General features: G+C 30.6%; 6 protein-coding genes and 1 non-coding gene across 8 annotated transcripts; 6 read left to right on the top strand and 1 right to left on the bottom strand.

Moving 5' to 3' along the window:
* Positions 1-9539: 9539 nt before the first annotated feature.
* LOC137831316 (uncharacterized) lies at positions 9540-11327 on the top strand. 2 transcript variants are annotated; one of them, XM_068638958.1, is made up of 2 exons: positions 9540-10437; positions 10954-11327. In XM_068638958.1, exon 1 carries the CDS (start codon positions 9756-9758, stop codon positions 10431-10433), a length of 678 nt encoding a protein of 225 aa, XP_068495059.1. In that variant the 5' UTR covers positions 9540-9755; the 3' UTR covers positions 10434-10437; positions 10954-11327. The 2 variants fall into 2 exon arrangements, with proteins under 2 accessions (XP_068495059.1, XP_068495067.1); XM_068638966.1 differs by having other exon boundaries at positions 9616-10437; positions 10906-11327.
* Positions 11328-33993: 22666 nt separating this feature from the next.
* On the top strand, positions 33994-35207 carry LOC137820990 (uncharacterized). Its single transcript, XM_068625371.1, has 2 exons — positions 33994-34727; positions 34861-35207. The coding sequence occupies exons 1-2, from the start codon at positions 34328-34330 to the stop codon at positions 35046-35048; spliced, it is 588 nt and encodes a 195-aa protein (XP_068481472.1). The 5' UTR covers positions 33994-34327; the 3' UTR covers positions 35049-35207.
* A 4971-nt stretch (positions 35208-40178) lies between these two features.
* On the top strand, positions 40179-41453 carry LOC137833565 (PKS-NRPS hybrid synthetase cheA-like). Its single transcript, XM_068641909.1, has 3 exons — positions 40179-40244; positions 40401-40936; positions 41054-41453. The coding sequence occupies exons 1-3, from the start codon at positions 40179-40181 to the stop codon at positions 41451-41453; spliced, it is 1002 nt and encodes a 333-aa protein (XP_068498010.1).
* A 174-nt stretch (positions 41454-41627) lies between these two features.
* LOC137833555 (uncharacterized) lies at positions 41628-43046 on the top strand. The gene is made up of 3 exons (XM_068641900.1): positions 41628-42560; positions 42636-42827; positions 42900-43046. The coding sequence occupies exons 1-3, from the start codon at positions 41628-41630 to the stop codon at positions 43044-43046; spliced, it is 1272 nt and encodes a 423-aa protein (XP_068498001.1).
* Positions 43047-53689: 10643 nt separating this feature from the next.
* Positions 53690-56397, top strand: LOC137819653 (histone deacetylase HDT1-like). The gene is made up of 9 exons (XM_068623557.1): positions 53690-53904; positions 54101-54383; positions 54743-54771; positions 54866-54913; positions 54995-55179; positions 55422-55484; positions 55605-55695; positions 55949-56075; positions 56174-56397. Exons 1-9 carry the CDS (start codon positions 53880-53882, stop codon positions 56232-56234), a joined length of 912 nt encoding a protein of 303 aa, XP_068479658.1. The 5' UTR covers positions 53690-53879; the 3' UTR covers positions 56235-56397.
* A 2732-nt stretch (positions 56398-59129) lies between these two features.
* TRNAL-UAA (transfer RNA leucine (anticodon UAA)) lies at positions 59130-59212 on the top strand. The gene has a single exon. It is a non-coding gene; the product is annotated as a tRNA-Leu (tRNA).
* A 2384-nt stretch (positions 59213-61596) lies between these two features.
* Positions 61597-67952, bottom strand: LOC137819643 (glucomannan 4-beta-mannosyltransferase 2). Its single transcript, XM_068623550.1, has 9 exons — positions 67041-67952; positions 66668-66766; positions 66163-66415; positions 64210-64320; positions 63903-64039; positions 63646-63759; positions 63335-63534; positions 62993-63223; positions 61597-62258 (listed from the first exon to the last, which is right to left on the bottom strand). The coding sequence occupies exons 1-9, from the start codon at positions 67368-67370 to the stop codon at positions 62105-62107; spliced, it is 1629 nt and encodes a 542-aa protein (XP_068479651.1). The 5' UTR covers positions 67371-67952; the 3' UTR covers positions 61597-62104.
* Between the last annotated feature and the right edge of the window lie 4137 nt (positions 67953-72089).

Below are 72089 nucleotides of genomic sequence, written 5' to 3'. Positions count from 1 at the left end.
CCAATGCTGAAAAATCCTATTTCAGCACACCTTGCACTCCAAGAAACCCTATCAAGGAGTGACTAACACTTACACCTTTACAAACCAGAATAAAGGAAAGATTACACCTGAAAAGAAGATGCAAGAACTCAAAACCAGTAGTTCAATTTGCTGCAGAACTGCACCAGCACCTTCACCAAGATCAAAGGTTTCCTAGAACAAGCACACTTGAAAATTCCTTTGGAAAACCTTTCAAAAGACCTTTCAATCCTTCTTCTCACATAGAAAATGTTTGATCTCTGTCAAAAACGTAATTGCTCAGCATCCTTTCATGTGAGAGAGACTTTTCTTTATATAGAAAATAGTTTCTAACTTCTTTTCAAAAAAATAGTTGAAAAGTTGTTATGAAAACAACAGATTCAGTTTTGAACTTAACAGATTTATTTTGTGAAAACTGCCAACTCAGCTAACTGAAATAACTGTCTGAGTTGTACCTTTGGTGCCCTAACTAACTTTCGAAAAACCTTTCAGTAGACCAAAGAATAAACATGTTCTTTTACAGAGAAACAAATTCATTTTTTTGCAGTATCCTGATTTTAGGAGAAAACTCTAAAAAGCTTTTGGAAACACTTTTAACCACTTCATGTGCTTGATCTAGGCTTGGTTAGGCATCTAGGATAGATCATGTAGCAAAAGGCAACCTTACACAACCACAAGCCTACATACAAGATCATCTAAACCTATTACAAACTTTACAACAAACTAGCTATTTTCTACATCAAACACAAACTAACACTAGGTAGAGAAGAGGCTTCATCCATCTTCAACACTAGTTTCTCTTCTCTTTACTGTTTCCTCCTTTGTTCTTGCTTTATCTCTCAACTCCTCGAGCATGTTAAGCTCGGTTTTAAGACATTCTTAATTTATTTTCAAGTCTTGAAATTCATGACATATTGTCGGTTCTCCAATTTCCATTGGTATCTTCACTTCCATTCCATATGTCAAATTGAAAGGAGTTTCCCCAGTTGTTGTTTGAGATGTTCATTTGTAAGCCCATAATCTTTTCGTATTTCCCAAACGCTTCTTCAACTGAACTAGAATTACTTTGTTGACTGATTATGCTTGACCATTTGTTTGTGGATGTTCCACTGAACTAGTAAGATGTTTGATTCCCAGCCTCATATAAAATTATGATAATTTGTTGTCAATGAATTTCTTTCCATTTCAATTATAATTGTATTCGGTATCCCAAAGCATCAAATTTGTTTCCAGACAAAATTCTTAAGTTGCTCAGCAATGATTTTTGTCAACAGCCACAATAAGAAATTTGTTTTGGCCTTAGCTTGGCAGAAATGGACCTTCAATATCCTTTCCCCATTTAGAAAATGACCATAGTGCATGTATTCCTTGCAACTCGTGTGATTGAAGATGTTTAAGGCTTCCAAACTCTTGACATTTCTTACACTTCTGGACAAACTTCTTACAGTCTTCACAGATTGTAGGCCAATAAAATCTTGCTCTTAAAATTTGTGTCGTCATGGCTCTCGCCCCCGAATGACCCACATATGCCTTCATGTAACTCTTTAAGAACATAATCTCCTTGATCTTTTGTAACGCAGTTTAATAAAGGTGTTGAATATCCTCGTTTGTACAAATCTTGACCTATAATAGTGTACTTTGCAGCTTTCTTCGCCAAACCTATCTCTCTTACTTTTCCTTTTTCTTGTGCCAATATAAATATTTTGATTGGTACCATCTAGTCTTCCTCTTCTACCGTCACAGCCAAGCACTCGTTAGTGGTTATAGTTAGGAAGTGTAAAGTTTGTTGGATAACAAAGTTATGATGTGTTTGCTTTTTACAACTTGTTAACTTTGATAATGAATCAGCTTTCGTATTCTTCTCTCTTGGTATATGCTCTATCTCGGCTATATTAAATTGTTGCATGATATCTTTTACTTTGTGATAATAATGCATTAACAATTGATCTTTCACTTGATACTCTCTTTTGATATGTCCCACCATTAACTTTGAATTAGTTCTACACAACAACCTTGTTCCTCCATGTCTTGGGCTAATAGTAGTCCTGTTATCAATGTTTCATATTCAGGTTCATTGTTTGAAGGTTTGAATTAAACATCAAAGCTTGTTCTACTATGAATCCTTCTGATCCTTCTAAAACAACTTCAACTCCACTACCTTTTTAATTTGAAGCTTCATCAACGTACAAAACTCAAACTTCTTCTTTCGACAACTTTGCCTTCGAAAGCTCTACCAGGAAATCTGCTAAGAAATGGACCTTTATCGATCCTCTCGGGTCATACTTAATCTCGAATTCTGAAAGTTCTATTGACCATGACACCATTCTCTTGGCCAATTATAGTTTCCTCAAGATCTTAGATATTGGACAATCAAATCTAACTATTACTTGATGACTTTGAAAATATGTCTAAAGTCTTCTTGTTACATATATCAATGCCAATGCCACTTTCTCTACCAATTGATATCTTGTTTCTGCATTTTGCAACGCTTTGCTTACAAAAATATGTAAGAATGTATGGCTTTAAACTAAAGGGGGGGGGGGGGTGGGGGGGGGAATGGTTTAAAAAGGGTTTTCACAAACTTTTTAGTCTAGAATGAAATTCCTTTAAGAAAACTTGATTCAGAATTCAGTTTGCCAAAAACACAAAGCAATTTAGCACAACACCAGAAAAACAATCAGTTGTTTCGCAGAAACAATCGGTTGTTTATACCAGTTCACAAATATAAACTAAAATTAAAGAGTTCAAGGGATAGAGTATGGTACACACAAATTTATACTAGTTCACTCTTAAACCAAGAGCTACATCCAGTCTTCCCAGAAACCACTGGGGAATCCACTAAGCAATCAACCCTAGATTACTTACAACACCACCAAAGAAGTGACCTTTATCTTCTCAAGACACACACTTCCTTTGGCTTAGCACAACACCACTAAGAATGCTGATCTTGATCCCCTAAAGAACACACAACACTTCTCAGCTTCACACATAGAGTTTTCTCAAAGAACAAAAGGATTACACTTGTTACAGAAAGATCTGAAATCAATACAAGATGAAAATCCTATTCCGCACTTTCTTGATCAAAACAATCTCAAAGCAAAATTCAACTCTTTCAAAAGCCAAATCAGTGAAAAACTCAAATCTATTTTTTTTTACTAAATCTTAGTTCTTTGTTACAAAAACATAACAAACTATTTATTGCTTTCAAAGACTAGTCAAAGCATTTAAAACTGGAGCGTATTCAGTTATAAAATCATTTAATGCTTAATCAAAGCACAAAACAATTTTTTGTTATGGTCCTAAAACAAACAATCGGTTGAATACTCGAATCAATCGGTTGTTTTGGTTTGACAGCAAGTCAGCTATAAAAAAATAGTTTTCAACCTTTCTAAAAACACCTAAGTATAAAACAATCGGTTGTTTCGACAAAACAACAGGTTGTTTTTCACTTAGTTTGAAAAACACTTTCAATTAAAAAGTTTAAGAATGCTTAAGCTTTGGATTCAATCAAGAGTGGATTTACACATATAATCTACCCCAGATCCTATTCTAAAACACCTCAGCAACAGCAAGCACAATCAGTCTTCCATCAAACTTCAAAGGGTTTGGATTCTTCAAAACATGAACACACTTGTTTCAACAAAATATACCGATTTTTGCTCCATAAATTCTTATGATACTGCCAAGTAGACTATGATCTCCTTTTCCTTCTCGGGTTCATGAGTATTGGCAGCATATTGAGAAAAAAATTTAACTCCACAAAAGCTTGCTCACACTTATCACTCCATTTGAAAGATTCAGTCTTTCTTCATAGCTTGATTATCGGTCTAGCTTTGTCTGCTAACACTTGTAAAGACCTAGATAATGTTGACAGTTTGCCTACTAGCCTTTATACTTCTTTCAGGTTTCTCAAATTTCTCATCTACATTATAGCTTGACATTTATGAGGATTAGCTTATATCCCCTTTTCGGTCAAAGTAAACCCTAAAAACTTCCCCCCTTTGACACCAAATACACATTTATCAGGATTTAACCTCATGTCATATTTTCGAATTTCAACAAATACTTCCTTCATATCATGTACACGAGCTTCTACTGTCATAGACTTAACCACCATATCATCCACATACACCTCCATATTCCTCCCAAATTGTTCTAAAAATATCTCATCCATTAACCTTTAGTATGTTGCTCCAACATTTTTTAATCCAAACGGCATTGCCCAAGAACAAAAATTAGATGTTTCAGTGGAAAATGTCGTTTTCGGTATGTCGACATTGTTCATTGGTATATGGTTGTATCCTGAATATGCATCAAGAAAACTCAACATAACTTGCCCTGAAGCTCCATCAACCAAACGGTCTATACTTGGAAAAGAATAGGAATCCTTTGGGCATGCTTTATTTAAATCCATATAATTTGTACACATTCTTCATTTCCCATCTGATTTTTTAACTAACACCACATTCGCTAACCATGTCGTATATTTAATTTTTTCAATGAAACCCGTTTGTAACAACTTCTCTGTCTCTTCAATTGTCGCCATCCTCTTATCCTCCCCCAATCTTCTTCTTTTTTGAGTTATTGATTTTGTTGACCGACATATAGCTAATTTATGAGTGATTACATTCGGATTGATTCTCGACATGTCAGCAACACTCGAGGAAAACAAATCCTTATTCTTATGTAAAACATTAATCAACAATCCCATCTCTTGTTTTGGATTGAACTTCCCATGTATGTGAAATGATTTTCATCATCTAATTTACATACCACCTTATCCTCCTTTGGTTCCATCCTTTCTTCTCAGATCTAGGATCAAGATTTTTCATGGCTACCATCATTCTCCTATCAACGTTCCCCTTATATCTACTCCTCAACATCGGTTCAATCTTCAAGCTTGCTAAATAGCATTCTTAGGTTGTTCGTTGATCCACATAAATTGTTGCAACTTCCTTTCTGCCAACTGGGAACTTCATTTTTAGATGAGGTGTGGATACAATAGCTCCCAATTTATTCAAGGATGGTCTCCCAACAAAACATTGTAAGATGTTTAAGCTTCTATCACCAGATACCAAAAATTAATAACTTGAGTTAAATTTTTTGTTCTGAACCTTGTATTCAAATTAATGTATCCTTTCATATTCACCCTTTCTCCTGAAAAACTGATTATTTGCTCATAATATGGTTGAATTTCATCCTCCAAAAACTTCAATTTTAGAAAGGTGTCCCAATACAAAATGTTAACAAAACTCCCTTCATCAACCAGTGTCTTCATTACTACGAAATTTGTTATTTCAACTGTAATCACTATTGGATCATCTTGATTAGAATCAATATCCTGAAAGTCTTCATCAGTGAACGTCATTGACGACATACTTCTTTTTTGGATTGAATGAGTTGTTCTAGACGATCTCATATGCTTCTTTCTTGCTGATGATGAAACTCATCCTACCACAAACCCTCTGGATATGGTATTAATTACCCATCTGATTGGCCTTACTAGACTTCTTCTTTTTTGCCTTGGACCCCTTTCTCTATCCCTCCTTTCATCATTCGGATATCTCCTAATTCTTGGCTCATGAATTCTCTCCCTTCCATCCTCTCAACTTCCTTCCCCTCTTTGTTCCTAACTTAGGCCTCTACTTTGTTCTCCACTTCTCTCCCTTGAATCAAATCTTCCTCTTTCCTTTCTCCTTACATCTGCTTAAGATTCCTTGTTTGAATCAACTCTTCAATTATGTCTCTTAATCCCGTGCGTTCTTTTGTACAATGGCTGAAACTCTTGTGATATCTGCAGTGCTTATTATGATCAACATTATTAGGAGCAACGAAATCAACTCAGTGTTAAGGGTTTCTTCCAAAATCTTTTTTCAATTGATATTGAGTGTTGTGTATCATGCAAACCTTGGTCCTATGTATGTTTCCTTTGTCTTCTTCCACCTAGCTTCCTCCTTATCCTTCCTCTCAACCCCTTCTTCCATCATTATCTAATTCTTAAAATTTCTTAGCTCTTCTAAATGCTATGTTCTTTTCCTTAACTCATCAAGATCAGTTACAGGTCGCTTACACAAGCTATTGGCAAATGGTCTCGATCTTAAAGCAGTGTCCATATGATGCATGCTTCAAAACTTAAATTATGAATACTCAGGGCTACCCTACCAAACCTCTCCATAAAGGCCCTCAATGGTTCATCCTTCTCTTGTCGAATATTCACCAATGAAGTAGAGGTTAAATGATGTGATCTACTGGTGGCAAATTGAGCTCCAAACTTCATCACCAAGGTATCAAAAGAATCAATCAAATAAGGTGGCAACCTTGTGAACCAACCACAACTCCTTTCAGTATTGTCGGAAATACTCTACACAAAATGGCGTCATCAGAGGTATATAAACTAACTTGAGTGATATATATAGCAACATGTTCATTCGGTTCAGTGCTTCCATCATATTTCTCCAATGTCAGACTCTTCTAATTATCAGGCAACAATACTTCCATGATTCCTTTACAAAAGGGGTGTTTTCTTATTGAACTTCCATAAACATCATGAGACACAATGTGTGACTTTCTATGTGATACATCAAAATTATTGATAGTTGTCGGATTTGGTCTTATGCTTGATCCAACATATTCTCGTGTCAAATTAAAAAGGATTGTATCTTCATCTTTAAGCTTTTGCTTCATATATATATTTTTTACCTTGAGTGCCTCTATCTCATCGGTACTTTTCTTCTTCAACATCTCCTGCTCCTTTTGTAACTTGATTAACATAGTCATAGTTGAGTCTTCATGACCATGCTCTTCTCCCTCCATATGACTCTTCCCCTTGTAACTACCATCTTTCTTCAATGTTTCACTCTCGCCCTACATTGGGCGCCAAAATGTACTTACACAAATTATAGGGGAGAGTGTCTTCGCCTTCAATTTCTGCTTCAATCCCATTTGTCCTCCTTCCCTCTGTCAACTCCTTCTCTCGATCACTCATACTTCTTGGATTATCTCTCGATACTACTGGTATGGGGTGTGGTACTTGTAGAAATTTTTCGAAGCTTAAGTCACTATTTTTGCCTTAATCATTCATTTAAAATCTAACTAGTGAATTAAATGTGTTATCTATTTATACTACTCACTAATGAGTCTATTGGATCTGACACTTTAGATTAAAACTTCTGTTTATCTTTTCTTAATTAATTTTTTACCATGTAATCTTAATATTTAATTAACTATATTTATTATATTTACATGTCTTTTATTTATTTATTTGACACATGTATTTGTCTTTCCACATAAAATTTTCGTTGATTAATCTTTTGTTCTTTCGTTCTTTCATGCTCTCGGCCTCGGTATGGTCACTTGAGTATATAAATTAAAAATTTCTTTACACTTTTATAACATGACAAACATGCAAACGAAGAGCGATGATAACAAATGTGTTTTTACTATAAATAATATCAGCAATAATGAGAAGTTTAGAATCATACAATGAATTGATAAAAGGGTAAATTGTAATTATACTTCATTATGTTATCTCAAATCATATTCACATTTTTCATAATGATAATGATTTTCTTTAAACAGTATAAGGATCATATTTTAAAAGCTGAAGAAATTGTACATATAATATAAAAATTATTATGCAAATTTAAAAAATATCAAAAAAATAATTAAAAAACAGAGTAATATAATTCAAGGAAGTTTAAAAAAAATGTCTGTATAATTTACTCTGGAGAATAATACTCCTGAAACTCACCTTGTCTCGTATAAGCTTGTATCACACAAAATTAGTTAGTACGTACTGTGATTTTGGTAATGCCAACTGTGGAAATATATGAAGGTGGGAATATTATTATTTAAACATAGAAAAGGTAAAATGACACGTTTTATACTATATAACTTTTTTTTACTCTTTCATTTGTTCTTTTTATCATTTTCACCTAAATATATTTTAAATTATATAAATGTAGGATATCGATTATGAATTCAAATTACCAAATATATATAAAATGGAGTGAAATACTCTTCTTATTATAAGTTAGTTTTGTGAATTGAATTTGACATATTTACTTATTAAGATGATATTCTAATTAAATTTTTCAAAATTATTACATCACTATTAAATCACTTATAAATATTTAATTTTACATTTAAAAATTTATTTTTCAAATGAAATGATATGTTAGAAGATTTAATAAAAACCCATTTACTAAGATAAAATTAAAAAAATTATTAATACGTTATTAAATAAATATTTGTCTGAAATTGAGGAACATTTTGTTAGATAGGGCATTGGATTAAAAGATGAAAAAGTTTGAAATTAATTAATCATGTTTTTCATATTATTCAAGAGTTTCAATTATGTCACACATAACATAATTCTGCCAGTATTTATAATACATTATTATCTTACATTAATTAATGAAATATTGATTCTGTTTCTTTCTTCCAAATGGAGTAAAAGTGTTTGTAATGTATTCAGATGTTTTGAATGCCTGTAATTTTTTACTGTCATTGTCCAATCTAGATTGAATTGAAGCATCCACATACATCATAAACAATCTGTTGATGATGATGATGATAAGATAAAAGTTTGAGAAGGGAGACAGAGGAAGCAACTATTATTGTTTGCATGCAGAGGGGGCCAAAGGCTAGTTGCAGAGTCTTTCATTTTTTTTTTTTCCTTTGTAATCCCAGATTGCCACGTGTCATATCTCATTGGAACAACCATGACACGTTGTCTCAGCCCAATTACAGTCCGACAACCTTCCTCAACCCCACAAAGGGACATTCACTGCATCCCAAACAACAATTTCATTCACAAAATCAAATAATTTAAACCCTAATTCCTAACTTCCTTCAGATCAAATCCTGCACTTCATCTGGAAAAACAAATCTCATCTTTTCAGTACACTGTCAGATACCTTACCAAATACCATTCAAAATCAAAATTATCATCACAATGTATTGCGACATGTTTACGAGAAATTGCTCTGTGCAAAACATATTTCTTTAAACAGTTTTTTTATGTCATTTTAAAATACCTTTTGGGTTAGATTTTCATCCCACAGATTACATACAAAAATTCTAGCAGAGTTTATAGTCTGAGACAGTTTATGAATAATTAATTAAAAAATAATATTAAAAAGTTATACTACTATTGTTTTTATAAAAAAAGTTATTTAATTTTTAACTATTGATTTATTAATGAAGAAATTGTTTTATACTTATTAACAAATAAAATTAGCTAATTAAAATATTGACACCAAAATTTTATACAATAAGAATACACGTTATTCTGTGTATTCACGTTTTAATTATATTAAAATATAAATAATTAATTAAATATAAAAAAATATAATTTAAAATATATATAAATAATTCTGTAAAAATAATATTAAAAAATATTTATTAGAAATAAAATTATTCAATGTAAAAATAGTATAAAAATATATTCTCGTATATTTCTCTTTATATGATAATATAAATTATAATATATATATATACAAAATTACCTGTCCCTGTCTGTCACGTTCTCTCTCCAACAAAAGACAGTAAATTTACATTTTTAAACCTAACAAATAAACTCATGTAGGGTGTTACTGTCCAGAATCTTTTTCCATTTATGAAAGCACTTTTTTTCGCTGCAAACACTCACACCAAATCGAAGATTTCACCCACACCGCGATCCATGCGATAATCCGTTGCGCTGAGAACAAAAAAAAGCTTTCTCCTTTGCTCTCATGGCTTCCTCGTGCCGCGGCTGTTCCAAGGCCCAAATGTGCTTCTTCAAGATTCTCCGCACAATTTCATCGGCTCCACCCTCCACAGAACAACAAGAGCAAGAACAAGAACCCTTCCCCACAAAAGGGGTAGGCATCGATTTGAATCTCAGATTCTCTTCCCTCAGGGAATCCGAATCTTCTAGAAGCGACAGCGCCTCCGCCACGCTTCAAAACAGCATCGAAGAAGAACAAGAAGGGTTTCCAGAGAAGAGCGTTCAACTTTCAGAGAAACCCGACAACAACAACAGTCTTAACAACGAAGTTAACGACGTTCAAACGGCGTCGTTTCAGGGGCGCGATAGTAATTGTCTCGATTTGCTTATAGAAGCGGCGAGAGTTGTGTCTGGAAAAGACGAGTCTGACTCGGAGGAAGAGAGGGAACTCGGTACCGAGTTAACGACTCAGAGAGCGAGTCAGGAGAAACAGAAAGAGAGGTGGCTGGTTGTTGATATATACAGCGACACTTTGGAGGAGAGAGAACCGGTGGTCCGGTCCAAGCGAGGGAGGAACCAGGCGTTGCCGTACCGGTTCAGAGACTCGGTGGTCGAACCGTTGAAACGCGCCACTCGTTCGCTGAGACCGTCGTCAACCTCACACCTCACGAAACGACTTCTTAGGTCGTCGTCCACAACGTAAAACGGTAAAGCTTATTATTCTTTTTCTATTTATTTATTTATTACTACCATTGTCATTATTATAGCAAGTACAGCTAGTTTTCTCGTCCAAAAAAGTCTGCGTCACGTAAGGTAAAAATAAAGTGCTTCCAATGAAAACGACACCAGCGTTTTGAGGTTTTTCTTTTTATTAATTAAGTGATGTTTATCTGAGCATCGAAAATAGGAATGCAAGAGTTGCTAAAGATGGAATACGATAGGCATAGGTTTCGCATGTTGTCGTGATGTTTCGTAACACCAATTATCGTACTTAAAGAGTTACAGATTATAAATAATTGTACATCATTACATCTTATCGTAACGTTATTTCCCATCTCATGACATTAGATTCTAAAGGACAATGATAAACAGGAAGAAAAAACATGTGAAGTAAAATTCGGTTTAAATATAAAGCTTGTTGAATAGTTTAAAATGTTAGTGTGTTTCTTTTGAAGCATGATGCTCATGTTTCACTGATGTTTCTTCCGGAAACCCGTTTGAAGCTACGTTATGGAAGTGATTTTGGAAATCTGATAGAGGCGACATGAGGAGTGTAAGAATAGGGGAGACAAAGAAACACTGCAAGAACAATGTATGTTGTTGGTTTCAAAACTTCACACATGGAAAGAAAGAAAGCAAGTTAGAAGAAAAGGGTTTTCATTTTTTTTGTTCTTGAACCTTAGTTATTGTGTGACAACTTACAAGGTACGACCCCCCAAACTGCTATAACTTTTGATTGTGAACACTGCAAAGTGTGCAGTTTAGGGAATTGAATTCGATTCAATGGTCTCTGCATGTGATGTGATGTGACGCAAATATGGAACTATGGTTTTTTTTCTTTTTTGGCAAGTGGGGTGTTGCTTCAATTTACAATTTTTTTCTGTTTTTCTTCCATAAAAAAACTCATAATCCTATGTTACATCTAATGATGACTCATAAAGATTGGTCAAGGAGACCTACAATTGTTTAATTAGCTATAATGAAATGAGTCAGTGTTTGTGGAGATCAGTTATTTAACTTAACTTCTATATCAATGAATTAATAATCATTCTTAAGTCAAACACTTTGAGTTATAAACTTGGAATTCTAAATGAGCCAAAGATTCTCGACAATTTTCTAAAGAGGAGGTGATGTTTTCCTTTATTTAAGACTCGGAATAAAGTTGTTCATTTTAAGGTAAATCAACTACATCATAAAACCGTGCATCTCAATTTTTTTTCTATGTTTTTCTCATACCCTTTCACGGCAACTATCCCTTTTGTATCTTGAGAACCAACCACTTCAAACTTTTATTTCTTTCCCATTCTCTCAATCCTTATCTTTTGTCATGCCACCATGATTTACTCTAAGGACACAATTTTTCGGTTTTTTTTAACTTTATTAGGGTAACTTTGCAAAAATTTATTAAAATAGACATATTTTAAGAAAATCATCTATATAAATAAATCGTCATATAAATAAGCATGACATGATTTTACACGAGAAGTATGTTTGACCATATAATTTTTATTAATACTAATTGATTTTTTTTTATTTTAAATAAAGCTGTGTTAGCATGATACAAATTTAATTTAAATTTAATTATATTAAGAATATATTAGTATGAAATTACTTTAGTTTAAATCTAATTCATTAAAATCGTGTTATGTTAACTTAATTTCATTGTTGATTTAAACTGAAATCATACCTAAAATATGACTTTAGTTATTTTAAATAAAACTATACAATTTTTATTGATTTTTACATGAGATTTTAATTTTTATTGATTTTTACATGAGATTTGTGTATTACTTTTTTCATAAAATGTTTTATATTTTAGTATAATTTTTTATATGAAAATATTAATTGTGAAATTAAAAATTAATATTATGCATTTAGTAAGTTTTTATGATAAAAAATATGTATTAAAAATATAGAAATTAATAATTAAAAGTGAAAAAATATTGAATTTACAAGTTAATTGCAAAATGAAAAAAAGGAAGAAAGTTAATAATACAAAATTTAATTTTATATCATAATATGAATATTTTTACATGCCCCATGTCATCCTTAATTGAGAGTTTTTATAATAATTTATATATTTTTAACATTTTTTATTTTTGTTATAATTTTTATAAAATTACTTATTGATCTTATTTTTTTAATAATTTATAAATAGTAATTTTTACATTTTCATAAATAATATTTTTATATAAAATTAATTAATTTAATATATTAATATTTGTTATGTAAAATTATATATATTAATATTAATATAAATATTAAAATAAATTCGTACAAAAAGTTGTGTGAGAATATTCAACTTCAATTTAATATAATTTAATATAAAAACAACAGTCATACAAATTAAATATAACTTTTTCTCTTATACTCAAATTGTGTCAATTTCATTCTCACAAATCGAACCTCATATGATGATTTTCCATCTTATCCATATGAGTATATTTTTTAAAATCTATCTATATCGATATTTTTTTAAAGAAAAACTCATATTTTCCCTTTATGCGTCACATTCATGGCTTAGGTCATTATGACTCCCTGTTTTCAGCAAATTTTTATGCATTAACCACCATTGCAGCCAAGTCAAGAGACCCACCACGTTATCTTTTCTGCATTTGCAAATATTACTGTACACTTGAATATGATGTGTTTTGCTTTTGTTTTTTAAATGGTATTTTCTTACATAAATTTCTCCGAACCTCCATTCATGGTTATATAAAATCGATACTTTTATTATATCTGGTCATCAATTCAAATCAATACTTTTAATATCTGTTAATAAGATTGCTTGTTATAGATTCATTCACATATCATTAACTTCATGAAGATAGAATATCTAGAAAATGTATTTTTTTCAAAATTACTTGAATTTTAAATAGTTCTTGAAATTTAAGAGTAATAGTAGTGTTGGACAAATGGGTTCGAGTTACATATTAAATCCTAAATCATATTAACATAAATATATTAATATATTATTGGATATTTTGTAGATATAATATATTCACATCGTTTCAAAGTTGATATCAATAATATTTTATATATATTTTTTCTTAATTTATCGATATATTTTTTAAAAATAAGATTTTAAATTTTAAAACAAACAATACATTAAATACGATAATTAATCATAACAATATTATTTCAACTTAATTCTCATCAAAATATTGATCCTAGTAAATTATCATTCATTTATTCAACTTATGGAAAATCCATTCCCATAAATTTGGATAGATAGATTTGTATGTAGTTGTTGAATTTTTATAACATTATTACTTTAGTTTTTGAAATTGTGTCTGATATTGAAGATTGTTGGACAATTTATTCACTACGTGCAATAAAAAACATCAGACAAGCCAATGTTTCACATTAAAACCCACATGTGGTAGACCATTCACACAAATCATTTTAACTCACTTTCATTGTTCACCTTCTCCCTATTTTATTAAAAAAAAATGTCTCTGGAACCCTACATTTTGTAGAGTTAGAACTCCAAGAAGAATAATGATGGCAATGTAGGACCTTTTACACACTTTAAGAACAAAACAAAAACATACAGTGAGAGTGCATCTCCAAATTGTTATTGGTGATTTTTCTTTAAAGAGAAAATTAGGCTATTTTGCTTTTGTTTGTGGTTCTCTTTTTTCTTTTCTTTTCATTATTTTTATGATATAAATATTAAAATATAAGTTTTTAAATTAGTTATTTTAATAATTATGAATTAATATAAAAAAGTTGATTCTATACAAAAATATAATAACTATATTAGTGCTTCAACCAATCAATGAAGAATGTTAATGTAAAATATATTTATTCTAATTGGGTATCGTGATAATGCTTCATACCTATTAAATCAAATAACCAAGGTGAATTAGAATTATTTATTTTTGAATAAGTATACATTTTTTATCTTGTTCAATAAATTAAATATTTTTTATTTTAAAAAATGAGATTTCATGTTAAATTAAAATATGTCAAACATATTCAAAGTTGGGGTTTATATATAAATATTATAAAAAAGGATAAGAATCGGCTAGAGAAAGAATTATTTGGATGCAATTTCTCTTAGTTCTATGTTTGCACTATAAAAGTCCACTTGAATATTTTCTCCAAACTAAAAAAGTTGATCAAATATTAAATAACTACAAAATTTAATTAAAATATTCATAACCATTAAAATCCATTTTTTTGTTTTAATGAAAATTTGTAATGACAATAACACTTATTTATATTGTGAAAATTAAAGAAACAAACAATTTTTTATTTTAAGATATTTTTAACCTAAAAACACGCTAAATTTAGAGCAACCATAGAACAAAGATAAGAAATATTCTAATAAATTGACTTGGTTATGGACCTCTGACAATTTTATATTTATATTTTAAGAATTGTGAATTACAAAAATTAAAAACTTATTCATTAAATAATAATATTTGAAAAAACACGAACACAGAAATATTTTACACCAAAAAACTAGGTAATTATTCTTTATGACACTGGTACCTATGTTTTATAAAATAAATTTTGCAGGAAAATGAAATTGTGACAGAAGGAAAATTACAAGTTTTTATCTTCCCTTCAAGTCCTTTATTAGTTTTCTCTTAATAATAGTAATATATTTTTTTACTACACGAATTTGTGCTGGACCTATTGATTTGATTTGCATCCTACAAATTTTTTTTCCTGCACCCCCATCATTTTCAAATAAGAGTGTTTTACTCCTTTTAAAAATGACTTCTAAATTTTTTTTTTCGAAGTATTTTCAGAATATATTTTCTTTAACATATTTTATTAATTTTGGATTTACCAATCCAGAAATAAATAAAAAAATATTCTGGAAAGGATATTCCAGAATTATTTTTTGTCTTCCAAAGTTCCTATTCCGGAAATACTCTTTGTTTACAGCACCCCTATTCTAAAACATTTTTTGTTAAGAAATCCCTATTCTGAAATTACATAAAACTGTGAAAAGATAATTTCGATATTTTAAAGAATGTAGGGGTGCAGGAAGAAACTTTCTTTGATTTTCTGATTCAAACCAGTAATATCAAGCACACCGGCCCAACAAACCCTGCAAACAATGTGAATTGGGTCAAATTTTCCTGCACTTCCATGCATTCTTCATGCGGGTGTTTCTGCATGCACCTCTACAATTTTCTTCCTGCACCCTACATTATTCAAAAATACCGAAATTACTCTTTACAGTTTTAGGTGTTTCCGAAATAGTGGTTCCATAAACAAAGGGTATTTTCAGAATAGAAAATCTGAAAGACAAAAAATCATTCCAGAACATTTTTTTCCAAAACACATTTTTATTTTATTTTCAGATTGATAAATCCAAAATTCATAAAAAATATTCTGGAAAAGATGTTTCAGAAATATTTCGGAAAGAAAAATCCAGAAGTAAATTTTTAAAAGGGGCAAAACAGTTTTCTCTTGATTGGGTGCAGGAAGAAATATGTAGAGGTGCAGGAAGAAGTTGCCTCTTCATGCACCTACGTAGAAGAAGCCCAATGATAATTTTATCCTCTTTTTCATCTTCTCCATTTAGCACCCCCTTTTCATTTTCAGTCCCAGCTACCCTCACCTCCAACTTCTTCCACTATACCATAGCACCTTCCACCTCCAGCATCATCACTGTAGCAACTCTTCACCTTCATCGTTCAAGCAGAAAAAATTGTATTTCAAATTGTACAATTTGAAAAATATTTTTTATTATTCTTAATTGCAAAATCCAAAATACAAATTAATAGATTAATTTATTCTAAATTTTACTATCTGTAATACAAACCAAAATTTATATTCTAGATTGTTGAATCGTTGTACAATACATAATGAAAATTTAGTATTCTAAATTATGGATTAAAATTTAGTATTTTGGATTGTTGAATTTGGAATACAGAATTTACATTTCGAATTGTAATATTCAGAATGACCAATTTTGATATTTTTGAAAACATAGTTGTAACAAAAAATATGGAGGTGCAGGAAGAATTTGGCTGAGAATTAAGCTCGCCCGCCCAATAAAAAGTTATTTTCATTTTGTAAATTCCTTCACTTTTATATACACTAGTTTTCTTATGTAAAAGTTGGATTTTTATGGTGAAATAAAATAAATAATTTAAAATTAATTTTCAGCACAATTATCTACAAAGTTCTAATTATAATCTGTTATAACAATAACTTGATTATATATATTAGATTTGTTTGGAGAAACTTCTCTATAACCATCAATACAAAAAAAAAATGAATATAATTTTTAAATGTTAAATGATTTTTTAAAATTATTGTTTCATATCAATATGTAGGTTTGATGAAACAATTATTATATGAAACTTCCAATTTAATTGTGAATGTTTGATGATTGAGGAGCAAAGTAAACTTCAGTGCTCTTAAATTTTCTTTTCATAATTATATTTTTCATTTCAGCAATAGAAAAATGTGTTAACTAGTGCAATGATGAATCAATTTGTTTGTTTTTATTTTTTTAAATAAAACAAAAAATTTACCTATCATATGTTTGTTCAATATGTCTATTATAAAAACAAGTAATTTAAAAAAATCTTATATTATTTTTAAATAAGCTTTTTTTACATTATTTGATAAAAAAAATTATTTTAAGTTGAATCATACTTGTCATTAACCTTTCGTGCTGCCATAGATGACTTCATAAGAGGATGCTGCAATCTAATGTTTGTTGTGGACAAATCCAATTTGAAGTATGTGACACTTATTTTTTATTTTTTTTAAATATACTGAAAACCTTAAAAATTAATTTTGAATTTTGTCTTTCATGGAATTAGGTATATAGGTGCATGTTCTATTTATTATCTTGTCCCTCCTCCTCACCATGTTTATTTATATTTTTGTACCTATACAATAAATTTTGAACAATTAAAACCATTTTTTTTTAAAATTGAAAAAAGTAAAATGATATTCTTTAAATTTAAAAGATGAAAATTGAATTTATTTCAAAGTTTAAAGGGTAAAACATGGTTATTTCATACATGTATTCTAAAGAGTAAAGTTGAACAAGGGGGAAGGTGTGGACCAAGAAAAAAATCTTAATTAAAAGTACCTATCTTTAGTGTTCATTCACATTGTATCCATTGGTTGTAGTATTATATAATAAGGCAAATTAATTGACATTAGTTTTATAAAAGGACTGGGAACTGAAATGGAACATGAAAACTATCTAACTTTCATTTATTTATTTGAGATTTTATTATTCCTTCTTTTGAAATATCAAAGGTCTCTTTTATTAAGATTTAAGGTCCAATAAAATATGTCTTTGTCTGCCCTTTTTTATTTTCTTCACTTCAGATCTTTCCCTAAAACTGAATTTTAGTAAAAATTTATAATTTTTTGTGTGCAAATTCTTATCTAATTTTTTTTTAAATAAAAATGCTACGTTTTTTTCTTTGCTCATTAAGTTTGAAAGAAATCCCATTCATTGTAGTATGATGTATGATGGTTGCCAATTTTAAAATTTTTATAACAAAAATATATTCAACACAACTCTTAGATTAGCATTTATAATATATATATAGATAGATAAATAATGTATCTAAGCATTTTTATAATTTGATTAAATGATTAACCTATGATAATCAATTATTAATGTTATAATTAATTAACGATGACTCATTATGAGAACAAATAGCTATTTTAATAATCATAATGACTAAGTGATTACTTATAAACCATTTTTTTTACCAATTATAAATAAATAAAATAAAATAAGACACTTCAGGAGTGTCTCAACCCTTATACAGAAAATGGTCATGCCAACTTACTCAACACCATCAAATTCTACAGATCAACAAATCAATCTTCAAAGATACATGAAAAGAAATGATAGGTCACATCAAAAGATTTCAACAACCCTCATAAAATCCTATCAAGACCCTTAAAACCAATCTTTAATCAAACGAGGGCAAAACACAATACACACAAAACAACCTCTAGTAACAACCGAAAACCCACAATAACCATACTCCAAATTATAAGATAATCAAATAGCTTCACCCAACAACAGGTCACAAAGAATCTTACTCAACAAAAGAGTACACTTTCTTTAAACCTATAATGTTTACCTGCCTACTAACCTGATCGGGAGACATATTCTCTTTTCATAGCCACAACAACAGTAGAAACAAGAACCTGCACAAAAAATCCAACCATCCTGGACAAATAGTTAAAACATCATTTTTTTCAAATACTTCATACAACACAAGAGATCCAAGCACTAATCTGAATAAGAGAAGTTCGCCAATCTTTTCTTGGTTGTAACCCAAGACCAAGATTTCGTTTGAGTCACAGTAAAAACCTCCAAAAGATCTACTTTCCCATTCTTAAAAATAATTTATTCTTATGATTCCATATTTCACCTACAATTGCTACCCAAATCCTCCTTTGCATTTATTGACAACTTCTTTCATACCTAAAGGCTTAAACAACATGAAATCCATTGCATCATAATGAAACTCCGAGTAAAGCTCAAGCCACTCAAAACAGAGAGCCCAGATTCTCCAAGAAACCTTACACTCAAAGAATAGGTGATTTACTGTCTCCACTTCATCACTAAATAAGGGACTGAGATTGTTTATCAGAACTAAGTCACGTCTCAAAAGATTGTCCTTAGTAGCAATTGAGTTAGTCAGCACCCTCCAAGTTGTAACTTGCGTTGAAGGGAGAGTCTTTAACATCCAAAACTTCGCAAGAAAATCCCCAACACCACCTTGCTAAACCCCCTTTAGATGATTATAAGTTGCCTTCACCATGTAAACGGTAAACATTGCTTCCCTCCAAATCCACTTATCAATCATGCCTTCACCCTCTTCCATTAATCTCTTATTATCCAACAACTATGAGAGTTAATCAACTTGACTAGATTCCCACACAAAGAGAGCCCTTCTCCACCTCAGCTTCCACAACCAATAATTGTCATTCCAAACACCAACTTGTGATAAAATGCGACCAATATTTAAAGAGAATGAGAACAACCTAGGAAATTTTTGCTTAAGGGATTCATTATCCACCCACTTATCCTTCTAGAACTTAATTTCTTTCCCATCTCCTACTACCCATCTTCCTTTGTCTTCGAAATTATTACCACAAACCATAATGACTATCTTAAAACAAATTTATCACTATTCAAAAAGTCTATAAATACAAACTCTTAGAAAGTATACTATATATTTTACTTACATTTCATCACTTACTATCATACTTAAACACTTTTATTGACTTAAGCATCAAAGAGTTTTTTTACAGTTATACCTCCTTCTCTTTTTGGTGATCATTCAAAGCTTGGTTAAGAAAAGAGAATTTTTCCTTTCCACCTTGACATGTCATTCCCGGTAAGAATAATATATATATATATATATATATAAAGAAATTCTTTAAACATGTTACTACTTTATTTATATATGATTTTTCTTTTATCTAACTTACTGATATAGTTTTTCAAAATTTAATTATGTTTTCAATACCTTACCAAATACAAAAATTGGAAAACAATTGCTATTTAATCTATTGCATATATTTAGTTGTGATTGCAAATCTTCATTTGGTGTATTGAAATACAATAACAATGGGGAAGCCGATTCCTAGCTACACTAAGATGATGTTCTCAATTTATCCTTCAAATGCTACCAAACCATAATAACCTTCCCTATTATCATGCTTCAAGGTAATATTTACTAGCCACTCTTCTTTGCCTTCCATGGTAGTCCTTCCATAAACATATACACACACAAAATTGCCTTATATAAAGCTATGAAAAATAGCCTTAAGAATCAAACCTCAATAATAAGTCATCCATTAATTTAAAAGCTAAAAAGATATTTTTTAACATATCCAAATAGTCAGATTGTTAGTAATAAGAAATGTTTTACGTACTACTTCTACAAAATGACATATATCTTAGTGTTTCACTTAGTTCACCCAATATTTTATAAAATGACAGAAATAATAAGAGTAAAAAAATTAAGAGTGAATTGATAATACAAATTCAACCTATTAAAGAAAGTGTTTATGTTTTAATGATGTCAATTTCCCAAAGGAGTATCTTTTAATTTAATAGCTTAATCGATGTAACAATGTAACAATTTTTGAGTCATCCATACCAATAGCATCACACCTACTTTTTAAAAAGTTAACTTTGAGAATAGGAACTAATTCATCCACCACTTTATTGGCTATTAGGAGCCAAAAAAGCTTTTTTTTTCTTGAATTAATCACTTAGGGAAAACTCATTTTATTATATTTGCTACCTTCGATATCATCTTGTATATATATATTCAACAATAAATATTCACCTAAATGAGAAATATATATATTTTTGTTCCGATGAGTTTTCTTTTAAACCTTTATAGAAAAAAAAATAAGAGAAAAAAAATGAATTTAACTTCTTCCTAAACTAAAATAAACTTATGTACAAGTTAAAAAACTATAGGAGAAAACTTATATATATTATCCTAAACATAAATTAATTTTAACTTGAAAAAAAAAACCCTAATTTCACTTTTTTGTCTAAAAAACCTCATGACTCAATTATTTCCAGCATATGGAAACATGTATTTTGTTGGATGCATTCAATCTCAATGAATGATCTGTTTGAAATGTTTGCTTGTTGAATTGGTGTTGCTTTCTGATTGAAAAGTAAAGTAATAGCATTGATTCAAACTGTGGCAAAAATGACTGCTACCCATATAAGCAATTCTTCATTCATTCCAAAATAAGAGTCAAACATAGAGTAACCAAAAAAAATGGTTTTCACCATCATCTTTGCAAGTGGCTTTATATATCCATTTTCAACTAGTAATGAAGAAGACCATGACATGAAGGTCCACTTGTCACACATCAAAGCCATCCCTAATGGTTGGACATAGCACACTGTTAGTGCATGTATGAAACACCAAAATCCCCAATAATGTTGGACAAGGATTCATTGAACACCACTTGCATGTTGCATGTGGAAAGAGAGTCACCTAACAATACATATAGTAAACAAAGGGAGTGATTTGAGTTATGAGATGGGTTACCATGTCTTTCAATTAATATGCACTTTTTTTAAAAAAAATAGTCATTTTTATTCAATTTGTCAATGATTTAAAGTGTTTTTCTAAAATTGTCCTATTTTTTTTAATTGACAATCTCTCTTTCAACTTAATTGCTTCTCTTCCAATTAATCAATATTTGAAAAGAGAATAGTGATTATGTAATTTGTGATTACTCGTCTTTTTCAATCATAATAAAAGAAACTAATTTTGTAATATTTATAATGTAATAAATATTTCAAAATAGTGATTTTTTAAGAAAAAAAACTTTATATATACATACAAATGGAGTATTTTAATAATTTTATATTAAAAATATAAATATTGACAGTTTTATCAATGGTGATTGTAAGATAGAGGAATAAGAAAAGAGAAGAAAATTGTGAAAGATTGGGATGAGAAAGAGAGAAAGTAAAAAAAAAAACTAAGTGAAAAAGGAGTAGAGAAAGATAGTAGTAGAAATGGTGAAAAGAGAAGAGGGTGAAGAGACAAGAGAAATCTTAATTATTTTTCTTTTGAAGTTTGGGTTCTGTTCTCGCTGGTTGATTTTGGATTGACGGAATGGACAAGTTTCGTTTTAGTCTGTCTTCTCCTGGCCCACTGGAACAACACTGGAATAACGCTCCGTTGTGAGCGAGGTTGTGTTGATCAGATTCCGACGATCAAGTCAGTGAAAACATTCAAAATAATAATCAGTTTTAGTCTCTAGTACTCAGAAACAACATCCATTTACCTAGGGTCTCAAGTCCCTTTTCTAGCTTACTCACGAGATATAATCTCTACTGAAAGCATAAAATAATAACAACAAACCATTGGGCACCACTTATCTTCCAGTGCTAACAGCAGGAAAATATTATGTTTAACATGTGCACCATTATTCTTGATGCTCCTCTTTTATTCTCAACAATTATTAATTAATTTGTAACTAACATGTATTAATTAAAATATAATTAACTTGCATATTATTATAAGAGATAAAATATATCTTCCATCTTCAAAATAATATAACAACAGACTTAAAGTAACAATTATATCTTTTATCTTTAAAATATTATTACAACAGAAAAAATATTTCTTTATCTTTTATTTGAATTACCTTTCCTGGATCGACTCCTACCTGGACGAGGTCCAGAGCAATCCTATCCAATACAGAATCTATAAATTTAAATAATTAAAATATTTTCTAAGTTTATAATTTTCGTAAAAAAGTATCCAAGTATTTTATTACAATTGTTTTTTTTTTCAATTTTCTTAAACTTTCTTATTTTATTTTTAATTCAAACATAAGTTACAGTATTTTAATTTTGAGAATATGACGTTTTTTTTCAAAATAGTCCGGGTTATTTTCTGTTTTTAACCCTTATAGTTGACTTGAATAATAATTTACTTTTTATAAGCTTACGAATAAAAAAATAATAATTTTTTTTACAAAATAAATTCAACTTAACTAAAGACTAAAAAGGGAAACGTATTAAATGTTTATTAATAAAATCAATAATTCCAAATCCTAATTTATTAGCCTGAAAAATTAATAATTTTTTTAGACGTAAACATAGAAACATTAAGGCTATCGAAGTTGATGGCCGACATCATAATTAGGAACTAATAGTCATATTATTCTTAAGTTTATAAAATTCTTAAATCATTTTAAGATGTCTCAACACCATTGTTAAATAAAACTTACCAATTTGTGATTAAATACTTCAAAATAATTATAATCATCATTTCTCCTGGCTCCTTTTCCATTAAAAGAAATATATAATTTTTATGATATTATAATTTAGAATTTCAAAAAAAATATTTGTAATTGATGTATTGATAAATTCTCTGAAACAAGATCAACCTTCACTATAATAATTAAAATTGGATGTACAATATACAGTTTTTTAAAATTATATGTATTCTTACAATTACTTCTTTGAGTAAAAGGATTGGGTGACCCAAGTACTCCTATAATTTGATATATTATTTTTTAATAAAAAAAACATGGTTGAGTAAAATAAAATTATTTTAAACGAATAAAATTCTTCTTTTATATATTTAATATATATTCAAAATTTAAATTAAAGAATATAGTTAACTTAAAATAACTAAGATAATTATCTATAATTTATAACAATAAAAAAAAGAAATTAACCCAATTGATATACACTTCTAAAAATACCTTGATAATAATAACAATTGTATTCTTTTCATATAAAAAAAGTGTCTATTACTTAACTTAAACAATTGTCTTGTTTGGGAATTTTAATTTTAAAAAAATATTCTATATTTTTCTAACTTTTGTGATTTTTTCCTTTTCAAAATACAATATTTCTTTCCATTATTTTGTTTTAATATAAGAAAATTAAATAATGCAGTAGAAATATCCCTCTTTCGTAAGCAAAATTTTGATGTTGAGATTCATACAGAATATGATTTTTATAAAATATAAATATAAAACTTTTATTTTGACATTGTGACTTTTATTATTAGTTGTAAAACGTCAAAATTATATATTTTTGTATACAAGAATGTAAAATCGATCAATAACTTAAATCAAACCATAAACTTATAAATCTAATAAATTTAATTCAAGATATTATAAAAGAAATCAAACTTCAACCTTAAAAATATTCTATTAGTTTTAGTCGCTAATGTAAAATTAATCTATAATTGTCTTAACTTCACAAACATGCACCCTTCCTTTTCATTGGACAAACAATAATTCGTTCATTTGATGATTCAATAGACAATACGGGTGTTTGGCACCCCACCCTCATTGTCTCTTACATACCAATGATCACAACTTCACAACCACCTTCGAATTAATTTTTCATCCTTCTTCTTGCCAATGAAATTGAAAAACATCAATTTTGATAATATATATATATATATATGTGGTTGTATGAATAGGAATTTTGAAGAAAAAAATGATTTCTCACGTAGACTAAATAAAGCAAAATTATAACATATAAATAGGAATGATTCTTATATTATAAGTTAGTTTTATGGAGATGAGTTAAGATTAAATTCACTTCTTATTATGGTATCAAAGTCTATTCACTACAAGAAAACATGTATATAGAGTGGGTCACTAACTATCTCAAAAGCAAAAAAATTATTCTAATTGGATCTATGCATCGGTTTTGCGTGGGTTTTAAAACAAAAGATTCATATATGGAAACTCATTTTTTTCGTTGATTCATGATTAATAGTGAGCTCAACCCTAACTAACACAAACGCTAATAGTATGGTCTAAGTCCTCGCTAATTGAAAACTAATAGCGTAGGCTAAACCCTCGCTAATAGAATGAGATAAGCCCTCACTAAGGGGAAGCTAATAATGAGGGTCAAACCCTCGCTAAGTTAAACATATTGATAGTTATCTTTGTGATTAGAGAGGGTGTAGCTGACACTACACAATAAAATGAAAAAGCCTAGATGGGGCTAGACCCTAGTTAAGCTTGATGTGTTCTACCCTTGCGTCAGTCTAATCCACATATACTACAAGTGAAAAAGAAAACATGTTGTTTGAGTAGAATACCAAAATGTTGCTACAACCTCCATACAAGAATGCTCCTATAACCTCCAACCTCTCAATCATCTCAAACTAAACTAATATAAACATCAAATGTAACATGAACTAAAAAAACAAGTCAGCTCAACCAAGAACCAACTAAAGGAACCAAAAATGGAAACAAAAAGATGAACTAAGAAACCAACACATTCACCTCAGCTTCAACTCTAAATGTTTTTCACTACCTCGCACAACAACAAACAACTCAAACGTGCACAACCCAAGCTTCAAATATTTCAAGATGAGCTTCTCCTTTACGCACAACAACAAATGAAGGAAATCACAATGTAAGACCTAATCAACTAAGCGAACCACAAATGGAGCCACAAACCAAAGATGAAATAAGTTTATTGACCCAAAAAGCAAGGAGAGGAAGAATAAGGTACAAATTTGAGCATTTGAAGGCACGAGGAGGAAGAAGAAAGCTTGGGATTTGAAAGAGAAAAATGGGCACTCGAGAGATGGCGCGAAGAAAGGTGCCTCTAAATCACTCAAACAACGTCGATCAGGCCATATCACCCACGTAGAAAAGTCATTTATATCGATTCCTCGCATATAAATTTATTAAGAATGTTTCCTAAATACCGATTTCTCGCATATTTATAATAACAACTTATAATCACACTCAGACGTTAATAGCAATTAACATTTCAAATCTATTCTTAACACTCAAATATGTTAAGTATTATTGTTTAGGTCAGAACTCTAAAAATATTTTCCAGTCATATTTAAGATTTTCAAACATGTAACAACTATTTAGAAGCAAAACAAAAATACCAATAATCAATCAAGAACATAATATTATATCATATTTAAATATCACCTCAATACATAAGAGTTCGAGCAGATTACTCTCAATCCCAAAGGTAGAATTAGCCACGCATACTTCTAGCACCTTTTATTCTCCCAATTGGTTACAAATCACTTGGTGTTTTCCTCTCAATCTGGCACCCTAAGATTGTGCCTCTAGCCCCCCATTTAACCAAATTTACTAGGGTTAGGTGACTTCCTGCGTCGCGCTGATGTGCTTAATGATAAAAACATAAAATGACCCAATTTGTTTGACATTATCAGTGTATTAAAACTTCAAAGTGTAACTTATTCCAACTAACTCCCAAATGTTTAATTACTGACTGTTATCACTATTCCTACAACAAAACAACTGATCCCCTAGACTCTTACTTCCCTTTCTATTTTACCTAACATATACGTTAATTATAGACACTGTAAAGACCATGCTAATATTAAGACACCAAATACTCATAACACGGGCCATCAACCAAACAAACATACATTAACAAGAACAAAAAAAATCTTAAACATTCTTAGTTAATATTTTGGTGAACTAATTTGAGATAAGGTAAGAGTATCTCATTACCCAAAACTTCTTTCCATTGAATAGTGAATTGTTCTTCAAATTCCTCTGCTCACATATCTGCACAACAGAAATAGAAGATAATCATAAGATGAAACAATGGCACAAGAAAACAAACATAAACAAATGTGATCCACCTCAGAAATCGTGTTTTCCAATATGTTTTCAAAGTAGGGGATGCGGTTGTAGGCGTAGTTAAATGTCACAAAAACCTTCAAAACCAGAAAACGTTGGTTAGAGAGAGGAGTTTGAGGGGAATGGTGAGGGTTAAAAGCGTAGCGAGCCTGTGAAGGTCAAAGGTCTGAAAGAGTCAACACAAGGAGCAAGAAAGAAGAAGGATTCGTAATGGTTGCATCTTTCTCCATCGCAACATCGTTGATACCTTAAGAAATCTTGAACTCTGACTACGACTTCGCCCAGAGCTATTCAAGCCGGTAGGTAATTGCATCTTCACGGTAATGGCGATAATAGAACCAATGGAAGCATCGTGTTGGCGTGGATGCTTATGGTGTGGGATATGAGAGTGAGAAGAGTTGGGTTAGGCTTGTTACGAGAATAGTTGACGATTACAAAGTGATAGAAAATGAGAGAATTAGGTCTGTGTTTTCAAATGGGAGGGTTAGGTCTGTGTTTTCAAATGAGAGGGTTTCCAAAGAGAAGGAATGAAAGGTTTATAGATGAAAAATTGTTTTTTGTGAAGAAAAGGAATGTCGTGGAGGAATGGAGAAATTATTTTTGGGAAAAAGAGAATGTTATGGAGGGAATGGGGAGATTTTATTTTTTTGGAAAAAGATTAATGTGAGGGAACGAAAATGCTTATATTTTTTTGTACTTTTTTTAAAATCCGGATGTAACACATTATATACCGATATAATTTGTATGTAAATATTTCAGTTTTTTTAATTAAATATATAATATTTGACATACAAATAAAATTCGTATGTAATTATTTCCATTTTTTAATTAAATATGTAATATGTTATATACGGATTGAATCTGTATGTAACAATTTCTGCTTTTTTTAATTAAAAATATAATGTTGTATATACAAATATGATCCATATGTAACTATTTCCGCTTTATGACGTCAAAACTACATTATGTATTTATTTTTTATTTACATACGAAAAATTCGTATGTAATATATATTTACATACTGAATTAAATTCGTATGTAAACATTCATATGTAACACTCAATTTACATACAGATTTGTATCTGTATGTAAGAATCAGTATGTAAATAAATAATTTCTTATAGTGTGTATAAATTAATTTCTAAACTAATATCTAATATTACTAAAGTTTTAACTATCATTACAAAAAAAAAAAAAACTAAATAAAAATTAATTTTAAATAAAAAAAATATTAATTAATGTATTGGCTACATTTTAAAATAAAATACTCTATATATTAATATTTTTCTAATTTTTCTAATTTATATAATATTATATAATTTAATAATATACTAACTATTTTTTTTTTTAAATTAATTTTTATTTAATAATTTTTTTTAGTCCCTAATCTAAATATATTCCATAATAATAAATTAATATACAGTATGAATCTGTATAGAAAAGAGTATGATCATAATCTTAAAAGAAGTAACAACAAATAGAAATATGGTGTTATTAGGTTTTCTCTGACATTCGAGAATTCAAAAGCTTTAAACCTAGCCATCTAAAACTTATCCTGAAGAAAAATCGTGGCACGTATTGATGGAGTTGCAGGTAGTAACTGTCCACACCAAACACAATTGCCATAACTGTTGTGCAAAGAAATTTTGGCACCTGCCTGGGGAGGTTATAACTGTTATAATTCCCCAGTTTATCGAACCATACGTAAGATACTGTAATAACATGTTTTCCAATGCACCTGAACATAATCAGAACTCGGATAAACATCATTAATAGATAATATTATATTTTTTTCGTTTTGTTTCAAGAATTTTTTTAATGATTGATAAGATCACTTTCAAGGTATAAATAATTAATATATTCTTTCAAAATAAATTTAACTGCTGCAGAATCAAATTTTAAAATTGAAAAAATAATTGCCATAAACATTAACTGGGTGGCTTTCAAGCAAAGTGCAATAATAGAGTTTTGAAACCAGAAGAATCGTGCGCACTGTTCAATTTTGGACTCTGTTGTAGTTTTTGTGTATATGAAAAGTCTAATCTCTTATTCACTCTTTATATAGATAGTAAAAATTGTGAAGTTGCACACAAAAAAATAGAGACATAAGATTAATATAGTAATTAGTTAACTAAGTAAAACTTAAAGAAATATTGACAATAAGAAAACAAAAGAACTTTGGACTTTGTCTCTAACGATGGGGTCAGTGTGTCTTTTGACTAGTATCTCTGAACAACTTTGCTACCCTTATTGCAATTGTGGTATGGATAGACATGGAAAATGTAGTTGCCTAAAGTTTTGTCATTCCTCTCATATTCAAGACTGAATTCAGAATGGATGCCTCCATGTTTTAAATGTGTTTGTTAAAGAGTTCATACTTAAAAAAAAAATATTAAATAATAATTAATTTTAAAGATAAAAAATAATTAATTATTAAATTAATAAATTTAGATATTATTTTATAAATTAAAATTTTGTTAGTATCTAAAATAGTTTTTATTATTAATAAAAATTTATAAACTAATTTACAAATTGATCTCTAACATTAGTTATCAAGATTTTAGCTATTAACTATTTTAGATTCTAAATTAATAATAAATGGTTTTTAAAGATGATTTTATACCAAAATCGTCGTTAAAAGTGTCTTCATAAAAGAATTTTGAAGACGATTCAAGCCAAAATCATCATTAAAAGTGTCTTCAAAAGAGAATTTTTGTATTTTTTTCTAATATTAGTATTCTTACCTCCTGTATAATATACAAAATTTTTAGACAAAGCATGCATTGTAACAAAAATTGAACTAAGTTTAAATATCAAAAACTACATAAAATATCATAATTTAATCAACAAATTGTATAAGAAGAAGTTCAACACTAAACTTATAATGTCATTCTAATCATTCATTTATCCTAAGGTGTTATACATAGTTACAAAATATTTTAATCATGTTGTTTTAACATACTCCAGTGCTTATTATTATAACGGTTGTGGATCATTGAAAAACTGTAACATTTGAAATTTGTTTGAATTAGTTCATGATTAATAAACACTAAATTTTAATTTTTTTGTGTGTTGATTATTACCTTATCCCAACTTCTATCAATTCAAATTCGCACAATGGTTGACATCCAGTGCATCACATGGTAACTGCACCCATAATTTTCATATTGTTTATTCCACTACAAGTCAAAATAAATGTTATTAAATAAATTGATGACACACATTGAAGTGGATGAACAAATTTACTTTAAATACCTTAAGGTGCATCCAAGTGAGCTTTTTTGCTTTTGCGCTTCTCTACCACTCAACATGTTATATCCAAAATAAGCACTTAAATAATAAGATTTGGTGTTAGAGCACATAACATTATGCAATATATAAGTAATAATATATGTCAAGTGAAATTATATAACCTATATATTATGTGTTTAAAATGGTTAGGAGGTTTCTTATACAAGAAGCAAAACCATACAGTAGTACAATCTTGAACATATATTCCCAATGATGCCTACCTAAAAAATTAGTTAGTCTCTCTTATTTCAATAATTTAATATAACTTATTTAATGAATATGGACTTACTCATGGATTTACGGAGCAATATAAATTTTTTTTCCTCTACTCTTTAAGGCAATGACAATGTATGTTTGTGTTTCTGAGTTTTTGTTACTCATTGATTGAATGAGTTACGGGTCTATAAACCCATAAGTATCTTGTTTCCCCTCATTGAAGCATATTTTATAAATATACCTAAATTTCAATAAGTTATTAATATATATATATATATAATAAATAAATAGTATACATGTTTTAATAATTGAACTTACATCATCCATAATGTCCAACAAATCAGATATGAGAAAGTACAATAGTACATCACTGGCATCTCATGGAACCTCTACGATGGTTGTATCTAAAGTCGTAGCAACTTCCACCATTGTTACCATAAGAACATCACTGGAGAATGTTTTCTTCTTTTTCACAAGTAGTTTTGTCTTAGGTTTTTTATACTCATCAGCAAACAAATAATTAAATTAGTTAGTATGTATAACATATTTCATATGTACTCATATTAGTGCAAATATATATCGTAGAATTTGATATAGGTCTCACAAGATGTCTAGGTCAGACAATGAAGGTATGGTGTGCCTCTACTACAATTGTCACATTTGATGTCGGCACGTGAACTGCAACATCACCATAAAGGGCCTTTTCCATTGTGACATTTATCAAGTGAGAAGGAAGAGTGTTAAACATAACTCGTAAGAATGTTAAACATGTATACAAAAAGTTTCTATCAATGATCTAAACATACCCCTATGATCCTAGACTAACAAAGACTCTTCCTAGCTCTAAAATCATCACATGAAAAAATTTCTCTCTCCAAGCTTGCACAATTTCTCAAAACTGACCCAAGAAAGAGATAAACTTACTCTAAAACATCAATGGATTATATAAACTTATTTTATTCTCCACTGGGATTACCATGACAAGCTTCGATCTTCAAAAGGATGAACAAATTTGTTAGATTTTTAAAGAGAAGTCAGGAAAGGTAAAGAGAAAATAGTTTTAAAAAGAAGATAATTTTTTATGAAATAAAGTTTGAATAATTAACTTTTATTTATTTATAAGCTTTATACTTCAATAAATAAATTATCAATATTTTATCTCAGGTACACCACTTCTACTTTTAATCACTATTGCTAATAACTATACATACAAACCCTAACAATATTTTTCAATTGCAACTTGTTACACCACCAAGAAGGTAAATTTATATTTTTATAAAAAAAATGATAACATTAAATTGGATTTAGTAGAATTTTATTTATTTTTTTAAAATAGGTGATTATTTTTAAAAGTTTATTTCAAAAAACATTTATTTTAAATTTAAACAATGATTTGTCTACAACTATTTTAATTCTAACTAAAAGAAACATTATAAACATATTATTTTGTACATGGTAGAAACCATTAAAATCCAACACTATTGGTTTGATTGAGATTATGTTTGGTCCACAAACCACACCAAAAACAATAAGTCCAAAATGATATTGGAAAATATTGTCAAACACATGTCGGGGACCTAAAATGAAAAATAAATAAAGAATGGTTAAAACTAATTAGAATACACCAATCAATTTATATTGTTAAATTAAACAAATATTAACTTTGAGAGTCATGTTCATCTAGGCTTGCTTCAAAGAGTATCACCACTCACACTACAAGAAAATCATTGAATAGAAACCAATTTTAGAGACAAAAAATAATTAATTGTTATAGTGACTAAATTAGAGACCATTTTAGAGACTAAAAAAATGGTTTCTAAATTAGTTTATATTATTATTAAATAGTTTCTATATTAGTATCTAATTAGCCACCAAGGTTTTTGCTACCAAATTTAGAATATAAATAATTGGTAGTTAAAACCTTGATAGTTAATTAGATACTAATAGAAACTAATTTAGAAACAAAAAATTATTTTAGTGTCTAAAATGATATATAATTTAGTCACTATAGCAACTAATTATTTTTTTATTTCTAAAATTGGTTTTCAATGATTTTCTTGTAGTGTCACCTCTATAAATAGATTCACAACATTGGATAAAATTTACATTTTCAACCACCGACAATTAAATTAACAAAAGTATGACACTTATGCAATCATTTTGTATTATTAATTAATTATATTTTGAGATAAAAAAAACTAATTATGATCTGAACTTATAATAGATTAGACCTTTTGTTATATAAAAATAATCAACGAATAATAATATATAAAGTAACTTCCAATATATATGTCTTAGTACATTTTACAAAGAAAGTTGTTTCGTGTTGGAATTCTCATCCAAAATAAATACATAAGCATTTTCCTTTATGGTGATTATATAGCACAGAAAAATTATGTCAAAAATTTCCACTATTACGTGAACTTTTGTGCTTGTAGGGACTTGTACTAATGAAAGGCGAATCGTGTTTAAGTTTGTGGACGGGGTTTATGCTAACTAATTGTTTGCATTTATTTTTGCCCAAAAATTTAAATAAACAATCATTCTCTTTTTCCACATTCATTAACATAAAGAGTTTGACGTGTGTTTTGGATGTGTTTGCCATGGCCTAATTATTGAAATCCATGAGTAATTCAAAGGATTTGGATATTTTCAAAGGATTTGAAAATATTAGTTCATTTCATTATTAATGTTGTTTAAAAAAATCAATTTCATTTTACTTCAACTCAGCAAATTAATCCAGAGAAAATTTATTTGAATTTGCAACATAATCCAATGGGATAGTAATTAATGTCAATACGGGATTTGTGATTTACTAATTTGTTGAACTTTAACAAATTCATTAATGAATTATTAATATATATTTAATAATTCAGTAAATAATTTTTATGCAGTGAGTCGTCAACTTTTTTGGAATCGTTTCTACAACTAATATTGAGACTCAATAATTAAAAGATCAAAGTCTTCTCATTTGTGCTATTATTTAATTTAATTAGTATAAGTCATTTATGATAAAATTTAAATTTGTTGTTTATACACCTCGTTGATGATTTTTTTTCCAACAGCATTCTGTTTTATATTTTTTTTCTCAAAACAACTTTTACATATATTTGCATAACCAAGATTCAATTGATAAGATTTATTTGTTCTGATTAAGTTTAACAAAATATAAACAGACGAAAATGACTTTGTTCAGTTTTTTTTTTAAATATTAAATCTGAGCTCGCACTTGGACAGGTTTATCGTGACCTAAACTACCATTTATTTTATACTAATTGATAGAAATTATTTTGCTTTTACGAAGAGGTATTCTGAATATAATTTTTCTTTTCCATTTTAAAAAACAATTCCGTTAATATCACAAAAAAGAAAATATCAATATATATATATACATATAAATTGATAAATGACATTTTGATAATGATTCTGTCAAAAATAGTTAAATGAATTAAAATTTAAAAAGATTATTTCAAATTTCAGAATAATAATTTGTACTTTCATTATTGGAGAAAAAGTCCAACAGTAAGGTTGAGAATTGAAATTTCAGATTTTCACAATTTCTTCTGTTTTTAAAACACTGTTTCTTTATCAATTATTGAACTTTCTGTTTGTTAATTTTAAAATTAAAAAAAAAAAACATAAAGAATTTGGATTCCGTTTAATTGAATCTTTCACCTATGCTCTTTCGGCCACGCGAAGCATCACAAATTCGGAATCCTCTACACAAGTCTCCACGTGCTCCCGTGAGCCCACCTCACTTGTGGACTTTGATTCTCACCCTACTCCCTATCTCTAAAATCAAGGGCCAATTCTGTTTTGCGACAGTCAATCAAGTCCACCCACGTGTCCAACCCTGAAACCGTTTCAACCCCACTCTCTATAAATCGAAGCCAACTACTGCAACCATTCCAACGCAAGAAAAAGTCCCACCGAGAAAAACTACAACAACTCATAGTCAGTGTGTGGCGCCGCCGTAACCTTACCTTCTTTCACTCTCTTTTTTCATTTTTTGCGCCTTCTGGGGCTCTTAAATTACGGTTATACCGTTCTGGTTATGAGAGATTCCAATCGGCGCCGGCCAGAGCCACAGAGCCGAAGCTCTTCTTCACAACACGGCTTCCCTCGCCAGAGATATTGTCGCTACCGCCGATTGAAATAGAGAGCCGCCGAAAAAACCTTCTCAAATTCCAACTTTACCCCTCCCTGTAAATATTATTTTTTATTTAACCGTTAGCAACAACCATGCAAAACTCGAAGAACCACCGCAACGGCCAAGCCGAGCCTCACCGCCGGGGGAAGTTGACAAACAAATCCTCTTCCTTTCACAGTAACTCATCGCCGCCGGCCACCATGTCCAGCACCCCACTCCGGCGGCCAATGACGCTGCCGGAACTTCTGTTAGACAAAAACCGCCCCACCGCCGTAGTGGAGGTTGTGCCGAGACAACCGCCGAAGCTACTGCTGAAGGTTACGATCATGGGAAGCCTTGGTCCCGTGCAGGTGGTGATGACGACGGAATCTGCCGTCGGAGATTTAGTGGCGGCGGCGGTGAACCAGTACATTAAAGAAGGTCGCCGACCAATTCTGCCGTCTAACGACCCTTCGCACTTCGATCTTCATTACTCTCAGTTCACCTTAGAAAGTAAGCTTCCCTCAACGAAAAAATTGATTTTTGTTAAATGGAAAATTGTTAATGATGTTCATCTTCTTCTTGTTGTTTCTTGATTTTTGTTGAATGAGAAATTTAATCTTCTTGTTATGGTTTCTATGTGCAGGTTTGGATAGGAAGGAGAAGCTGAGGGATATTGGGTCTAGAAATTTCTATCTGTGTCCGAGGAAGCACGGTGGTGGTGGTGGTGACGATGGCTCAACGACGCCGTTTGCTTCGTGTTCAAGAGAGGCAGACAAAACGACGAAGGGTGGTGCGTTTGGATGGCTAAGGTTCATGGATTTCTCTCTCTGAAAATTATTGGTGGAGGATCCTATTATTCTGTCATAGTTATTTTGTTGATATTTTTGCTATCAAATTTTTAATTATTTTAATACTTCATTAGTGATGCCCAATTAGTATAAAAACTAATATGTCGGCCATTTCAATATTATTATTAGCTTTTTGGAAGAATCTTCTCTCTTTTTTTTTGTTCTCATTTGAATTTTTGTTTACTTTCACGTGAAGCAATTCCATTCTGTGAAATGTGTCACACTATAGTGATGTTGATATTTAGTTATGATCCTTTTATACATTCAATAGTTTTCATTCATTTAAAAAAAAACGTGATGTTCTTAAATGTCCTACAATAACAGTCAATTAAAAAATTGATTAAAAAATAATTTTTATATTCGTATTATATAAATTATAATATTTAGTATTAGAAAGAAGACAAAAGTGGATTAGGAACCAGATTAATCAAACTAATGCTCTCTTATGTCAGATTAATTTATTTGAGTGAAATTTCAGTGCATTGGAATTGAATTATAGATCTTCGGAAGTAGAAGACACTGACGCCACTTAGCGTACACGTTTTAAAAACTGTTTGCTGTTTGAACAAATTATAAATTTGTTTAATTCATTTTATTTAAAGAAATAACATTTGTTGTTATATTAATTATTTAACTGATATCTTATTATCTTATTAATAAATACATTATCACGCATGTTTATATATTTTTAATTTAAAAATAATTTGAATCTCTCTGAATAATAAATAATGAGACTCAGATAAATAGTCCTATTATTTATTTGATATCAAAGCCAAAAACATTTTGAATAAACATATATAGATTTTGTTTATGTAATATATATATATATATATATAATGAATAATTATAAATTTAAAATGAAAATAAAAATTATTTACAAAAATTTATTATATTATTTAATCTATTGTGATATTGTTCTGAATATAAAAGATATAATATGATTATGATTCCTAATATTATTTTGAAAACAAAAGATATGATTATTTTTACTTAAATATGTGATATTATTTTGAAAATAAAATATATAATTATTATTATTTGAATCTCTTCTTATATTATTGAAAAATTTTGTAGGATGATCTCCGAAAAAAGCAGACAAATATTATTTTATAGAATGCATGCTACACCACTTTCAAGCTTTCGACTGCCAGTTTAGGGAGAACATCTTTCAACATTACTTACTCAAGTTAAATATTTGTGAACGTATATCTTTTGTTCGTTCTTATTTATAGTCACTAATGACAACTAATAATATTTAATTTTTTAGTTTTAAGGTAAAATTTAAAAAAAAATACTTACAAGTTAGTTATTTATTAATTAACTTTTTTATTAGTGAAATTCTTGAAAAGTTTTGTAAATGAATAACTTAACCTACTAAAATGTGTAATCATAAACTAGTATAATCAATTTTCATGTTATTCATATTCTTTAAATCACCTCGCTAAATACTTTATTTAACTTTTCTTTTAAAGTATGATTATCGTTTCACGATCATTTTAAACTCGTTTTGTCTTATAAAATAAAATAAAAACATTATTTTACTTTATTTTACTTGTTTTAAAAAAAATCATTAACCAGTGTTGATATCAATATTTAAATACTAATAATTTCAGACAAAATAAAAGAGTAAAGTATACAAAGTTTTTTTTTTTAAATTATACTTATAACAAGCGTAACCCCCTCACCTTCTTCTTTTCTTTTCTTACCCCTCTCTCTATAACTTTCCCTTTCTCTTCAATTTCTCTTTTCATATCTCATATATTTCAAAATTCTCATCACGTCATGTTGTGATTGAGGAGTCAGGGTACATTTCTACTCAATCAGATTTTCAAACAGAGTAAAACTGTTTTAGTTGATTTCCAAAAATATCAACCGATTTATACTGGTTCACTCTTACACCCCAAGAGCTATATCCAGTCCCCAGAAACCACTAGATATTCCACTATGTAATCAACCACAAATTACAATCACACACACATCAAAAAAGTGATATTAAATCCCTCAGGAACACACATTTCCTTTGACAATTTAACACCACAGGTCAAAACCGCCTCTAACTCTGTGAAACACAGGTCTTTACAAAAATCAAAGATTAAAAGAATAAGAAAGAGTACGTAATAATGACTTAACACACAACAGTCTTATTTCTCTTGAAGAAAAGTCCAAAGCCTTACGATAATTATTTTTAATTTGAATAAGTTGTAACTTGTTGGCACGACTTCTCAATACGTTATGCATGGTGAACACTCATTGTTGAAGTTGTGTCATAGATTAATGATTTCAACTGAAATGAGTTTGTACAAAAATCATGTGGACTTACATGAGTTTGATTTAGATTGAATTTACGTTTTTTTTAAGTAAAATGGTATCAATCATGCACAACTTCAGCTTGTTAAATTTTTTAAAATAAAATTTCAGATTCAATATATTATTTATTAGAAGAATTAAGAAATAAAAGTGAGGAATTTGTTATATAAATTAGGATATGGTGAAAGTTTTTATTATTGGTTATTATTTTTTACACTTTAGTATTTAAGGAAAAAGGTTGAAAGAGTTCGATGACATGTAAATATGATAAATAAAAAATAAAAGAAAAATTTGTTTTTTTTTCTTAAAAAATTAGAATAATTAATTGCATTATTAATTTGACAATTTTTATAAAATTAAGAAATATTTAGTTATTTTTTAATTGAAAAAATAATTATAAATGGTATTAAACCCTAACCAAAAACAAAAATTAAAAGCTAAAAATATGTACAGAAACTAAAACAATAAAAAAGCAATAAAAAAATTATTAATAAATGATTGATTTTTTAAAAATTTTAACGCATTATTAAAAGTTATGGTTATTTGGAGTTTTTTCTTAAAAAACATTATAAATTTTGTCAAACTTTTAATATTTTTAATTATTTAATTTTAGAAACTAAATAATTTTTTTTATAAAAAAAATAACAAAATTAAAATCATGCTTGTATGCATAATCTTAATGCAAAAGTAATACAATTGAAATCATGAAATGGTGACACGATTTCGATAAGTAGTATTACATTTACACTGAATGACATGATTTTATTTAAATATAAATAATTAAAATCGTAAAAATTTTACACAACTTTTATACAAATTCATTTCAAGGGAAATCATGAACTCGTGTTATAACTTCAATATGATCTTTATATACATAAAAAATAGTGTGCATTATGTCTAATTTTTTATTTTTTTAAAATTATATTTTATTGATATGACTTGTATAAATCAATAATATATTTTTTCAAAGTAATAAATTATGTAAACTGTACCATTTACTTACAAAAACACTAAAGACAGTACCAAAAGAATGAAAGTGTAATGTTGTAAAAAAAGATGAGGTAATATTTAAAGAAATATGCGATCAGAGTGTAATTAAAAAAAAAATTGTTTAATTTACTCTAAAACAAATAAATAACACCTAAAGTTATAGTTTTATGCATAGCTTAATCTATTTAGACGGTAGGTGAGTATAAACAATTTTCAATTATGTATAATGTTACTGTACACTGAAACCTTGTTACATTGTAATATAATCACGTTTCTATTCTATGCTCTAAACTACAAGGATAAAATGGATATAAAAAAAAGGCAAATAGTTAATTTAGTATAGTAAATAAATTAGTCTTAGTATAAAAAAATTAATTCCGTTACTTTTATTGGAATTTTGTTAATGGTTTAGATAATTAAAAACATGTTTGCTTTTTAATATTGTCACATGTATTCATTGAAAAAATTAATGTTGTGTCAACACACAATTTCTAGTATTTAAAATTTTGTTTTTATTAATAAAAAATTAAAAAAAATGATAAATAAAAATATATACCTGTTATTTAGCCAAAAAATCATCAAAAAGTCAAAAAGATTATTTAGCCAACAAACAAAAATAATAAAAAAAAAATCCTGTTACTTTTTACTTTTTACACCACGCACCCCTCTTCTCACACCTCCTCTTTCTTTCACTTTCCTTTTCACCCACTAGCCCATTTCACTCTTTCTCTTTCCACATCCCCTGTCACTCTTTACGCACCAACCAGCCCATCTCACTCTTATCCTAGCCACATCCCGAACCCAACTCATTCTCTACCTTTCACACCCCCTGTCTCATTTTCCTCATCCTCTCTCAACAATTCCTTCTTTCTCTCTCACCTAGCCTCACGCCGATCTATGCCGCTGCCGCCGACAATCCCGCTCCGCACCTGTCACCGTCGCACCTTGCACCATTAGGCGTTGCCACCCATCTTTATTCTGTTTATGTTTTCTTTTCTTTCTCATGTTTGGTTTCTTATCACCTTTTCTCTCTTTATTCATTCATGTACTCATAAAACATATTTAAATGGTGGATCCCACAGGTCTTTTTTTATAAAACAAAGAAAAAATAAAATCAGAAGTTAAAGTTCCAAACATAACGAAAAAAATGAATTTGGGCCCATTTCGCAGATCCAGCTACATTTATTCTCGCTGCACCCTAATTTTACCGTAGCATCCCCTCTTATTTTAAAGGCAATTGCTTCCTGCACCCGATCAATTGTGACTGACACCCAACATATTTTTAAAAATCCTACAATGCCCTTGTCTTCTTCACTTATGAAAACATTGAATGGTGAGGAAGAGGAAGTTCATGGATGTGTGAAGCTTTGCTTTGAGCTGCAAAAGAGGAGGTTAGATTCATTGTTGTGCACAGACATTCAGTGTAAGCTTCGTTTGCCAAGTTAATAAGGTAAGTCATCCATTTTCATTCGTTTCTAGTTTTTGTTCGAGCTCAGCTGGTCCCGAATATCAAAATCCGAAATTTTTTTTTTCTTACGGATATTAATATCCAGAAGTCAAAAATTTCAATACGGATATTAATATCCAGAACTGTGGATCGTTGCTTTCGGACGCTGATATTCGTAATTCATCATTGCCTTACGGATGTACATATTCAAAACTATTTTATGCAATCCGGATATATATATATATATATATATATATATATATATATATATATATATATATATATATATCCAGAAGCTAACTATTGATATTTTTTTGGTTATGGATTTATTTATCCGGAAGCTAAGTGTTCATTTTTTTCAACAGACGAATGGATACAATAGAGTCATACATGGGAGTTTTAGGGGAGATTGATGTGTGGGATGGATTAGATGATGTTGATCTGGAGTAGTCAATAAGTTATAACGCATTAGATAATGAACACATGGCACATGAATGTAGTGCAGCATTTCTACAAATGAGGTATGGTCAATGTTGGGTTGTGAATGTTTTTTTTATGAATTATTTTTAAATTTGGCATATGTTATTGTAGGTATTTCGTGATCGAGATGAGCTGTTAGAGTGGGCGAGAAGTGTTGGCTATAGTTATGGGTTTGTCATTGTTATATTAAGGTCAGATACATGGATGGGCCAACGAGGAAGGATGACCTATGTATTGTTAGGTTGTGAGAGAGGAGGTAAATACAGACAGTATAAAAAAGAAGTAGATGTCAGTCGAACTGGAAGTAGGAAGTGTGAGTGTCCTTTCAAATTGCAAGGCAAACCAGTCAAAGGTGGTCAAGGGTGGATGGTGGAATTAATTTGTGGTTCTCACAATCATGACTTGGCAGAGACAATGGTGGGTCATCCGTATGCTGGAAGGTTAAGTATAGAGGAAAAGGTTATGGTTGAGGATATGAGTAAAACATCGGTGAAGCCAATAAATATTTTATTGACCATGAAAGAGAGAAATGAGAAGAATGTGACAACGATTAAGCAGGTTTATAATGCAATCACTGTTAACCGAAGATCACAACGAGGTCACAAAACAGAAATGCAACAACTGATGTTGTTACTGGAGCGAGACAGGTACGTGCGTTGGTGTAGGTGTGATGAGGTCTCTAATATTGTGCAATATATATTTTGGACACACCCAGATTCAGTAAAACTGGTGAACTCATTTAATATTGTCATATTAATGGATAGTACGTACAAGACGAACAAGTATAGGATGTCGTTACTTGAGGTTGTTGGGATTACGTCTACAGGTTTGACTTTCTCCGTTGCATTTTGTTTACTAGCAGCAGAAAAGGAAAATAACTTTTTTTGGGCCCTTGACAAACTTAAAGGGTTGTTTTTTAGAGTTGATTCATGCCCTAGGGTGCTGGTATGTGATAGAGATGTTGCCTTAATGAATGCAATTAGAATGGTGTTTCCTGAAGCTTATAATTTGCTTTGTCGGTTTCACATTGATAAAAATGTGAAAACAAAATGTAAAATGTTGGTGCATCCAAGAGAGGCATGGGATCAAGTAATGGAAGTGTGGGGATCTGTTGTGGATTGTGATATTGTTGAGGCCTTTAAAGATCGTGTCAATGCTCTTTGAGTTGTCTGTTCTCGATGGCCTATATTTGTTGATTATCTGATGGATACATGGTTACGTCCACATAAAGAAAAATTTGTCAAGGCATGGATAGATAAAGTGATGCACTTAGGAAACACAACAAGTAACAGAGTTGAGGCGGCACACTGGAGCCTAAAGAGAGTTCTTCAGAATTCGATGGGGGATTTATGTTTCTGCTGGGATTCCATCAATAAGATGATTATTTTACAACATAATGCAATCAAAGCTTCATTCCAAAAGAGTTTGCATGTGGTTGGACATCGGTTTAAGGTTACAGCTTACAAAAAATTGTTAGGTTTTGTGTCTAAATATGCTTTGAACTTTATTTCGGAAGAGCTTGATAGGGTTAAATCAGTGGGGTTTGATAAAAGTAGGTGTGGATGTAGTCTTACATGTACTCATGGTCTTCCTTGTGCGTGTCAATTGGCTTCATTTGGTGTTGGTAGCATACCACTTAAATTAGTACATGTGATGTGGACTCGTTTAAGCTTTGAAGACATTGCAACTGAAGAATCTTCATCTGAGTTGTCAATTGATAAAGAGTTTGAGGTCATCGCGAAGCGGTTTAAAGAGTTGGATGTTGCAGGTAAGGTTAACATCAAAAGTAAATTGCAGGAGATTGCCTTTCCAGAGAAGACATCTATTTACGCACCAGATCATAAGGTGAAAACAAAAGGTGCTGTAAAGATGTTTCGTCCTACCAAATTCATGAGATCAACTAAGCGAATCCCTTCTTATTTTGAACATGTGGATTTCTTACACTCACAACATGATAGTTGTGCAAGCAAAAAATCTAATGAAGAAAGCTTACCAGAAATTGTACCAGCAAAATGTATTCCTTTCCTTGATCAGTTCCCTTTAGGGTATCATCCATATATTGTTGATGTTGTTGACGTTAAGGCTGATGGCCATTGTGGCTATCGTGCTGTTGCTGCCCAATTGGGAATGGGAGAGGAGTCATGGGCTGTTGTTCGAATGAATTTGTTAAAAGAACTAAGTGAATGGAGACAAGAATATGTTCAACTCTTTGGTGGTGATGATAGATATGAATACTTGAAGAAGTCACTTCTAGTGGAACACATGTCTATGGTACCAACCACTAACACCATTTCATTTTTACATTGCATTTCTTTATTTAACTTTGTTTCTCAATTGTACTTGCAGGCAGGAACAGATAAGTGGATGACAATTCCAGACATGGGATATGTTATTGCAAATCGGTATAATGTCATTCTTGTTTCTTTGTCCATGTTACAATCATTGAGTATTTTTCCTTTAAGAACCCAAGCACCAAGTAACTTCCGTCATCACCGAATCATTGCAATTGGGCATGTCCACGGAAATCATTTTGTACAGGTATAAACTAAACCAATCAAGATTTATGTGCTAAATTAAGATTTATGTACCTTATATTTATTACATTTATAGGTGAAGCTCAAAGATGGTTGTCCAATTCCACCTACGAATATATTGTGGGCATCACATCGTTATCCGGCGGCCCAAACTTGGTCAACATACTACACTAGCCGGATACAAGTTTATACCCAACTAATGTCCATTAGACGATATTTGTAATCATAACATTTGTAATAGATGCATGTTTAGCATAATTGAATGTACATTTGCAATGGTTATGTATTTAGTACATTTGAAATGGTTATGTATTCAGTACATTTGTAATGTTGAATAGATTTTGGAGCTGTCCTACACAATTATGAGGAGCATACGGATGACCATATCTGAAATTCAGTGAAGTGCTTGCGGATATTAATATCCGGAACTCAAGCAGTACTCTACGGATAAAAATATCTGGAAGTGTAAATGTCTCTGCGGATAAAAATATCCGGAAGCCACATTTGTGCGTGCGGATAAAAAAATCCAGAAGTGTGAGAGGTGTCTACGGATAAAAATATCCGAAGTGTGTGAGGTGTCTACAGATGTCAATGTTCGGACGTGAGTGAGGTGTCTACTAAAACAGAAGTAACATGAAGCAAAAACCGATAAGGTTCAATTATAAAATCCATATTGAAACATATAGATAAGGTTCAAATACATTGTCATGGATAAAAATATTACATAAAAAGAAATCCTAATACATTATCCTAATACATTGTCAATCATTCCTACGTGCATGTCTCCTGACATAAACAACTCTTTCATCAGTCGCTCCTCGTGCTAACATAATGGTTGCTTGTATGCCTTCCCAAACAGGGCTGTCCTCCACGACATCGTCATGATCAAGTAATGGTTGCAATGTCTCTGTAATTCTACGACAAATACCCTACAAGCATGAATGACATACTATTAGAAAAAATAATACAAATTAATGCGTTAACAAGGTTAGAAGCATACCAGAGCAGGATGTGACTCCTCAGGATGACTTGGCACTGCTTCGTCATCACGTGCATCTGAGGGTACCGGTACAGGACGGTCATCCTCATCCGTATTAATCACATATGGATGTGATACAAATCTAAACCAAGCCATGTACTCTTGAACGCAAGCGTCAGGATGACGTGCTATGGCATAGTCATGTATGACAATCATTGAAATGTAACCATCGACAGTCCATTTCATTTGTATCCAGATGACCATGTCCAAGTACAGATGGGTTGCGAGGGATGATCTGTGTATAGCCATACTGACGCAAAACACGTTCTGGCATGTGCAACTGTGTCCAATTTCCAAGCCTCAAATAACCACAGAATAAGGAAATCCACTCGAATGGACGTTCTTCCCTATGCCCGACAAAATGGAAGTTGGTGTCAATGTATCCAACTGTGATCAAACAACAACAATTGAAGTACCTTTTCCAGCATCATACAACCTACACCGAGGTTGGTCTTCAGAATAGAATGCTTGCATACATCTCATCCCTATAGACGGAAAGTGCTCATAAATCCACCCCTACAGCAATGTCGCATAACCAGCTAGTTGCTTAGCGTTTGCATAACTACAATCTCCTAGCTGCTCATACATGTGAGTTAGGGCAGCTGCTGCCCAAGAATATCCCCCGGTAAGCCTCAAATCAACAAAAAATCCAAGATAAAAGACACTGACTGATGTAGCACTCTTGTTCGCAAAAATAGTGCAACCGACAAGGTGAAGTAAGTATGCTCTGGCAGCCACAGTCCACTGCCTCCTTGAGCATGCGTCTTTGTAGACATCTCTTAGCCAACTCAAGCGCACATGAGCTCCTCGACAGTGTCTTGTTTCTTCATATGCAAGTGCACGATCAAACGGAGGGATTCTACCAATAAATCATTCGCCGAATCTGAATCTAAGGTTTCCTGCGTGTAAAAATGACCGACAATGGGTAAATGCAACAAATTTGACACATCATCAAGAGTGATGGTCATCTCCCCAACCGGTAAGTGAAAACTGTTTGTCTCTGCATGCCACCTCTCTATAAAAGCACACAGCAGTCCTCGGTCTAAACTCTCATAACTAGCATGAAGCAAACCACCTAAGCCAGACAATTCTACAACAGCTTGTATGCGTTCATGAGGTTCTCCTAACTTATTTATCTTCCTCCCATGTGAAACCACCTTCAACTCACCACGATCCTAAAATAATCAACATATATCATCAATAAATAGATACATACTAAATTCAAAAAATCATCTTTCATTACTTACCAAACCATTCCACAACTGTCTAGCTACATGATGTTCATAATTAATGAGTAAGGACTTATCCAATGGCCCTCCCGGATAGCCTTCATCATCCACTTCAACTTCTTCTTGTTCAATATAATCTTCAAAGTGTTCATAATTGACGTACTTGGGCCACCCCGTTTTCTTCTCACCGATGCAATTGGTCGCACACGGTCCAAATTAGAACTTCCTCCACCTCTAGTCCTCACCATCTAACATTCAATCCAACATATGTAAAAATTTATAACACATATACTATAAAAGAACCTATAAATTAATCCATACAAGCAGAACAACAACACTAATACGGATATTAATATCCGCAGAACAACAACTAATTTCGGATAAAAATATCCGCAACACATAAGTCTATTATGGATAAAAATATCCGCAAGTCAAATCTATATTCCAGATAAAAATATTCGCAAGTCACAACTCACTTACGGATAAAAATATTCGCAAGTCAAAACTCACTTATGGGTAAAAAAAATCGGAAGCCACTAATCACCTACGGATAAAAATATCCGGAATGCAGTGATGGGTTATGGATAAATTTATGCGGAATGCAATAGACAATTACGGATGAAAATATCCGTAGGCATCTCGTACCTTCGACTTCAGAAGCTCTGCTGCTCTGCCTGCGATAACGAAGGTCACGGTGGTTGCAGAAGAATGGAGAAGAAGGTGGCTCACGGTGGTTGGACAACAAGGTTGCTCACGGTGGCTGGACAACACGGTGACTCACGGTGGCTGCGACACAACTTCACGCACAATGGAATGGAAGAAGAGAAGAATAGGGTTGGTGCAGGAAATTGGGTGCATATCACAATTAAACTATTCTGAAATTCATTAAGGGTAAATTTATCTTTTACTAATAAGTGATTGGGTGCTAATTAAAATGTGTTGGGTGCAAGGAGAATGTGCCTATTTTAAAAAAGAAAACCTGGTCCCATTCCTGGTCCAATTACCTTTTTTTTGCATGCGCAACTCCTCTCATTTCAATTATTTTAATAAATAAAATATAAATATAAACAATAGTTTTGACATAAAAAAATAAAATAAAAAATATTTTTTTAAAAAAAAATTAACAGATAATTTTTAAGCTAGAACTACGTTATTCCTCCCTGATTTTCTAGTATGAACAAAATTACGTAGGAGCTTCTTTGGTTTGAGAAAACAAAATATTTTAAGCAACCACTTCCTTACATACAAATCGACTCTCGGATCCTAATTTGTTTTGCATATCATAATTTAACACATTTAATTAAATGTTTCAACATGTTAATATGCAAGGAGATATTTTACCCTGTTTTTTATATAAAAAATTCAAAATTCTTAGTGAATTTTTAAATTGAACTACATATTAATATTAATGTTAATTTATTTTTTAATTAACACATGTTACAATTATTAAAGATTAAAGATTAAACACATGTTCATTTACCTCCATCTTTCATAGAATTGAAACAAATTCTACATAATTAAACTTGTTATATTAATACTATAATAATTTGTATTCTTATTATACTAAAAATAAAATATATTAATACTTATTATATAAAAGTAAAAAATAAAAGAGACACTAATAATGGAGAGTCTCTAATGTGAAAAATAAGAAGAAAAAGCATTTAGCGTGACACCTACAAAATTCGTTTTGTGGATTCGATAAAGATTAACCTTAGTCCTACGTATTTTCATTCATAATGAAAAATTATTATCTACGTAGTTGTAAATGAAGAGTGTTTGTTTGTATGTTTAATTTTTTGAATTTTTTTTATTTTTTGAACAAAAGAGTAAGAAAAGCAAAGGAACAAGATGAATGGACTGAAATATAAAACTGCCGAACCAAAACTCATAAAAAACAGCAAGAACACCAAACCAAAACTCAAGAACACAAGCTAACAAAAACAATAGAAAGAGAAGAAAGGAAGGAGAAGAGAGTGCTCATGAAGATGGAAGAATGTTGGATGATCTCGCCACTAGAAGTGTGGAATGCTCCTAGATGAGAGTGATGCCGCCACTTGAGGACTCCAATGATCCATCAAGACAAGACTAGAGAAGAAGGCTCAAAGCTCTCCAAAGTTCACTCAAAATTTGAGTAGAGTTTTCTTAGATTAATTCCAATCTGAATTTTACAAAGGAAGCACCTCTATTTATAGCCTAAGGTGCTGAAAAATAGGTGGGAAATTTCAAATAAACTCATTTGAAATTCCCACCAAAAACAAGTCACATGGGAGGTGTGACCTTTTTCTACTATGACACCTCCCAAAAACTACACCTACACCTATCTACTAATACACCCCCCCTCCTAAAGCTCCTAACTAAAGCCTAAAAGATGCTAAAACAAAAGAGGTTTCTAATGTTTCCCTCTAAGCACCTTCAACTAAAGAAATTACAAAAAGAGAAAATAAATGTCCTCTAGCTCCCAAAGCTTTGAACATGCTTCTTGTAATCCTTTGAGGTGGACTTTGACCTCCATGGGCGTCCTCCATTTGTGCCTCCACCTCTTCTTGATCTTGTTGATTGGCCTCCATGTCCTCTTGAGCTTGATCTCCATCAAAACTGGTGAGTGTATAAATAAAAAAGCTAGTGGTAGATAGAAAAAAGGCTGGGCCAGCCAAATAAGACTAGGGTTTTAAATAAAACATGGTGCATATATAAAAATGGATGGCAAATAGTAAAATCATTGAGTTTAATGAATGGGCCGAAACAAAACACTTTTAACCAAACCACTTTATTATCACCCATGAACAAATTGCAACCTAAGATTGTGAATTTCTTTTTGCAAAAAAAAGCATACCATAAAAAAAGGCACTCCTACAAACCAAAAAAAGAGAAACATTTTTTCCTACAAATGTTGATCCTCCTCTCAAAAAGGGGTTACTTGAGTTTAATGATGTGCTCATCGTGGTTAACTTCTACGAACACCTGAACATGACTTTTTCAACATTCTACACAAGTGTGGCTAAATCCATAAATTGTAAATGTATTACTTTCAATGCACTTGTTCACATACCTGGTTAATTGGGTTGTCTATTATACAAACTTGTATCCCAAATTGTTCATTTATTTATGATACTTAACTTTTGTGTATCATGAGGTTACGACATAAGTGCTCTACGATAATCACTTATTCATAGTTCCACCACTTCATTTGCAGTCTCACTTGTTCACACATGTCCTTAATTGGGTTGCATGTTATGGTAACTTCAAATCTAAATTATGCACTGATCACAAAATAAATAAATAAAACAAGTTGATGCATTTTTGTTCATACATCCATGAACCATATAACATACAAAAATTATCAATAATTGGTTAACATTGATATAAGCTTTCGTATGTGTTACCGACAACGACCATTTAAATGGCTCTTACGAAATTGCACCACCAACTATATTAACGAACTGCATATACTTAGGAAGCCATGACTAAAAGTTTCAAACCATTCCCGTTTTCAATTTAAAGGTCTAAAATTTTCCTCAACTCAAACTCCTAAAATAATTACATCTATATGACATTGCTTATACATGTACAAGAATACCAACAATAATGCACCATCAACTTCATAACATTTATCTAACAAAACGTATGAAAATTTAATGAACCACCATAAATTAGTTTTTCACTTACATTTCAAAAGACAAAAAAGTACAAAAAAACACCATTACCATATATTTCAACTAAGAAATGAAGAACTGACAACCTATGTTCATCCCTAAACGAACTAATGTTCATCCTTAAACGAACTAAATACATTACTCCTCAACAAATATAATGCACATATAGTAGTGTAAAAGTGACGAACTAGAAACTTCACATATGCAATTAACAACACTTTTGTTTTCAAATTGAATAAGTAGTACAAGATGTTTTAATGATAAAACCCTTTAAGGTTATTCTAGGTTAACACTTTTGTCGCATGTCCATGTTACTCTCTTCGTTGTTGTCATTGAATTCACCTTCTATTTGGCTGCAATGATTAAGCACGCCTGTACGTTGTTTCATTACATCCACTAAAATTGGATCAACTATTATAGAGGGAATATCATTTGTCCCACCTTTGTGTCTTCACATTAAAATTTGTTGTAAATCATTTATAATTTTCTCTAACTTCCCAATCAATGACTTTTGATCTTCAACACGACGAGTCAATTCTTCTTTTTATGCAACAATGTGCATGACATTATAATTTTGTTTCGTTATTCATTACATGTCGCACTAGTTTCAATGCTTCTTTCACAATATCATGACTAAGCTTTTACTCTGTGACAACCAACTGATCAAACTCTTACTCTATGACAATCAGCTGGCCAATAACCTATTCACCAAAACCATAAGCAATTCTCAAATGGAGTCAATCACATTAAATAAATAAACATGGAAAAAATAGAATATAATTCACACACTTAACTCACCGAAATTGTATTCAAAATCGATGTACTTTGCTTTCACTAACTTTAACATCATTTCAATGCAAATTTCGGGGAAATTTACCTCTCTTACTTTTCCCCTTTGTGTTTGGGAATAACACATACTTCAAAGCCACATCTACATTATGACAATTAAATTTCAAAGTCATCATCACATTTACAAACCAATTAACATAACATTGTACCAATGATGTATAAATCACACTTTTGGATTTACCTGCAACAGGTAAACACACCCTACAATATGGAAATGTGATAAATGTCCTTTGTTGGTCATGCAAATCAAAGCGCGACACAAACTACTTATCAAATATTCATAAACAAGGCTCCTCTGATTATACTTGCCAAGTTCGCTTACCTTATATACTATCTTAAACAATCTTATAAACACGATTCTCATTCTATGTGGCAGTAGAAACTTTGACAACCATAATAAAATGTACAACCTACAAAATTGATCAACGCTATTATAATATGGACGTCTCATTAGTTCATCATAGATCATGTGTATACTCACATATCTACTATAAAATACACTCCTACTACGACAATTAATATCATCATTTACCAAATCAACCTTATGTCCAATTACCCTCAAACTCAAACCTAAACGGAATTCTAACAATGTAAATGGTACAACTTTATACCTTATTACAAAACATCTCCTCTTATCAACCCATTTTAAATAAAGCTCCATCTACAGTGTCCAACTCATTTGAACTCTTTGGCCCAACAACATCAGCCATGGAAATGGGGTTGCTTCAATACAACTATTTTGTTTAGCCGTTAACATGTTATTAACAATCCCCAAATACTTTGTTCTACAAGAATGTTGTAGTGAAGCCTAAATATGATAACCAATAAGTAAACCATGGACACCACCAAAATGAACAGGTCATTAAAATGCACAAAACCAATTGACATTATGACTCAAACATTGTTCTCAAATTCCGATTCATCAACTACACTTCTAAGCGTTGTCATTTGGATGTTGCAAAATATATTTCAAAGTAAAATCCATGTATCACACCAAATAAAAAAAAATGGAATCCATGTATCACAACAAATAACAAAAAAAAAAGGGATTAAATCATAGAAAATAAGAATGAAATCCATGTATCACACCAACTTACAACAAAAAGGAATCAAATCCATGTATCACATCACACATCTAAATTGGCCAAAATGTGTTGCCACAAAAAACTGAATTCGCAAATGCCATATGTGGCCTACATAAATGTACCATGAATTTGCTTCATAGTCTTGTCATCACCCTTTTTCAATAACACCGGTCTCTAACTTCTTTGTCTATATTCTTAATTGAAATTTAACCCATATTATAACTTCCTATAATTGACCATCATAATAATTTAATGACACAATAAGGACATGTATGAACATCGATACATTATGAACTTTTTCACAATTTTTAACTTGTTTGTAAATAAACTAAATACATGCTCCACTGCTATCTTTAAGGACAATGAAAGAAAGACTTTATGTACACTAAGACACTCGTTTAGCTAAATTGGTGAGGCCTTTTTAACGCAAGTCGATTGATTCCATGGAAGAAAGTGTCTAAGAACTTGTTAGACAATCTTCTTTAAATAAAACCACCCTTTTTAATCCAATAGTTGTTCAAAGAATTACACCTTATTCTCGTAGCACAAGATTTCCACGCATTGAATTTCCCAGGTTCAATGGAAACAACATAGATTGATAGTTATATCAATGTGAGAATTTCTTATCCATTGATAATACTCCAAATGACATGTAGGTCTAATTAGCTATTGTACATTTAGAAGGTCATGTTGTACCATGACAGAACACTACGTCTAAATACACCAATTGTTCTTTACTTTCTTAGAAAGACTATACTGCGACGATTCAAGAGATTTTTTTTATAGATATTTGCATTGATCTTATAGTTGACTTTATGAAGTTACACATCTATGGTATAGGAATATTATGACACATTTAACACTATTATCAACAAATTAAATATTTCAAAATCATGTTATGACACATTTAACACTATTATCAACAAATTAAATATTTCAAAATCTTACATGGTGAGCTATATTTTGGGTGACTTAAATACAAATATACCTATGTTGGTAAGAATATTTCATTCAATCACGATAACTAAATAAATAAAAGATTTTTGTTTTGAATTTGATAAGCTCAAATTCAATAGTCCAAAGTATTTAAAAGTCCAATCAACCCAAACTAAGCGAGACTGCTTCTTCCTGGACCGCCATACATTCTTGTGCCACCCTCATAAGTTTTTGTATCCCAAAAATACCCTTATGCAAAAAAGTTAAAATATATGAAGTTTATGGTGTGATGTAGTTTATATTTTGGATTACATAATCTAAAAGTCTTTTTTCAAATCAAATATTAACTTATGAATTATGTAATTCGGAAGCCTTTTTGGATATGAGATTAACTTTCAGATTATGTAATCCAGAATGAATACCACTTTTTAAAAATATATATTTTGGATTACATAATCAAAAAACTATTTCAAATCTGAGAGCTCGGATCATGTAATCTGTAATATATATATATATATATAAATACTTTTGAATCCGAAAATATCTTTCAAATCATATAATTTAGAATGTTTTTAAAAACCAAAAGACACTCTAATCAATGACAAACCAATGCAAGAAAAGAGTAAATATTATTGGGAGCGAGAGAGTGAGATAAAATGACAGAAGAATGTGAAAAATGTGTGAAATTTTATTTTATTTTTTATTGGAAAACAAAAAATAGTTTCACATCTAGTATTTGAGGTAAGAAGGAGTCCTAAACGAATAGAAATAGGGCAAATGCTCCCTGCACCATATCAATTCCATGCACCCAACCTGATATTTAAATGACAAAAATGCCCTTCAGAAAATGACGAAAATAACCTTAAAAAAAAGAAGGGTGTAAATAAAATTACTTCCAAATCCTTTATTCTGGAAATATTCCGGATTTAGATATTCGGAACACATTTTTGAATTCCAGAAATATTTATCCAAAATGAATTTTTAATTTTATTCTCTGGATTTTTTTATCCGGAATGTATTTTTTTATTTTTAAATTATTTTGGAAATTTTGAAAAATAATAGGGTCAGGTTAGAATTGATACGGTGCAGGAAGAAATTGCTTAGAAATAGTGTTAAAAGCCCAAACTATTTGTGGTGTCGTTACTGCTTAAACCAAGTCCTAAATAGTTGGCCCTAATACTCGCGCAGAAGAAAAAACACTCAAGCCAAATCGGGAATTCCTTATATCCTCGTAGGCTTTAATCTTGATAGTTTTTTCTTGTTATTTTTACACGAGAAAATAAGTGAAAAGTTTCTCATTTAAGTTATTTAAAGCTATATTTAATCTAATTTATGAAAAAAAGTATTTCCTTTTTCTATTTTTTAAAAAACTTTTAGATAATTTTTCCAAATTTTAATCTTTCACTTAATTTATTAAATCTTGGATTAGGATCCGCGAGTCAAATTCTGTTTGGGTAAAAAATTATTGACACTAACTTTTCAAAAAGTAAAATTAACTTTTGCATACACAAAAAGTATTATAACTTATTGACTGTTTTTTATTTTTGAGTTTACAGCTATAGTGTTATTTTAAGAATGTCAGACCTCATAATTAATAAAATAAAACTATGTATTAATTTTAAATAACCACAATTACCTTAATTTTAAAATAGCAATAATTACCTTAATCAAAACACCCACATAATAAAACAAAAACAAAAACATATAAACAATTGTCATTATTAAAATAAAAAATACGTTCATTATAATTAACTTAATCATTTCACTTGCGTTTTTTTATTAATTAAAAATATGTAAAATATTTTAATAGAAGAAAATAATTAACGTAATGTCTTTTCTACATGAAAAAAACCTTTTCTAATAGTAATAATAATAACATTAACTGATTTAGCTAACTTTAATCTATAACTCCGCTCTACAACAAAGATCACGCTCAATATTAAAAAGTGCAGATAAAATATTGTAAAATAAACATTTTTGTAAAATATTACAGACAAAAAAAAAACTAAAACTAAAATAATATATTAAATTAGGAAATATTAAAATAAACATATATGGAAAATATCCAAAATATATTTATAGAAAGAGAAAAAAGAAAAAGGGAAAAAAGAAAAAGGGGAGAAGAAACAGGCGCGGAGAACTTTAAAACCCTAACGAAGTGAATATATATACACTTCTTAAACCCTTAAACCCATTTCGCTCCTAATTCGCATTCTCTTTCTCTCATTCCTCTTACTTTTTCTCTGCACGCCGTTCTTGCAAATGGACTCACCAATGGAGTTTTGGGGTAAATTTTTCTCTTATGTTTTTGTTTTCTTCATTTTTTATCTTTCAATTTTGGCAATACTCTAAATCTGATCGATTCTTCTTGTTTGATTCTGCCGATTAAAGTTTTGTGTGCTGATGTTTATGTGTGGGTTTGCGGAATCGGTGAATACTTTTGGCGTTGTGATGTTAATGTTATGTGTTGGTTTGAAATTTAGGTGTTGAGGTTAAGGTTGGGCAAACTGTGAAGGTTGATCCCATGGATCCAGTGAGTGCATACATACACATTTCCCAGGTTGCCCTTGGAGAGGCGAAGAAGGACAAGGCAAATGAAGCTGTGGTTCTGTACTTGAAAGTTGATGGCAAGAAGATTGTTCTGGGAACCCTTAAAAGGGATGACATCCCCCACCTTTCGTTGGATTTGGTTCTCGACTCTGAGTCCGAGCTTTCGCACTCTTCGAAAAGTGCTAGTGTCTTTGTCTGTGGATACAAAGTTCTAACGTATCCTTCCTTCATATTATACTCTTGATTCATTACTGTATATTGGTATTTTTTAAAGAAAGTTATGCCTGTAGCTTGAAGTTTTTTTTACTTACTGCGGTTGTGATTGCAATTGTGGCTGCAGTAGACCTAATTTGCCTGCAATTTTCTGCAATAACAATAAGTGTTATGAAATTTTGACTGCATAGATAATTTAAAACCTTTGTACCTATTTTGTTGTTGTTTATGGTTTGTTTTGAATTTCTTATTGTGATGACTGTATTGGCATTGTATTGAAATAAGGATTTTTTTTACTAAAATTCATTTACATTTCTGCTTCATCTTTCATTTCCTTAACTTGTGTGTTGCTGTGGCATTAGTGACGAGGGTAACGTTGCTGACTTTTCTGGTGAGGGTCATCTTTTTCTCTTGAACATGTTTTTACTGTTCTGTTATTTAATTTGCTTGCTCAATAATGGTTTTATTTTGTATAATTTGAACAGATAGTGAAGAAGATGAGGAGGATCTTGTCTTAAATGGCCAAGAAAATGGTACATTTTTCCTTAGATGGGAAATATATTGTTTAGTTGTGTGTATTACCATGTAGACAGCTAATAGTTATCTTCTTTTAGGGAAACCTGTGGTAAAAGCTGAAGGTGCAAAGGTTACCAAGCCCGCTAAATCTGCTCCTGCGGCAGTTGCATCAGTAAAACAAGTTAAGACTGTTGATCCGAAGAAAGATGAGGAGGATGATTCTGATTCTGACGAATCTGATGATGACCTTGATAGTGATGATGAATCTGGAACTTCTGATGAGGTATTTTAGTCACCATTGTTTTAACTTACAGTTTTATGTTAACAAATCTATGGTATCAGGATGCATTCCAAATGTACAGTATAAGATAATTTGATGCTTCCAAAGATTTCTTCTTTAGCACCTTAATGTTTATGCAAGAGTCTTGGTTAAGTAAATACTTTCTTTCTTTGTCTTTTATGAAAATAATCTCTTGTTTTTTCTTGTCGGTTTTAGTGATAATTTTCCATCATTGAAAATTGTAGATGGATGATGATAGCGACAGCGACGAGGCTGGTGAGAGTGATGAAGAGACCCCTGTGAAGAAGGTAAGATATTTCTTTCTGCTGTATCATGCATGTATTTTTTGACTTGTCACAAGATATACTCTCTTTTATTATAATTGAAGAGTTCTGAGCAAAACTTATATGTGACTTTACCTTTTGAAGGTGGATCAGAGCAAGAAGAGACCAAATGTGTCTGCATCAAAATCTCCACCTTCTTCCAAGAAAGCTAAGACTGCTACTCCTGAAAAAACTGGTATCATATCCAAATTTCTTTTTCATATATATCTACGTATAAACTAGTGCTTGTTACATTAGTGTGTTATTGATGAATGCATTTTGAATGGAGGTTTTATTAGGCATAACAAAGCATACATTTTACTTTAGATATATTCTCCATGCTTTAGTGAAATTTGTAAATGCTTATAGTTATTGTTTATGACTAATGCATTCTTCATATTTAACTTCCCGTTGTACACTGATAATATTCTGATAAAAAATGGTTGTAGATGGGAAGAAAAATGTACATGTAGCAACTCCCTATCCTACGAAGAAAGGTGCAAAGACTCCCAAAAGTGCTACAAAAGGCCAGTCTCCCAATTCTGCTGGACAACTATCTTGCGGACCTTGTAAAAAGTACGATTGTATTTTTAAAAATAGTAGTAGACCTTGAATAGTAGCTTTACGAAGTTTATATCTTATGACTTATGCTTGATTATTTTATGGCTGCCTAGGTCTTTCAGCAACGAAGCTGGTTTCCAACAACATAAGAAGGCTAAGCATGGTGGTCAGTGATATTGCATTTTCATGTACTCATGTAGTAATTTTCCCTTGTATTACTGTGAGTAGTTTCAGTACGTTCCAAATTTTATCCTAAGGGCTGGTAAACGTTGTCTTAAGATGAACGCAAGGTGTGGAATTTTCTTTTTGATATCGATGAGCGCCTGTTGTTTCTGCATTTTTCAAATCCTCTTTTTAATTACTCTACTGAGCGTTTATGTTGGATACTATGTTTGGTTTACTTTTACGGCATCAAAACTTCAATTCTCTGAAGTGTTGCAATTTCATTTTATTCTATAATTTATGTAGATGGTGAGATTCTTATGTGATAACTTCATTTCAAAAAAAATATTTCCTATCTCTTCACAGATTTTAAAGCGACTTTTTCATTTTCATTGTGATGCCGTTTTTAATTGCAGGCTTTTGCTGGAATTAAAACAAACGAATTTGTTTTCATCTTTCTACTAAATTAATCTTCAACATTACAAATCACGCTAGTCTTTATTTTCTCTATATTTTTCTAATATTTATTGAGTCTATTTTTCAGATCTCATAATTTGTTTTAACTGTTCTTTGTTAATTTAAAATTACAATTAATACTTTAAAATATGCACCATTAGTTTTGTTAAGTGTTAATAATTCGGTATTTAATTTTTGCCTTGCTCAATGGCATTTGTACGTTCTTGAGTTTTTAACCGGTTGTGAAATAAGTTTGTCTACTTTTTATTCAATCTGAATATTTATTATGGAGATTTATTTAAACTTGAACTGGAATTTGATCAAAATTTTGTAAATTATGGACAATATCTTTTAGGCTTTCTTTAGACCAATGCACACCATGAAACAATGACTACTACTATTTAGTTTGAAATGAATGAATTGGACAATATTGTTTTTATTATAATGGACTGACTAAAAAATAATATAATAATTTATTTATAATTCATTAAAAATTTAAACTTTCTTTTATTTATTTTATAGAAATTATCCAATCCCTTTATTTTTTATAAATAGATATCAAATTCATTCCAGAAATCATTAAAAGTTAAATAATGTCTACGATATAGATTCTATCTTTCCTCAATCCCCAAAAGTACCTACTAAATAATGTACGTTTTTCAAACATTTTCATTTTTATTTTTAAATTGAGTTTTTTCATAAAATTATAACATTTAAAGTAATATACTCACAACTTTATATAGTAATCCTTAATAAAATATGTCTATTCATTATTTTTTAAATATTCATTAATAATGTCTATTATTATTTATCGATACATATTTATTACTAATTAATAATAATATTTTTCTAATGATTTTATATTTTTTTGAATAAATAAAAATTAAGGGAAGAAATGACAGAAGATACCTAAATAATGGAAAGGAGCAAAGACATAAAAAAGAAATAAAATGTTAAAATTGGTCTTAAATAAGAGGGGGTGAATTGTTTAGGAAAGATTTTTGCTGAAGGTAAATTGAAAGTCAGTGAAAAATCAATCAATTAGAAAATTGTACAACTAATTAGACTTTGTTTTTAGTTTGATTGCAGAAAATCAATCAATTGTTTTTGCGAACAATCGGTTGTTTATACAAACAGTGTTAAAAATAAAAGCAAAAGCAAAAGCAGTTTAGAGAGTAAGGATAGAGAAATTAACACAAATGTCTATATTGGTTTACTCTTTACCAAGAGCTACATTCATCCCTCAGTAACCACTGAGAATTCACTAAGTAATCAAATCTTGATTATAAACAATACACCAAAGTGATGATCTTGAACCCTTCAAGAACATACACCACCTTTGGCAAATACCACATAGTTTTCATAACAACCTTTGAAACTGCACAACACCAATTCACATAGAATTACAATGAGTAAGAAAGAAAGGAATGTAATACATTTGGATACAATCAAATATTAAAGTACAGAGAATACAAAACAATCTTATTTCCACACTTGAGAATGATCCAAAACTCTTTGAAATCTTGAAATCTGATTTTGAATAAACTCTCTTGCTTAGTTAATGATCGGGAGCGTAAAAAAACTTATTTAAACTCCAATTAGATGGTCAAAACATTTAATTCAAGAACCAAAAGCAATTAAAATCATTTAAAACAAATTAAAGTCACTTAATAGGAATTCTGTTAAGGTTTTCAGAAAAAATCAACTGGTTGAATTAGCTTGATAACAAAGTCAAACCTTTTCAAATCCTTTTCAAGATACACTAAGTGTAAAACAACCGATTGAATTTTCTCTTTCTTTAGAAAGGATTAAGATTCATTTGACATTAGATCATCACAAGGAGTGAATTAACAAATTCAACTACTTATAGACACACACAACCAATAACAAAGATGTTCATGCATTCCACTTGGATTTAGAGACATCAAAACACATTGTTGAACATGAAAAACATCTAAAAAAATAATTAATATAACATCAAGAAATAGAGATTTCCTGGAAATTATAATTAATATATCCTACAAATTGAATATATGGTTACCTACTTAGTAGATAAAGAACTTTAAATTGTTTTTAGATAAAAAGGTTTATAATGTTGAAAAGGTATTAGTTGTATTATTTATTTATTTAGTTCAATTTACCTCTGCTAATGAAATTCTCAATCTACTCTCTAATTTTTTTAAGATGCAATAATGTGATTTTTGAATATTTAATCAAATTCATTAATTTTAAACTATAATAACATAATCATTTAATTTATGTCATCAGTTTTATAAGAGCATCACGTGTGGATATATGTTTAAGAGTTATGTAGGCTATTTATTGTTACTTGAAACAACTCTTCACTTTGGAACATTTTCACATGCCTCTTGGTGCTGATTAATTTCTTTTTAAGTGTTCAGTAAAATATGTAGAAGTAAACCAATACATATTTCTTATATGTCATATGAAGCTGGTTTGCCCGAGTGGTTAAGGGGGAAGACTTAAGATCTTCTGCACATAAGTGCGCGTGGGTTCGAACCCCACAGCCAGCATTACTTTTCATTTTCTACTTTTTTTTACCTTATTAACTATTTTTTTTTGCAATACTGACTAAAAAAATCCTACATTTTAAAAAATTAAAACTTAAATAATTAAAACAACACAAGCTGATTAGACCAAACATAAATTAATATTATAAACAGATAGAAATATTAAGGACCTCTATGGTGATCTAAAAAGAGACACCCACTTAACATTATCGGAAAATCCAAAGTCTAAAAGTAATTATCAATGGCCAAACATAAATATTTGAAATCCAAAAAAATGAGTGCGGTGCTAAATATTGCAGATATTTTCTTTAGACGTGGATTGAGTTGTATATGTATGTATCAAACATGAAAGGTATAATATTCAATTCTTATTAATACTTGTCTTTATTTACCAAACATTGCATTTTATATCTCTTTAACACTTTGTCTCAAGTTTAACTAAATGTGTCTATTTGTTTGTTGCCCAATTATTGCTTCCATCCCACTCTGAGGTCATTTTGTATGCTTTTGTGTAATTTAAGACTAATTGATTGTTCTTTTAGTTTGTTTGAACTTGCACACAAGAGTTTCAAACTTTTTTAGTATGGTCGAAATGCTCACAATTCCCTTGAGAAGAAAGAGTGTTTGATTTCAGCATCAATATCATGCAAGAACAAAATGTAGCTGTTATACTTTGACCTTTGTTTTATATCATATGACACTCTTTTGAGAAAAATCTTACCTTGAAAGTATCTACTTTTCTTTATACAAAAAGGGACAATCATTGTGACATACCTTTTACACTAAAGGGTAAAAATTATGTTGGTCCCTTCCAACAATGATCTTAAGAAACTTAATTTAATTGATTGCACCCACCTTATTATATGAGGATTTAGGACTAATATTGGTTGTCTTCGTGCAACGCCAACAAAGTTATTAGAGAGTAATTAATTTAAAGGTTAAATATATTTTATGTTTATGTAATTTACTAGTTTTTATTACTATTCTAAATTTTAGAGATATATGTATTAAGAAAACTATTGAAATGAGTTATTATCAGTTTTTTTTTTATAATAAATAGATTTTCAATATAAACTAGGATGTTAAAATATTATGTTAACTTATGACTAATGTGAATGTTACCGTTTATTTTGAAAATTCGTTTGTTACGTAAACCCTAAAAAGAAACACAGATAAGAATCTATTTAAATAATTTTAACTATAAGTATTAATGAGATATAGAATTTGGATTAGAGAAAAAAAATCAATTTTCCATTGGTGAAATAAAAATATATTTAATTATTAATTTAATTTAAAGAGATATAAAATTGGTGAAAAAGTTACATGGATAATGACCCTTTTGCTTGAAGTAACCAAAATGACAACTAATGATTCTTACAATCACAGACTACTAAGATTGAGCAGAATCAGGTGTGAAAGCATTCCCAAAAGGGTTACTTGGCTTATTTTTAATCCTTGGTGAAACCCAAAAGGATACATTCTGTCAAAAGAACATCATTGCCATAGTAACATGATGAAGCAATATTGAGAAAGGGTTATAATTGAGCCATTTGCATTAAGACAACTGGCTTCAGAATATTAGTCAGTTGAAGCACAGGTCTAGTGAGTGAAAAAAATTATGCTTCATGGTTTAGAGAACACAACAAACAGCACATGCACCACTGCATGTGATCTCTTATCCTAATGTTTGTTTTTATAAAAGGTTAAAGATATTATCAAAAATTGCAATACAGCATCCCATGCTTTTCCTTCATAGCATGACATGTATTAAATAAGTGCAAAGGAAAGAATGAAAAAAAAACACACACACTAAGGAATTCCTTTTTTTGAACTATTGAAAATGACTGGTTGTAATGGCTGTCTGAATTTTTCAATTATTTGTTTTCTTGTCGGAGGGTTAAGAAATAAAATATGTTGTAGCTTTTAAACAATAAATTATATTTTAAAAAAATCAAACATGAAGGTGTGAGTGAATAAAAATATGCATTAGAGCTTAACCATAGAGCATATGCAGAAGAAGTGTCGGTAGGAGAAAGCTATAGTGACTAAGGAATATTCGCACTCTTTTAACCAAGTTTCTTACTTTCACAGTTTCAGAGATTCTAAACTATGAAATATCTTTTATTCTTAGTTAATGTATGATCTTCAACTCTCTTTTAATTTTAAAATTTGGAATAAAAAAGAAGTACTTGTTTAAAATTTGACCCCAATTTCAAAGGGTGCATAGTCTTTTAAGTCTAGAACTTGTAAGAAGTTAAAGAAACTGTTTATAGTAACAAAGAGGAAAAAGAGAAGAATCATTGGTAAAATATTAAAGGGTGACTTTATTTTACTCTATAGCTGTCCACACAAAGAGTATGTCAAAGAAAGTGGCAAATGATTGCATGTATGGTAAATAAAATTCATTCCTTGGGGAAAAAATATGAGAAATAACATGAATTAGAAGCACATTTTTATCCACCACATTATTTGGCTCAGACTAAGCAAACCTAACAAATAAAGGACTCACGAAATATATAACTATAAAATCTCACAAAACAATCTATGCAAACAAAATCACACTGTCTACTTGATGTCTAAGGCTCTAACTTAAGCACTTTTTGGTACATCTTCATAGCTGCCCTGAAGCCTGTGTGATGCAATTCTAGTAATAACAGCACTTTGCCTGTATTTGTATCTTCTTGATGGATGGCAATGAAATATCTTGTAAAGGACTTTTAATTTCTTTCTGAAGTTGAAAATGATTTGCTCTAAAATAGCTGCAGATGTTTTGGTACTGCGTTTGCTGCTTGAAGAAATCAGCCCCCCATGATGTATTTTTTGAGGAGAAACTAGAAAAATATGGACACAACATTGATGAAACTTAAGTAACTTTAGAATTTGGCTCAATGAGCTTTACACTATGGTGCCAACGTAGCCAAATCCCACAATTGAGAATGTTATGGTCTGAAGGAAGAGGTAGATGAAGTAGTTGTGTTTCCCATGCACAAAATCATAGCATCCACAGAAGAAGAGGAATGCAGCAAATCCCAGCTCCAGGAAATTAAGTCTGTTCATGTTCAAACAAGAAAAGAAATCATAATTAGACAAAAGAGATGAACAAAACTCCAAATATTATCTACAAAAGAAGGATATCCCTTGCAATTAGGGGTCTACTATGAGAAAACTTTTAAGACCTTTAAGTACTACACATGGTACTTCTCAATAATGTAAAGTATGATTTGGCCAAGACAGTAAGTACCTTCTGATTTCTCTTCTAACGTGGCATATGTTGGATTAATAAAGTGAGATAATAATGGGGTGGAAAAAAGGGACATAATTTCTCTTTCATTAAGTATTCTGAGTTCATGCTAAAATTATTTTGATGTGGGTTTTCTAAGATCTTGACAAGGGCATGTGGGTTTCTAAATTCTTCTGCCATATTCATGTGCATGTGACAGAAACGTTTTGATTAGGGTGGCATGGCATGCTGTTGATTTGAAAATGGCATTTAAAAAAGTTCATATAAATGTTTACCTACCCGAAGAGAATCTTAACTGTTACAATGAAGAATATCTAAAAGCTATTTACTAATAAGTAGGAACCTATAAAATTATTTCCTTGCAATCATTGAACTATTGGCCACACAGTCTAGAACTCATCATCTCTATTATGCCAGTGTGTGCATGATTGAGAATCACAAATTCACAATGGAGATGTCGACAAGAAGCTATGACTAATGATAAATGCAAACACAATTATTTGCTGAGGAAAAATAAGTAAAAATAAAACTATGAAACTGACCTTTCAACAAATTTGGATCGAGTCTTTTTGGGGGCCTTGCTGACATTATTCTTCTTGGCAGCATCTCCTGTTTTATTCTTGGTATTGCTGTTGACAGAGTCACCAAGTTTTTCAGTCACAACCCATTCATTAGCCCTCCCATACTCTAACAGACCTATAAATGTTGCCTTGGTACGATGCAAAGACATCACATTCTCAAAGAGGATCCAATAGAACAGAAGGTGAATGGACCTGCCAAAGTTGCACACAACACAACTTTTAGAACAAATTGAAGGACTAACTATGCCTACAAGTCTATGACATATATGGAAAAAACAGGTTAAAAACAAGGCCAAACCGTACCTTGGTGTTCCAACTGAATTGAGAATGGTGATGACAGAAGGAATATAAACAGCTCCCCATATTGGAACGTAAACCTCAGGGATCAAGATTGTGATTGGAATCACAACACAGAAGAAGAAGAAGGTGACCATATGAGCTATGATTTTGCGAACAAAGAAGAAGCTGTATATAACGTACACTTTCTTCCAAAACCTTACTTTCTGCAGAAATGTTTGCAAAAGAAAACATCAGAACATACAAGGAAATACTCATATTGTCTCTTTACCCCTCCATATATACAGTACAAAGAAACAAAGAATAAAAGTACTTACCTTGTTCCTTACTATCTCCATAACCATTTTGCGGAACAAGTTAGCAGGACCACAAGACCATCGGTGCTGCTGGAATCTAAAGGCTCTCAAAGTACTTGGAAGCTCACTTTTTGCCTACATAAAGTGCCATTATAAAAAGGGTACAATTACTTAGTATAAGAAAATAGTTCATAATCACATAATCCATATTCTCCATTATGCAAAATGTTAATTGTTAATTATGGAAATACTAACTAGTAGACAGAACATTGATTCACCTGGAGGTCTCCAAGGTACAAAAATTTCCATCCCCTAAGACTAGCACGAACAGCAAGATCCATATCTTCCACCGTTGTTCTGTCTTTCCACCCTCCAGCTTCATTAATAGCACCTATTCTCCAAACACCAGCAGTTCCTGCATTAAGCTCCTCAATCAGCAACTTTTCCAGTAAATGATCATCATGCTACACTACCCTATAAATCACCTATGCTATGACCATGTACTGTGTAACACGTGTCACACTACATGCAGAAGTAGGTAAGGTCAACAAGTGTAGAAGAGTAGAAAGAAGTTAAACGAATTACCGTTGAAACCGAAGAAAGCATGAGTGGCTGACCCAACTTCTTGCTCTACAGTGAAATGGTAATCCAGGGACATCTCTTGCATTCTTGTCAGCAAACACTCATCAGAATTCACTGTAAAAAAAAAATTACCCATGTTAGTAAAACACCTTCCTGATGCAAACTTTATAATTAAAAGGTGAAAATGATTAAAGGAGAAGTAACAATCTCAAAAGGGTAAAAGAAAGTTTTAGACTTGTGATGATCATATGATTTTACTTTGTTAATGAAGTAACTTTTTCACAGATAATAAGTAGCAGTACAGAATCAAGTAAAAAAATGCAACAATGAGATCTTGTGGCGGACCACAGGGACAATAGAGCAAAAGTCAGCAATGGCCCCACACTTGCACATGTCACAATATTCTTTTATTTTTTGCAAATAAATGTTGCTAAACTTAATTTACTTTGAGAATGTGAGTGGAGTTGTAGCATTTAAATAAACTAACTCTAATTCTTGTTGCATACTATATAATATGAGCAATATTAATGTACTATTATACAACTCAACTAGTATATATATATAAATTGTAAGTAACTAAGTTTATTATTTAATTTGATTAATGTTTTGAGCTTAGGTGACGTAAGAGAAGAGAAGGGGAATTTGAGAAGTGTCGGCAAGGGAGAGTAAGGTCCACTGGAGGCACATGGTACTCTCCTCACTGTGATTTATTTTATGTTTTGTTTTTTTTATCTAAACCCAAAAAATTCTGCAAAGGCACGTGGGAAGTAGGTTCGCTGGATTGGAAACTTTGAAGTTTGGATGGATTAAGAAAAAGACAATTTGACCCCTACCACCATGTTCTAGGTTCTTCCCCAAATAGTTGCCCCTAGAGTCATAAAAGAAAATGTGTCAGACTGCGTGGGTCGCTCTAAAGACCCCAGAAAAAGAAAGATAGATTGAATACCATTTTTGTAACTTATTTATACCGAGTTCTTCTCAGTTTTTAACCCATCATCACGCTTTTGTAAGTTGTGGTAAGTTCTGAAAAGATACTACTACTGCACCAAGACCTGATTGATCCACTAAAATTCACCAAATTGCCCCCTTCGAAATCTCTTACTAAAATACTAATTAAAAGCTGCTTCACCCAACATTTTAGAAGAAGCACAACCCAAATCAATAGTTATCACACACTATTATATTTGGGTGTGAGCTGTCACCAAGAGTTCAAAGACTAAAACTTCCTCTCTTAGCCTATTTAGCTGTCTTAACCTATCTAGCCGTTTTTTTAGAAGAAAATCATGATAAAATATACTGAAGAAAATCTTCAATATACACACATTAATTGTGTGAGCTATGTTTTTAAGAAAAAATCTTCAATATACACACATTAATAGTGTGAGATATGTTTTTAAGAACAAAATTGTGAGAAAATATATAATTTCAGTTTTAAGAAGAAAATTTTCACAAAACAGATATATTATCTGATGAAATTTGATATATTATAATTTTTTTAAAACAAAATCTTGAAAATATATACTTTTTTAAGGAGAAAATCTACACAAAACACAGTTTCAAACTTACAGTAAGTAATTGATATCTGATGGAATTTGACACATTAATATAATATTTGGGTGTGTGCCCTAACGATGTGAGCTGGCAGCAAGAGTGGAAGAGTGAAGCTTTTGTTTTACTGTTGTGAATGGGGACATGATCGTGAAGGGGACAACCTTCACAGTGGCTCGTTGGTGGTCCCACCCGTGATTGAAGGGTTTGTTTTGGTGGGCTAGCCAGGTCAAACCGGGACAAAGTGGAAAGTGAAAGTCCACATGATAAATCTAATTTTCTCCAATTAAAACAAACAATGTTAAATGCCACCGACACTTATGAGTTGTGTTAAGAAAAAGAAAAACCAAGTACTAGGAATTGGTGAAATGGATTTTACTAGGGTGAGTGGGTTAATAAGTATTTTACCAAATCTCCATCGAGCTTGAACCAGAGCAATGTCGGGGTTGCCCACCAAGAAAGGAATAGAACGTCTCAGAAAATCTGGTTCTGGACGAAAATCAGCATCGAAAATTGCCACGTACTCGCAATGTTTCACATAGCTACGTTTTAGACCTTCTTTAAGAGCACCCGCTTTATAGCCCCCTCGAGTCTCTCTGATTTGGTATATTATGTTTATCCCTTTGCTTGCCCATCTCTGGCATTCCATCTCCACCATTTGCTGCATTCACAATTTCAAATTTTTTACACAAATTCAACTTCCCATTCATCAATTCCTCCACCAAACCCCACAAAACATAAATGCACCCACTCCATATAACATTATACTCCAATCCAACAACATAATACCAATACTAATATAATAATAATAACAACACCAATGGGAATGCACAAGCACAGTTACATAAATCTTTCACATTAATAGCTCAAAATTAAACTGAAAAATGTGGAAAAAAAAGGAACTACGCAATACCTTGATGGTAGGGTCAGTTGAATCGTCCAGCACTTGGATCACGAGACGATCTGAAGGCCATGAGAGATTACAAGCTGCTCCAATTGACACCTTGTACACCTGACCCAATAATGAACCAAACCCAATAATATACATATGTTAGTACAAACACTAGTTTCCAAGCTAGCATAAATCTGGATGCACACGGCATTGTAACAGTCAAGCCCAACTAATACTCAATCATTTATATGCAATATTTTAATTATATCATTCTCCAATGTGGGATCTTCAGTATGTGTCTTACACAACAAGGAGTAAACATGTATGGAGAATAAAATTTTGCAGATGTAGAGAGTGAGAGAGAGAGGAAGACAAAGTGTAGAATCTTGCAGACCTCTCTTTCATTGAACATGGGAATCTGAATAAGGACGACGGGGAAGTTGGTGTTGCCGAGTTCCTCGTCCTCTTGGAGGGGTTCGAACTTGTAGCGTTGGTGGGGTTTCTTCCAGAAGAGTTTGACGAGGATGATGACAATGCCCATGTAGACCCTCTCCATGAAGAGCATGAGGGCCATGGCGAGGCAAATGTACACCGCCACGTTCATCAGCGGCACGATCAGCGGCGCCTTTATCACTTCCCACACCATCCTCATCTGAGCCGTCACGTCGAAATTCACGCCCTGGATTGACTCCGGGATGAAGAACTTTGGCTCTGAATCAACCATTCTCACAGCAGGGTCTGTGTTCTGAGAAAGTTAGAACAAAAGTTGAAAGAGTGAAAGTTTTGAGGATGAGTGAAGGTGTGTGCTTTTTGTATGGTGTTGAAATGGCAATAAAAATCTGCAATGCCCTTGTTGGCAATGACACTTATAGTGCAGATCTCTCTCCCCCAAACATGGAAAAATGCTTCTCTCTGCTTTCTCTCTTCTGTCTCTCACAATTGGTGCTTATGAATGCTTCTCTTCTCTACAATCTTTCTATCAGAGTGTGACCGACAGAGTAGAATAGAGGCATTCTAGACAGAGAAAGAGAGTGAGAGAGAAACAGAGTAAAAAGAGAGAGAGAGAGTGTGTGTGTCTGTGAGGGGCAATAGATGCAGAGATAAAGGGGTCCTTTATAGTCATGTTTTGGTGATAGATTTTCCTGCTACACGTTTTTCTTCTTATATTATTATCATCATTATTATTATTTTTATTTCTGATCTCAATTCTGATCTCACTCCTCTTCACTGTCACTTAATCTTGTCTTTTTACTTAGTACAAAATGATGTTACCTTACCTAAAGTTATTTATGCAGGTTTAGTGTTTAATCAGTGTTGTGTTTTCTCTGCTTTTTATTACTCAGCTTCCAAAGGCACCAATTATTTTCTTTCTAAATATATCAGATTGGTATTAAAACTTTTTTCATACATTGCTTACGTAATTAACGTTACTTAAAAAATTATAATTTTTTATAAAAGAAAATAAAGAAATAATGTTTTATGTATTGGTATGAGATGATTGATTATAAAAACTTGTAAAATCAAGTTAATATTAATATTAAATTGCATTTTGGCAAATAGTGTTGAATTTATGTGACATTATAATAGTCACCAAATTAATATAAGTGATTTATTTAAAGTATTTATGTATTTTAAAAAATTAAAGGATTATAGTAAGTAATACTCGTTTACGTAGTACTGAGTGATATAGATCCACGTCATAAAAAAAATAATAGTGTTCCCATGACACGTATTTTTTAAAGGAATGTAAAACGTTATTAAAAAAGTAAAAAATAATTCGGTACTAATTTTACTTCTAGATCCGAAATGTTTAACTTCCCTAAATGTATATGTTTTTATAGGGGTACGTATAAGTGATTTTAATTCGATTAAATTTAGTTTAATTAGATTGAGTTAAATTTATATATTTTTATTTAGTAAATCAACTTAACTTAAAATAAGGATATAATTTGAGTAATTAAAAAGATTATATATATATATATTAACGGAATAGAATAATCTTATTAAAAATATACTAATCCTAATTATCATTGAACCAAAAACTTCAATAACGGAATAGAATAATCTTATTAAATCAAATAAATGCATATTAAAAATTAAAGATAATTATGATACGACAAACTCATCAACAAATATAAAAATGTCTAAAATAACTTATGTTAAAAAAATTACATGATGTAGTGATACTTAAGAGATAAAATAGACAATTAAATCAAACAATTTTTTTTTATAATCTTTATTATAAATATATTATATTCTTTCTTCTTTTTAAACAAAATATTTAAGTGTCTTTTGTTTGTAATATTTTTTTCCTTTGTTAATACAATGCTATAATTTTTTTAAAAATATAATGGAATCTATTTTACTATTTCATTTTAAAAAAATTAACAATAAATATATTTTAATTCATATAAAATAAATAATTTTGTAGAAATAGTAAATTAGTTACTAACTCATAAATTAATTTATTAAGCTTAGACTACCTCATATTCAAATTTATATATTCTATAAGTTATTCAAGATTTCCAAATTTGTAACTTTTTTTTATTACCATCTCTTGTATGATTTTATTATTCTTAATTTTTTTTATCTATTTTTAATTTTACAAAAACAAAACCTTTTCTTTTTCCTCCTCATGGGTGTGTGGCATACTCTATATTCATGCATTTTACTTTTATAATTTATTTCCTTACATTTTAATTCATGCCTTTACTTTCACTAAAATAAGCGCATTTAAATCCCACCCAATCATTTACTTCATTCAAATCCATACATTTATTTTTCATGTCTTTGTCCTAACTCTACAAATTCACCTATTCCCAGTTTTATTTGACGCAATCTAAGGAACTAAACACAACCAAAATAAATAAATAAGTGACTTTTGAAGAAGGTAAAAAAATTCAAATGTATTACAAAATATACAAATAAGCAATAAAAATAGGAAAAGTAACAAAACGAGTAAAATATTTCAAAAAGGAATAATAAAATGGTTAAAAATAAAGTAAATGAACTAGTGAATGAAATCTATAGGCAAAAGAATATGCAAATATATAGATAAAAAAAATTGATAGAAAAATATATAGGCAAAACAAACAGGCAATTATTTTTCTTATTTTTTATTCCATAGACTATATGTACTGTAGTATAAGTTTTTTGGCATATGTAAATAATATTCTATAGACAATATGTTTGTCAGAGAAATAACGTGATAATAATATTGAATATATTTTATATGAGAGCTGACAACATATTTTAGATATTTATAAGAAAATATTAATATTTTTGTTTTTTTTACAGAAGTGAATATTATTATATTATAATTAATATACATATGATATTAACTTAACCCGTGAATATTTTGATATCAACTCGATAATTACACATAATTAATGTTAGATGATCTATGTCCTTACAGTCCAAAAACAAATTTTTTTCTCATATGTACTTGTTGGTTTTTAGTCTTCTATTTCGGGTTAGTGTGTATCTGCTAGGGATTTCAATAATAAAGTTAGAATGATTTTAGTTAATTATCAGATAAAATTTACTCTACTTACCTCTTGAGTTGATCTTCTATTTATAGTACTTTTTTACTAGACTTTAGACCCAATTGAATTTTTACTCTTTGTACCTTATAGTTACTAAACATACTGCACATATTTGAGCCTATTTAATGAGCTTTACTAAAGTACTTTACTATTTAATTATTTATTCATTTTTTCTTAACTTTCGGCCTTATTGTTGCCCTTTCAACCTTTCGGCCTAAGGAATTTGATTTTGTCATTTATGAGATTCTGTATATTAAATGCACTTTTGCATGAAAATATTGTATCGTTTCACATGTATCACATTTACTATGTCGCTGATGTGAAAGCTTAACAATCCTTGATCGTTGGATGCATTAAAATTTAACGATTGTGATGTTGTGACGTTTCATTTGGAAGGGGTTTAGAAATGGTATAAATATTTGTTCCCAAATGGTATACTCCATTGTTTCTACTACTTCTGTATTATTGCATCTGAGAGATATTCATTACCCTTCGTAGAAGGTATTATGTCTTGCTCAAGCTCTGTTTTCGTTTCGATGAATTTACGGGGTTTTCAACCAATGTTTTTTCTCTGGCAGATTGAGCTATCGAACTTGTGACTCGGTCTTTACTTATTGCAAAAAGACTTAGAGAAGAAACGGTTAGTGGTATCTCAACCACTGAATTTGAAAATGTGGAAAAAGAATTGGCTGAGTCTAGTAAAAGTCTTGAATTCGCTATTGAAGCTAACTTGACCTTGATCAATCAAATCAAAGAACTATCGGATGTCCATGTTCATTGTGAAGCTGAAAAAGAATGAAATTGTTGGTTTGTCTGCCGAAAGATTATCATTTCAAGGTGAAATCAAGAGGCTGAAGGCAGGTCTAACTGATTTATTTGCTGCCAAACATGTTGATGCCGAGAAGATAAATCAATTAGACCTTAAGATAAGTAAATTAGAGAAAGACCTATCAGATGTCGAGAACTTTGTTGTTGATCAACATAAGCTAGGTTTTTCTAAAGCTCTTCAACAAGCCAAGTATTTTTACAAGATTCCTTTGGATGAAGGAAATTTTGATGTGGGCAAGGATTTCAATGATGGCGAACTCATTCCATTTGATGATATTCCTTATGATGAAGCGTAAGAAGAGGAAGCAGCACATGAGAATGAGAATGTTGAAGTTGAAGAATGACTTTATTTTAATTTCTTTTTGTTTTTTTGTAATACCTCCCGGTCATTAGTTACCAGTTTATTATGTTTTTTATTCGACTATGTGGTTCTTCTCTTGCCCTTCTATATTGATGTCCTCCTTCCTTTTCACTCGACTTCTTCTCAACTCCCCCATCCACCCTTACTTGATTCCAAAACTCCCTCAACTCCTCCATTTGGATAAACTTTGTTGCACGTTGCTTTATCTCATCAAGGTTTGTTGTTGGTTTTTTACAAAGACAATCAACAAATGGTCCTAGCCTTAAAGCTGTAATCATATGATGCATAGTAACTTCCAAACTTTATCGACAAAAAAAGTATGTTTTATTTTAATATCTAAAGAAGTTAATATTAAAAATAATAGTGAATTTTAGTTTTAAGTAAAGTTTTACATTTAAATTTTTTTAATAAAAATAATATAAAGAAGAGTTTTTATTAAAATATTTATAGCAAAACTTTGATAAGATACTCTCATACATTTACATACATATAAAAGGAAAATATATGCAAAACAAAACTTTAATTATTTTTAATAAAAGACTTCTAAGAACCTTCATACTTGAATGCCTTTATATATATTTTTTTTATCTTATTGAATGAATTAAAACAAGGATAAAATTTTAATTTTTCAGTAACAATTTTTTTTTATAATTAAATTTTAATTTAAAAAATATATTTTCCTTATGCGGGCTGCCCCGCGGCCTGCGAG

The sequence above is a fragment of the Phaseolus vulgaris genome, chromosome 11, assembly GCF_000499845.2.
Source record: "Phaseolus vulgaris cultivar G19833 chromosome 11, P. vulgaris v2.0, whole genome shotgun sequence".
Classification (NCBI taxonomy): domain Eukaryota; kingdom Viridiplantae; phylum Streptophyta; class Magnoliopsida; order Fabales; family Fabaceae; genus Phaseolus; species Phaseolus vulgaris.
The sequence above is the reverse complement of the archived record's forward strand: the minus strand, read 5'-3'. Positions and strand labels throughout refer to the sequence as shown.

Coding starts and splice junctions, on each gene's coding strand:
- LOC137831316 (XM_068638958.1), top strand. CDS start 9,756: ATGGCTTCCTCGTGCCGCGGCTGTTCCAAGGCCCAAATGTGCTTCTTC.
- LOC137820990 (XM_068625371.1), top strand. CDS start 34,328: ATGCAAAACTCGAAGAACCACCGCAACGGCCAAGCCGAGCCTCACCGC. Junction 34,728..34,860: donor CTCTCAGTTCACCTTAGAAA/GTAAGCTTCCCT, acceptor TTCTATGTGCAG/GTTTGGATAGGAAGGAGAAG.
- LOC137833565 (XM_068641909.1), top strand. CDS start 40,179: ATGGATACAATAGAGTCATACATGGGAGTTTTAGGGGAGATTGATGTG. Junction 40,245..40,400: donor TGTGGGATGGATTAGATGAT/GTTGATCTGGAG, acceptor ATGTTATTGTAG/GTATTTCGTGATCGAGATGA. Junction 40,937..41,053: donor TTGTTACTGGAGCGAGACAG/GTACGTGCGTTG, acceptor ATTAATGGATAG/TACGTACAAGACGAACAAGT.
- LOC137833555 (XM_068641900.1), top strand. CDS start 41,628: ATGGGGGATTTATGTTTCTGCTGGGATTCCATCAATAAGATGATTATT. Junction 42,561..42,635: donor TAGTGGAACACATGTCTATG/GTACCAACCACT, acceptor TTGTACTTGCAG/GCAGGAACAGATAAGTGGAT. Junction 42,828..42,899: donor ACGGAAATCATTTTGTACAG/GTATAAACTAAA, acceptor TTACATTTATAG/GTGAAGCTCAAAGATGGTTG.
- LOC137819653 (XM_068623557.1), top strand. CDS start 53,880: ATGGACTCACCAATGGAGTTTTGGG. Junction 54,772..54,865: donor TAACGTTGCTGACTTTTCTG/GTGAGGGTCATC, acceptor TAATTTGAACAG/ATAGTGAAGAAGATGAGGAG. Junction 55,696..55,948: donor TGCTACTCCTGAAAAAACTG/GTATCATATCCA, acceptor AAATGGTTGTAG/ATGGGAAGAAAAATGTACAT.
- LOC137819643 (XM_068623550.1), bottom strand. CDS start 67,370: ATGGTTGATTCAGAGCCAAAGTTCTTCATCCCGGAGTCAATCCAGGGC. Junction 66,767..67,040: donor CCATGTTCAATGAAAGAGAG/GTCTGCAAGATT, acceptor TTATTGGGTCAG/GTGTACAAGGTGTCAATTGG. Junction 63,224..63,334: donor AATTCAGTTGGAACACCAAG/GTACGGTTTGGC, acceptor CAACTTTGGCAG/GTCCATTCACCTTCTGTTCT.